General features: G+C 29.7%; 2 long non-coding RNA genes across 2 annotated transcripts; both read right to left on the bottom strand.

Moving 5' to 3' along the window:
- Positions 1–14,916: 14,916 nt before the first annotated feature.
- Positions 14,917–20,401, bottom strand: LOC111622771. Its single transcript, XR_002756334.1, has 3 exons — positions 20,242–20,401; positions 19,051–19,291; positions 14,917–15,024 (listed from the first exon to the last, which is right to left on the bottom strand). It is a non-coding gene; the product is annotated as an uncharacterized LOC111622771 (long non-coding RNA).
- Positions 20,402–23,985: 3,584 nt separating this feature from the next.
- LOC111622770 lies at positions 23,986–30,721 on the bottom strand. Its single transcript, XR_002756333.1, has 3 exons — positions 30,505–30,721; positions 25,711–25,763; positions 23,986–24,762 (listed from the first exon to the last, which is right to left on the bottom strand). It is a non-coding gene; the product is annotated as an uncharacterized LOC111622770 (long non-coding RNA).
- Positions 30,722–53,758: the final 23,037 nt, after the last annotated feature.

The following is a 53,758-nucleotide window of genomic DNA, read 5'->3' as shown; positions in this document are numbered from 1 at the left end:
TCAACTGCTCATAACTTTTTTATGTATTATCAACATGAGAATTTTTTATGTAAAAAATCCTCTGTTATAATAAAAGTTTACTAATATAAAATAATTATAAGTGTACAAAATTTTTCTGTTTGATATTATTGAAGGATAAGTTAGAAATGGATTAAAATAACATGCTGTCTGAGATTATTTTTGTCGGGGTTGTACCTACAGATTTAAAATATTTTAAAACTTAGGTACTTGATGATTACATTGCCAAAATGCCGAAGATCTCAGATTTCTAAACTTGAAGTTAAGTAACAAAGGACTTAGACATAACTCCAGCTTGAAAGAAAATAAGTTATATCAGGTGCCATTGTTTGCTCTACCAGGGACAATAAATGTCATAAATCTTGAACAGGCTGATGTAATGTGTAGTAGCAAGTAAACTCATCCTTTATGTATTTCAAAGCAGAACATGGGAGAATGTGCACTTTGTCTGAATTCCACTTGACAAATGCTTCTAAACCTTACCTATGGTGCTGCCACTTCCACAAACCAGTATGGGTCTTCTGTCACAGGTATTGTCTTGGTCCCTTCCCATTATTCAAACACAGCTATCTCTTTCTACACACACCATTCCAATGTATTATGCAGTTTTCTGTCATACAGAATCTAGTGACATTATGAATTCCCAGTGTCTGTATTAGGAATTTTCAATATACAGTTAAATTGACTCTAACTGTAATACATGTTCTATCCCTATTTCGGTGTATTGCAAGCATGTCACCCCATATTTAAAACAAAAAAGTTTCAACAGATTTCTCACTTTCCGTGCTCCCAGGATCATCTCTAGTTGATCAAGTTACTTTATGACCATCCTATATACCAGCTTTTTCAACTAGTAGTAATTTTTAAAATTTTTTGAAAATTATAATCCAAGAAAACTGTTTGTACCTAATAAAACCCTGTCGAAAGCAAATGTCTCAGGTAAACTTATACTTTTACAGTTAATGTTAGGCTTCCAGTTATAAGTGAATGAACAAGTGTTTGTATATGTACATAAATTACAACGACAAACTGTCAGTCTTGCTTGATTTATCTGGCTCTTGAACAGGAGATAAGAAGACCATTAAGAAGTCCAATAATACAGTTATATGATTTTAAGTCAAATAATTTTAAATTATACTGGAATAAATAATTTAAATAATAATAACAAAGCTTAAAAGTAGTAATTTTGTCAAAAATTATAATAAAAACCTTCATTAAAAAAACAATACCGAAGATGAAAGAACACTATGATACTAGCTCAAAATTAAAATTGTGTATGGTGCCATCTGTCATAAAGTTTTATTAAAAATAACTTTTATATTATTCATTATTATAAAATGGCAAAAGGCATAATTTTGAGGATAGATATGACTTTTAAAAATATGCTAAATGTCATTGAGTAAAATTTTCATTAAGTCCAACTCAAGATTAAATACATGATCCCCTCTATCTCCCCTCTGTAACCTTTAACCACCAAACTTTAATAGCATCAATGCACCTTATATACAAATTACAAAGTCGAATTTCATTTCTTAACCTTTACTATATCCTTAAATGAAATAGATGCTGACATACACTCCAGAAATCCTCCTTTTTGGGTTCAGATCTCAAAACAGAGATCTGCAAAACGCCTGGAGAATCAAATATGGCATGTTTGATATACTTTCCTGTGTTATAACATAACAGCCAGGAAAGTAAAAATAAATTGTGTACAGTACATCTATTACATTATATAAACCACTCTTTTCTTACCAGTCCTACTAGAAAAGCTGAAATGTCTACAAGTCCACAATTCATTTCAGATTAAAAAATAAAAAAAACTGGGAGTGTATACATAAGAGCAGTGCTCATTTTTAAGTATTCACTCAAGTCACTCTCAGAAAAAATTTTTAGTCTTTATAGTTTTCCCTTAAAAGTTTATTGTAATTGCAGTGAATCTGCCATAAAAAATATTAACATAACATATTTAACTTTCGTGTAATCTTATCAACATAAATTATTACATATTTGGAGTATTGGATTAAAAATATTAGGCATTTACATTGTTATATATGAAATTTTGCCTATATAAATAAATAATAACAATATTAGGTGTATTTTAAATTTACATAAGTTTATGTATTATATAGGGTGATTCAAAAATCTTAGACAAATTTTAATGTAAGGTCAGGAATACAAAAACAAACCATTTTTAAGAAGATACAGCCACAAACAGCACCTTGAGTTGCTAGAAGTACAGGAAGAATCACACAGAAAGGAATACACATAAGGTACACAACATGTTTATTATTACACTTGGGTGGCATTTGCAGCTATATGTTCCAGGTAAAAATGGTTTGTTTTTGTATTCCTGACTTACCCTTTAAAGTTTTTCTAACACCTTTTGAATCACCTTGTATACTGTATATGCTCTGTTCTAGATGCTATATATATATATCACTATAACTAATAAGTGTACATAACAAGTAAATTCTTGTTTTTGTTATAGTGATCAGTCTGCATGTCACATGAAGAGACTTTTGAAATGAATTACACTCTCTGTTACACTCTGTACTTCTATTCAATGTTTATGCACTATAGAATGTTCAATATGAATGTATAACTTTTGTTCTATGTTTACATCCTATATCAAGTTCTGTCTTGCTAAGTACAGTAGAACCCCTCTAGTCCGCCCTCGGCTAGTCCGTCACTCCGGTTAATCCGACCGTAGTCGGAGTCGAGAAACTTGTCCCAACTCGTCGGTGACTCACCGTCCGTAGTGTTATTCTGTATTCGTTACAGTATTGTTTTATATTGTGTGTATGTGTACAGTTTTGTGTGTGTTGACAACATGTCAGGAGTGAAACGTAAACACGTTACTCTTTCACTAAATGAAAAATTAGCAGTACTACAAAGAATGGACAAAGGGAAGATTGTTTATTTTACTTTTTTCTGATAATCCGACCTTTTCTGCGTTCCGACCATACCCCCAGTCCCAAAGGTGACGGATTAGAGGGGTTCTACTGTATATAAAAAAATCGATTAATTAAAAAAATTTTAAAAACATTTGGAGGTCGTTTTTGACATCAGAAAGCAGCTTTAAATAACTTTACCGAAGTCAAATCCGTGCGCTACAACTTAGGAACCATGAAATAAATTTGATAAAAAAACTCCCATTAAAAAACAATTAAGCCTTAATCGAGCCTTATCAAAGGCTCATTAAAATCGCGATAAAATTTTCTCGCGCGGACAAAAAATTTCGAAAAAATTTGGGGACCTAAAAAACATTCCAAAAATTGAAAAAAAAAATTTTTTGTGAAAAGTGGCCTTAACTACCGAATTTTACGTAACGCTATGTAACCTTGACGAGTTATCTCGTCATTGCTTTCTTTATCAAAAAGCTGATGATTTAATAGATCACGAAACAGTCCATTAAAGTTATTTTCTATCATTATAGCATCAGATTTAGAAAGCATTTCTCTGAGCCTTTGAATAATGTTTTTTAAAATTGACAATCTTATTTGAATTACTTTTATTAGACTGTCTGCTATATTTAAGCTTCTTTTGTAGCCGTCCACATTTCTGTCTTGTTAAAATTAACATTTCATGCACCTTCTTTGGAGATGGCAAACAATGTGTGATCACAGACTAATACTTCATATTCTATCTTTGCAATTTTTTATTTACAGGCTTCTGAAATAGGGTCTTTAGATGTTCGTTTTCTTTCTGAATGTTTTATTGCGGGGATTTTTTTGAAGATGTGGTGGAAATTAAAAAATTATAGGAACAGAATTTGGTTATAAATATCTTCAAACTTTATTATAACTGAAGCATGCTTCTTCAAAATGAGATGAACAAATTCTATTATTACTGTTTGGTTTCTAACGATCGTGTCGCATTAGTATAAGCTATTTCTTAAGAAGGGATTCGTCAGTGAGTGGAAACCTGACAGAAAATTTTTTATTTTAAACTAGTTGTTACCCGCGGCTTCGCCTGCGCGGAATTTGCAATTTGATAAAATAACCCTCTTTCGAGAAATTATCCCAGTGACTCATCACGTAAGCCACTGTTTCTGCACGTACTTTTTTGGCCATCACTTGAATGTCATATAAAACAAAGGATATTGCTCTGAAGAGGTAAGCTCCGGCGCGTATAATTGGAACGATGGTGTGGGGCGTCATTAGCACCATTTATATTCAGTATTTCAACAACCATAGTAATTATTTAATTCATAACAACGTTATATAAACATACCCCTTATTTCTGAGAATCATTTTACTGCTTCAAAGGAACGTTTTCAATCTGATCAATTTTCTGGAACGTTTACAATCGTTCCATAATCGAACCAATATGCAATAACAAATTCGAATTTAAAATGGTTCGAACATTTGGTTAAAAAATCGTAAAACGTAAATATTGTACGTTTGGAAATTAAGTTATTACCAACAGAAACAAAAATCGCATCTAAAATAGTACAGTAGAAACCGTTCTTTAGATTAAATTAAGCCTTAATTTTCTCCCTCTCCCCCTCTGGGGAATTTCGATATAAAAACACGCGCGTATTCGAATGCAACGTTGTGTCAAAATTTCAAAGCAATCGGTGAAGAACTTTCGGAGATTTAAGATTTTGAACAAACGAACATTTACATTTTCATTTACAGTGATGCCTTGTATAACATACTTAATCCGTTCCAGGTACACGTCCGTTAAGTGAAAAGTCCGTTATACGAAACGCATTTTTCCATAGAAATACATGTTAAAACATATAATTCGTTCCGCAGTATAAAATAACCATACTGTACCATTAAAAAAATGAAAATGGAGCAGTCACCAATTATACCGGGTAGTCAGATGTTCTGAAGAGAAGATGGAGGAACACTTTCTTCACACATTCATACAGATACAGATACATTGCAGCAGGTCTCTTTTTATTGTTTTTTAATCGGAGTCAGATTCAGGAGAGGCTACCGGAGCTTATAGGGTCAACTCCTCTTGTTCCATCCTTTGATTTTTGCCTGCTGGCTTCTTGAAAAACATGTCCAAGTTGGTCTGTTTCTCTCTCTTCTTCAACATCTGTCGGAAATGACGGGCAAGGGTGTCATTGTAGAGATCATTGATCCTGGTGGCCTCAGCTCTGTTTGGATAATGAGTGTTGGTAAACTCCTGAACCTCTCCCCATTCGACAAGGAAGTTGTTGTCAACTTTCACTTCTTCTGATGATTTCTGGCTTTGTTTCAATTGAAATCACCTTTCTGTTTTTTTAGAAGCCATGATTTGCACAACACTTGAATAAATGTAAATACCCTGCACTGAGGTGATGTACGTAATAAACAAGGTAGCAAGCCGAATCCCAACAGAAGCTCTGTACTTCAGATATAGGTCTACTAATAATATATTCTAATAATACTAATATATTATAAAAATAGCAGGTTGTCATTGGCAACGGAAAAAAAGTGGAAACATCATTCACACTTGTTCGCAGAAAGACCGTTGTTCGCCTCACGTAACTGCCGAACAGAAAGTCTGTTGTTCGTATATAGTTAACCTGGGTCTCCTCTTGTCCAAAAGATTCCATATCTGATCTCGATTTTCATCTATCTAACTCCTTTTTCGAGATTAAGAAAGGACAAACAGCCAGGCGAACGATAGTCGGAATTTATAGACTACAATTTTTTCAAATTGCATCCCAATAATTTTTCCATAAATGTGATATTTGCGAGAACATACTTCCCACGTAGTTCATACAATTCTGTTGCATAAATATAAACACTTTATTATAGCATAAAAGGAAATATTCTAGTATGTTTACAATATTTTTTTTATTTAAACAAGTTATATGAAGTCTTTCGGATTTAAGGTTAGCAATTTCGATTACGTGCGAGGCCATCACAACATATCACTTTTCAAATATTAATAGTAGACTGGTGTTAATTAGTAGTCGTTGGCCGTCCTCCTTCCGAAAGGAGGTCAACGACTACTTTTGGTCAAATTACTTCAACCCTCTTCCGCAACAGTTCCTTCTTTCTATCGGAGAAGTGACATTCGAATAGGAAAATTACATAATATAAGGTTATCGGCGAGCACAAAATATGATTTAAATGGTTTTCGAGGGTGCCTAGTTTAAATGTTTGGTCTGTTTTTCGCGAAATTTGATTGCTTGGCAGATTACCGTTTGATTTTCGGCTGTGAATGGAACAGTTTCATAGAGTTAACATTAGGAAAAATTATAATATCTGAAAAAAATTTAAGATATACTGTACTGTATTTTCAATCGGTGTCTACTTGACTATGAAATTATGCCATTTCGTACCATCCGAGGATTGCGATAAACGTGACAACGGTAGGCTAAAATAACCAATTTCTTTATATGATTTTCGTTTTAATGTTTGTTATATCATAGTATTTGATTTATATAACTACAAAGGGTGTGATAAAATTTTACCTAAGATAACAAGTACCCAAGCTAACACATTTAAAAAATTCTTTATTCCTCTACTGTACACAATTTAAATAAATTTTAAAATGTGTTAAAGTGGGCACCCAATGTGATAAACTTTTACCTAAGATAACCTTTGTAGTTATATAAACCAAATACTATAATGTAATATTAGAAGGGTTAGAAGTACGAAATAACGTTAACGTTTGTTTTTATTTTTTGTTCGGCAACGTCTGACCCATCTGCTAGTGATATATAAGTATCTTATGTATTGCTTATTAATTTAAATTACAGTAGAGCCTCGATTATCCGACCCCCTATCAACCGACCCCTCGGTTAACCGACCGTCCTAGTCAGCAAATTTCAAATGTCCGCTATTGATGTGGCGCTACAATATTTGGCTATGTCTTGGCTACTTTAATATTATTTTTACGTGTTTTAGCTGGCAACACTGGATCGACCATGAAAGGGAGCCAGTATTTAAACGAGGCTTAACTTTCTAATTTTTAACGATACAATAGCGATGATTATTATTTTAAAAAATTTTTGTTAGGCTTAACATCGATGAAAATTCAACGCACAGTAGGTTAATAGCGATATACTAATATTACAATTACATGGGATATAATAATATAATACACTAATAATAGATTTTTTCATACTTTTCGGTTATCCGCCCTTTCAATTATCCGACCAACCCCAGTCCCCAATTAGGTCGGATAATCGAGGCTCTACTGTATGTTAATAAAAACACACGATGTTGAACATGAATCTGTAAGCATCATAACAGTGATCGCTGATTTTTGTCATTTTGTAACAAACTATCAAGCAATAGTTAGTAGACCAGACCAGTGGCGTGCCGTCCATGGAAGCTCTGGAAGTACCGCTTCCCTTGTATTTTCCAAAATATAAATACAGTAAGACCCCGCTTAACGCGGGGATACGTTCCTAGACGACAAAGCGCTAAACGAAACAGCGTTAAACGAGGTCATTTTAACATAGAGTAATAGGGAAAGGGGAACACGCGACCATATTTTACTTTAATTTTAAGTTATTTTTATATTAATTTGTATAATAATATATGTTAAATAACTCATAAACATAAGCACACAGAAATGTAAAGTTCATTTTTTGTGATAAAGATCCTGGCTTTTCTGAAATTCTTGTTTTTTTGCGATAAAGTCGTGTATTTTTATTTGTCACTTTCTTCCTTCCTTAAGCAAATGTTGGTAGCAAGAGATCGCCTCGTCCAAAACGCCTCGTCTTGCTTTTGCACTCCTTTCAAAATCTGGATCATTCGCTACAATTTGATCAACAATTTCGGTTATCGTTACCAAACTATCCACAAGGGAATCTGTAGAGAAATTCTTTGGATCCTTCGTTTTCAGAATCACTATTTTCCAGTTGTACATGAATTCCTTGTTCTACCAGTTCTTGAAGGTCGTCGTTGATAAGGCTCTCACCAGAAATCTGCAGTAACCCCTCAATATCCTGTTCGTCTATATCTCCTAGTCCTGCTGTATTGTAAGATGGCCGATCCGGGGGAGATAGGGGGCTTGAAACCCACTTCACGGCACCTGGTAAGGTTGCCGTCTCCTAGGTGGGATCTATTAATCCCGCGTCAGGATGGACCTAAGGGAAGGTTGTATGTGGGCGGTGACGGAGGAGGCAAATGACGACAAGTGTTTTACACAAGAAAGCCGTTTATTTGTTAACATATATGCTTACATCGGCAATCGACAGTCCTTCACTAGATTCTTCCCTCGAAGATGCGGAGTGTGAGATCTTCGGCGTCGGTCGTAGCCCCGGGGCGGACGAGATGCTGTTGCTGATCACGGCGGACGATCGGAAGATATAAGCGGCGGAGTCCACAGTTCCTTTGCGACGACACACCACAATAGAAGTCACTACCTTTCGTGGAGTCGGAGGAGAGCCCCCTTGACCTCGGATTTCGGATTTTTATAGTTTTTCTCTTCCACTATTCGGACTTCCGATTGGCCCTTCATCCCCTTTCTCGCTTCTCGATTGGTCTCTCTTTTGTTTTGGGATAAACTGAGACCGCCTCAGGTCACGAGAAAGGTCCGATTCCAGGTGTCGGCTCGACGCCGTTCTGTCGATTGTTGACAAAATTGCAAGACTCGCGCTCATAATTTAGCTCCGTTACTCGCGATTTCTGTCATCTGGGTACTCGAACGATCATATGCAATGATTTATCTCTCTTAAATCTTTCCGTCCTTTCAGAAATTGTTTCCCTAGATTGACTGTTTATGAGAGCGGGGGTCAAAGTTCTACCTGCATATGACCACTTGTCTCTGAATTATAACTTTTCATTCTGACATTGACAGTTAGTTTAACACGTGTTCGGGTCATCCGAGACTCGTTGTCTACATTTTGTGCCGCGTTGTTTAAGTTATGGGATTTTCCTCTCCCTCTCATAATTAATCTATCGTTATTATTTAATCATAGGAATATCGCGATTTACATGATTCGGACCTCGGTTGGGTCTTCACAGTATCGATTAGGTTGACAATTTGGTCAACCTATCGGTACAGTGATAGGATCTTCTTGAGAATTCTTGGATACCTCCAGAAATAACTTCTGCCATACTTCGTTATGCATTTATCAGTTAATTCTTGCCAAGCGAAGTCGATATTGTCTACGGCATCCATTATGTTATATTTTTTCCAAAATTGCACCAAACAAAACAGATTTAAGGTAAGTACGGCACTACGACGAATTGCCACCTTTTACTGATTAGTTCGTGTTTGGGAATAATCATATTATACATGAATGAATGAGATGCCGCGATAATTTGAATCAGCGTAAATTTTGAGCTTTTTTTTTAGGCTTCGAGCAGACCGCGTTATATCGAATCAGCGTTAATCGAGGCAGCGTTAAGCGGGGTCTTACTGTATTTATAATATATAATTTCATAAAACGTGATAGCTCGTTCTTATCATTATAACGATTACATACTTTTCATATTAATTTCAAAGATTTTCTAACAACAGTTGGATAACTTGAATTAAAATATTTAAACATTGAGTATGTTCAATTTAATATTTATATTTACTTGACACTGAATCAGCTTTATCGTCATTACTTGAACCTCTAAACGTTCAAAATATAGCAGCAAGAATATAGACAATAAACCTAACTTATAAATCGTACAAAAAGTAAATGTAAAGTGATGTTTATCAAGATTGGACTGGCTCACTGGCGTACCGGACTTTACCCGATCGGCCATCGTAAAATAATTTAATACAAGATGATAATATGATAAGAATAAAACACAGTGTCAATTTTTTTGGCAGCAATTTTGAAATTGTAGACCTATATTTGCAGACCCAATTTAAAATTGCAGACCTATAGATTTTCATTGTCGTCCATCTGTTACTCGTTAGTCTCGAGAACGGAGTTAGATAGATGAAAATCGAGACCAGATATAGAAAGCTTAGGGACAGGAGGTCCCGATTAACTATATATGAATTTCAGCATTGACAGATTCAATTCAAAAAATTTCCCCCAGAACGGAGTTAGATAAATGATCGGCATGACTCTTTTGTTAACAGGAAAGTATAATGTAAAGGAAAAAGACACTAAAATCCAGAGCATATATTTTAAATTAAATAAATTTAAAATATGATTAAAATTTGCAGCTCGGCATTGTGACATCATAATAAACAATTGCTCATTGGAATTCTACATAACTTTTATAACAAGAATCCTGTATTCATCTCTTATTACATTGCTGCATCGTTGCAATGTCGCTTGGCCATCTCTCATGAAAAACAACTATTTAAAAAAAATCCAGCAACGAGTTGTGGAACTATCCCGGCAAAAACATTTAAAATTGCGTGTGACGACATCTGTTACGAGATTTTTATTTTAAAAAAACGTTTTATATTATTAATAATTATAAAATGGCAAAAAGCTTAATTTTGAAGCTAGAAATGAGTTTTATAAAAAATTTGAAATGCTAATAACGAGTAAAATCTTCATTCAGTCTTGACGTCACTCGAGATATGAAAAGGGACCCCCTCTATCGTCCAACTCTCTCAAGCTTTAACCATCAAAATTTAATAGCTTCATTCCCCTAATATACTGTACAAATTTTTCTGCAAAATTTCAAAAATTTTCGACAAAAAGCATGGGAGCTATTAAGCTTCAAAGTGGACGAATAAAATCGTACTTCCCACACACATATCAAATACTAACATCAATACATATAGAAAAAACCACCCGAATTTTTTTTATTTTTGCATTTCTCGACATTTCAAGTTCAAAAATGAAAAAATTTTAGAGGTTAATTTTAATTTTTTGCGATCGTCATACTTTCCATCTGTTATATATATATAGCAGCCAGGAGAATAAAACTTCGTTCCTGGAAATACATTTACAATGTATATGTTATGCTTAAAGACCGAAATCGCTCATTGAGAGAAAAAAAAACGACCACAACGCGTTGTGGCTAACTCAAAACGATCACAAAGCGAGATTCGTGTCGTGGCTTTCGTGATATTTGACCACTAAGCGTTGTGGTGATTAAGAAAAGCCATAACGCATTCTGAACGTTAGCCGATGCAACCACGATACAGGATCATACGACGCGCAGTGGTTTGTAACTTTAAAATATGGATTATAGGCTCGAAACACTTTTATTTACGATTTTTAATGCCGAACAACATTATTTCTACAAGTTTTCCTAGAAATTTAATTTTCATACCTAAAAAATTTCAAAGAAATAAAATATATGAAGAAAAATACACTCTTGTTTCTTTTGTTTTGCTAAAAAGTGCTAAAGGTCTCATTACAAATACTTGTAGGTGCTTGATATACCTATACACGATAAAATAAAAATCAGCTGCTAAAGTTAAAAATCACTGTGCAACGGATTTATTATGGTTAAAAGCCACTACACGTTCTGGATGTTAACTATAACGAGGTGATGATAAGAAAATAAAACTTTCTTTTTAATCATGATTTATTTATCTCCAATCATCTTATATACGCAGGTAACAAAATTATTCACCATATACAGAAATTTAACTTGGTTACTTTACAACAACATTTAATTATTCATGCATTTTATGCTCTTTGAACCACATTTGCATTTTTATCAATACAGTATCTTTTACAGTGACATATTATAAATCCTTGCATACTTCCAGATGTTAACATGGATGCTGAGCGAAGTGTTAATAAAGTTGAGGGTGCGTTCTGAATGTTAATAAAGCTGAGGGTGCGTTCTGAATGTTAATAAAGTTGAGGGTGTGTTCTGAATGTTAGTTAATAAAGTTACTGCAGAAATTGTAAATTCATTATGAGCATAAAGTCGACCAAGAAGACTTTTCTTGTTTCCTAACTGATAGAGACCTGATGGATTAATGCTCATAACAACAGCTAAAACATTTCTGGGAGCTGCACGTCCCCTATCAACATTAGGCACCCTAACTAAAACAATCGAACCAATTTCAACTGCAGAAAATTACCCTAAATTGAGAAAAATCTGAGCTCGAGCTCAAACTCGAATAAAAAAAATAAATAAATAAGACGAATGATTCTATGATGCAGATCCCTGTACTATCATTGTGAAATAATAATCGGAACAATTCCTAATTCATTGTTTTTGAAAATTTTAATAACTAAAATGTCTTAGGATTTTTAGGCTTTATTAGAGGTATTAATTTACATCTGATATGGAGAACGTCAATGGCTCAATGGCATGAAGGTTGAGAATAGCGAAATCCTACTCAGGTGTAATATACCGTAATACCTCGGTTTTCGTTGACTTCGGTTATCGTCGGTTTCGGATTTCGCAGATTGTTTTCGGACGGATTATCGACGAAAACCGAAGTATCACTGTACAGTGTACACCCATGTACAGTACCTACCATCAATCTGCATTATTTCTTTAGCTTCCAATCCTAAAACCCTCCAGAATGGGGAAAAACAGAATGGTTTTAGGCTAAAACTTTTTCCAGCGAAACTTGTGGAGTGATGAGTAATAGCATCAGAACACAGGGTAGTTTTACCCTAGATTTACCCTAAAATATAAGACTACCAGAAACATTACTCTGATAGGTTGAAATTACTCTAGAAAAGGGTAATTACCCTAGACACTGGTCAAGAATGAACACAATACAAACTCCGCAAGTGTTTGCAATGCGCCCATTGACAAGTTACAACCTATCCTTTGCAGCCGGATGGCCGAGAGGTCAAGGTGGCAGTCTATTGCTCTGGGGAACCCGGGAACTAATCCGGATGGGTCAACGTAACCCAGGAATTTTTCGGGGATGGTCCGTTCGGATATGTCGGGCCCCGTCCCTCATCACCCGGACGCCTCACTGTGGGCCTGGCCGAACCCGTAATGGGCCTGCTATAAGAGGCCCTCTAAGTGCCCACAGGGCGGAAAGAGTATAAAAAAATCCTATCCTTTGTATCGTGGTTGCATCAGCTAATGTTCAGAACGCGTTATGTCTTTTCTTAATCACCACAACGCGTAGTGGTCAAATATCATGAAAGCCACGACACGAATTTCGCTTTGTGGTCGTTTTGAGTTAGCCACAACGCATTGTGGTCGTTTTATTCGCTCAATGAGCGATTTCGGTCTTTGAGCCTAACATGTACACATTCGTGATAATCAAAGAATATTGGTTGGTCGAATGGCTGAAGGAAAGATTTAATTTAAGAAATCGAGAAAAGAAAAATTGACATTTTTGTTAACAGAGATTTTGCAGAAAACAAAAGAAGCAAAACATTCGGAACAATTTTCGAATTTTCTTTTCCTTCCAAATTCCTGTACATTTTTTTATTTCGGTTTTTGCAGGCCTATACTTTTGATGACTAACATTTCTGTCTCAAAACTACCAAAAATCGATTATAAACATACCAATGCACACAAGAAACAGATCACCAAACATAAACCTGTATACATTTATTTATTTTTAATCTATAAATGTGAACCACGGTAGAGAGTAGACAGGAAAAATACAACCTCTTATTACCACTTCTCCAACGGGAAAGGTAGTTAAGTAACGTGAAGTACTCATATGTCTGTATAGTTGCGAATTTTGTGGTAATTTTTGTCATTTGGAGGAGCCGGACACAAAAATTAACCTCATTTTGGTTTTTCTCAGAAACTAATACATCCAATAGCTCTTGAAACACTTTTCAATCCATACATGAAATGAACGATTTCTTTTCAACTCATACATGATAAATTTCAACATTTGTGATAAAAATTCAACATTTAAAAATTCCAGAATCGGTCCGAGTTATTATCTTTTAGCTACGCAAATGCTTATACATTTCAAACTCGAAAATCTGCGAAAACTTGATTCGAATCGTTTGTTTATAAGAACGTCGTCAACATAGATAATCTAATATAATATCCTTATAATCTAATAGATTTTTCTGTTATGTAATACTCAGTGATACATTTCGATTTATAAACTCTCCATTAGAGCTATTAGGCTACACAGTATTACAGAGTATGTTTTTCCAAATAAACTAACTAAATCAACCGTGTATTTCTGTTACCAGCATTGTATATCGATGTCCTCAAAGAGGATTTTCAAGGTCTTTTAGCAGCCAAAATATTGATCACCGATGACAAAATATCGATCGCTTCACAGCGATCGATACTCTGCCATTTATTCTAACGAAATAAATACTTAAAATCTAATTAGAAGAAAAAAGACACAAATTTTAGACCCTTATAAAAAATATTCAAGAGTTGGGTAATATAATTTGCAAAAATATAAAAAAGTGTGTGGAATAGTTTCGCGGAGTTGTGTTATGTATGGTGACGGTTTGAGGTAAGTTTATAAATTTACAATAAAAGATCAAAAGGTATTCAGAAAAATATTAAATTATATGCTTCATTTTTGTTACATTACGTTACATTTCTCAAATATTAAAGGCCTATATACGCACTTACAAAAGTACGAAGAAATAGATATTAAAACGCATTGAAATCTCCTTATTAATAATGTGTATAATTTATGATTTTATTAACACTAACTCCTCCTTTATCTCGAAAACTAAGCGTTTTGGAAAACCAGCTTTCTTCCTAATTACACTTATTTTTTGATGTTAATTAAATTATTGATGTTAAATTAATTTGATGTTTGATGTAAGTAAATTACCTTAAGTTAAATAAATATGTGAGGTGTTCCCTGTGTATTTATTTAACTTAATTTATTTACATTTGTTTATTTTCGACAAACTAATAAAAATTGCATCTTCTAATTTTTAGGATAATCTTAAAGCTTTTTGGAAAACTAGATCAAACAGACCTGTAAATCATAATTCAAGATTTAATGTTTCTGTGAAGAAATAAAACACAGGCACAGAATTTTGATCACTTTGATGTAATACAGTCGTTTTATAAAATAGATTACTTTCTGCAATTTTAAAAATTGTATTTGAAGTTTTATTTATATATTTTTTACACACACAATAGAGAATAATGCATGCAACTTAAATAGGTTTTTGTCAAATTGAAGTTTTAAAAAAGGTTGGCAAGGGCTCTAGTTCGACTTTTCCGGCACTCAAACCATTACAATGTCAGATAATTTTCAATTATACTAGAATATAAAATTTAAATAACAACAAAGCTTAAAAGGAGTAATTTTGATGAATTATGATAAAAATTTCTATTTAACTTTTAAATAAACTTTAAAAATATTTAAGTTTAAAAAACATTAAACTCTTTCAAAGCTAACACTGTGTGTTGCGTCATCTGTTACGAGATGTTATTTAAAAACTTTTATATTATTAATTATTATAAAAAGGCAAAAAGGCTTAACTGTGAAAATAGAGATGAGTTTTTAAAATACGAACGGGTAATTATTTATTGTGGGATCGTCACATAGCCGAGCTGAAATCTTTAATCATATTTTTTAACTTATTTAATTTAAAATATATGCTCTCCACCACAAATTAGTAGCGGCTTTCCCCTGTACATCATACTTTTCCTTTAACATTAGAGTCGTGCCGGTCATTTATTAACTGCTTTCAGAGGAAAATATTTGAATTGAAATAACCTGACTTCCGGTTTGCATTAGAAGTTCATATGTAGTTAAATCAGTTAATCGGGGCCTCCTGCACCTAAGGTTTCTATATCTGATCTCGGATTTCATCTATGTAACTGTTCTCGAGATTAAGGAAATACAGACGGGCGGGCGGACAGACGACAGCGGAAATTTATAGGTCTACAGTTTTTTCAAATTTCAGCCCAATAATGAGTAAAATCTTTATTAAGATATGACCCATGACTTTCTTCTATCTTTCCACCCAGTCGACTTTTAACTACCAAAATTTAATACCATCAATGCCCCTTAAATACAAGTTGTCATGCCGAATTTCGATTCTTAATTTTTACCTTATCCTCAGTTATTAAACGAAATACACGCCAACATACTGTACATATTCCGGATTTATTATTATTATTTTTTAACTTTTTGGGTTCAGAATCTCAAAACGTCGAGATTTTCAAAAAACTCGGAGGTCAAATTTGACACGATTACAATACTTTTCCGCGAAGTTATAAAAGCCTGTAAATTAAAAGTCAATGAAGCTAGAAATATTAATTTTACAACATAAACAAGGTAGAAGTATTTAGAATTATTATAAAATTACTTTTACAACGATATACATTTGAATGTAAATTGTTTAAGAATAAAATGCTTAAATGTACAATATTTGTGTAACAATCAGCATATTTTGAGATCGAATCTAATCATTCATTCCAGAGATGGCAGTGACCTACTTTTTAAAGCTGTGATCTTTTTCCCATTTGCGACGCTAAACCTTTAAGCCATAATCAATACAAACTTGATCAATAACTACAATTTATTTTATTAATCAAAAAGTTGCTATGCAGGAATAGATTTAAAAACAAAGTACAGCTCTCCCTTAATAGTCCGACAGGTATGCGACCAAAGGGATGTTGGATTACCAAAAGTGTCCGGATTACCGAAAATAATTACATATTTTGCATTGTTTTGCTAGCAGTAGCTTACAATATTCCCTACTCCAACTGTTCGAACAGAACTACTCACAGAAAACACATGAAATGTGTGTGTGTCATCGTGTACGAATTGGATGGAGAGATTCACGTCGCGACATGCTTCTGTGCAAGCAGACACGTAACGGGGACGGGTACCTTGACGGGAGGTGCGTCGGACTACTGAGCATGTCGGATTAAAAAACGTCGGACTATAAAGGGAGAGCTGTATAAAAGAAAAAATATTAAATAATACTAGAATACTAAAAAATAGGATGAACACACACACTTTTATGGTATGTGCAGAAAAAAACAATAAGGGCAATCGTGGATGTATAATTATAAGCGGATAACTCTAAATTTCATAGGTTTTTATTAATGGAGTATTCATATTATATTCTACACGCTATATTCGGGACCATAGGCAGATATGTAAAATTCCAAACCGCGTTTTCTGAAAATTACGGATTCACAGTTAGCAGCTTATATAGTATATACCCACGATATGTACATAGAAAAATAAAAAATGATATTCTGATAAATCAGATGAAAATTATAAATAACTTCATGAAGTGACTCGAAAAAAATGTCCGTTCTAGCAAAAATGTCCTTGGAATATATTACAGTATATAATTATTGTAACTGTAAATGCGAAAAAATTATAATGGTTATAGTGAAATTTTCTTTAACCGTATGTGAGTGAAAGTTACAAATAACTATTACAAATCTTTTTCGCATCTGTTCTGATAAAATCACAGAAAAACTCTTATTGAAAATAAACGTGTTATCAGGCGATACAATATATTGAGAGCTAACGAAATCAAGCAAAATCGGATTTTCTTTAGAAATTAATTTTAAAAATTATAAGAGTTGGATTAAAAATGTATATTAAAATTTTAAAGATCAGTCTATTGTATTTTTATAATTAATATTTATTAGACTCAATCAAGGATAGAAATTATAAAATTTTGGATAATACTTAGAAAATATCGATCTACAATTTATCGTGTTGGCGGGCATTTTTTTTTTCTTTTTGGGAATTGGGATCATATCGGATGTGTAACATAATATCATCTTACTTTTGCCCTTTAAGGAAATTTCTTATATTTAATGGAAGCTATTAATATAATCACACAAAAAACTGCCAGACGAAGGAACGATTCCAATTCGCTTACATTACAGAAAGACATCTTAACTCATGATTTCCCCATTGATAAGTCAAAGATTATACTTTTTAAATAAAATAATAAACAAAGCACAAAAACTATTTTGGATCACATTTAGCCGGTGAAAGTTTTTGATCGCCATTTGATCAATGTTGATGCTCACTTAACTAAATTATTTTTAAATGTTGGAAATAGGAAAAATTTATCAGAATTATTTTCCTTATTGGGCTGTAATTTTCAAAAATTGTAGACCTGTAAATTCCCACTGGCGCCCGTCTATGTATCTCTCCTACCTTAATCTCGAGAATGGAGTTAGATGAAAGTCCAGACAAGATATAGAAAGCTTAGGAACAAGAGACCTTGATTAATTACATACGTTATTTCAATTCAAAAATTTTCTCCTGAACGAAGTTAGGTAGATCAGCGGCATGACTCCACTGCTAACAGGAAAAGTATGATGTACAGTACTGTACTGTACTGTACATAATAAGACACTATTAACATCGAGACCATTGTGACGAAAAATTGATACCCAGCATTGTGATGACATCGCAACAAATAATTGCTCATAATCAATATGAATAATATTAGTTTTTGTATAAAATATAATTTTTTAAATAAATTTATCATATCCAAACATCTAATTTAATAATGTCTCCATATATTGAATCAAATTAATAAACGAGTTATCTATATGGGTACTAGCTTAGTAATGTAACATCTTTGATTTTTTTCTTAAATGAATTTCACTTTGTTTTTCGATTAACTTGAATCTTTGTTAAAGTTCGGCAAATAGTTGTGCTTAACTATTTGGAAATACAGTACAGGGTCGAGATGTGAATTTGGTCTGAATCTAGAAGCTGAACTGTGAGCTACAATTCTGGACTCCATCTCAGAGCTGAGCAAAATCCTGAGCTTATTTGCTCAGCTTATTTGGCAGAACTCTAATCTCTGTCTAATAGTCATCATATGCCACGACTCTTATTATCTTATTATTTTGCTTTTTCTTTTATTATCGTCTCTATCGTAATAATGGATGAAAATAATCTCCACAAAGGTTGTTGACTCATTTGCATCCAGATCGATCTCGAAAGAATCTCTTCATAAATATTGAAAATTCTATTATGCCATATTAATTCGATTGTGTTTTTATTCAACAGATGATTGGAAGAATGATTAAATTTAATAAAAGATTAGATTTCATTACTCTTTATTGAAAATTTCACTAAATATAAGTCATTTTATTTAAAACTAAAATGAAATTTATAAATCATTAAAATTTAATTTAAACAATTTAAAAATTAAATATAATTAAAAGTTTATTTAATAATAATAATAATAATATATATATTTATTTCAAAATTTTAAATTATTTTATTAAACTTAAGCAGATTTTAGCTAGTTTTTAAAAAATCGGATTAAATATTTATTTTATTTACATGTTTTAAACTTCACTTGGTTTAAATCTTTACTTTTTCTATTGTCTTGAACGAAAAAAGAAATGCAGTTGGCCTATTCTAAAACATTCTACACTTAGTCATTTATTGTGTCATCTGATGCGTGCTAAAATAACTCTGTTCCGCCTTGAAGGAATTCTAGAAGTTTCTCTACTTAACTTTATCAAAAAGCTTCAGTTGTACATGATAAAATTAACGAAACTTGAACATACTTCACCTCCATCTGTGTAATAATATAGTAAATGATTTTGTGAAAATAATCAAATTCTCTAATAGCCTAACACAGATATGATCAGCTTAATCTAATTAAACGAATATTTCTAATTTATCAGTAACACGATTATAATTATATATGGGCGGATAAATAATCGATAATAAAATATTTAGAAATTAATAATATAAATTTGATACATATATTAAAAGTTTTGCAAAGTTACATAATATATTAAAAATAATCATGTATATTAAATAGTAACACAGAAATATTTTGTTTTTCTAACAAAATTTTCTTATTCTACTTTTAATTTAACCGATTAATCGGAGATTTTAGTCATTTGTCCGATTATAGACCTACGTACAATTGTACGCGTACGTATACACCAGCTTACTTTTTTCCCATTATTTATAAACTCATATTAAAATGGAAATTTTATTTTTAAATATTCGGATAAAATCAGTGACTGGGGAAAGAAGAAGAGAAAAAACATCTAAGAATGGAGAAGTATTCTCATCCGCATATGATGGTGTCGATCACGTGCAACGTCAAACAGTCCCGGGCACAACGCCAACAAGAACACGCTAATGCAGCGTCTGCGCAAGCGAAAGTTCCACAACCAAAATAGTGTCCGTAGACTTTTGCTATCACGTACTCGTGTAACCAATCGAGCTACGATTCAAGACGGAATTCGTCTCGACGACCGTCTTCATGTTCGGTATTTGAACATCGGACGGTAAAAAAAGACGGAAACGACGACTACGACGACGACAGCGGATCTAAGCCTAACCCGTAACTGCACCGTTTGATATAAGGAAGATTCCCAGTTGAATCCAGCTTCGGCTGGATTTCACTAAAGATTGAAAATGGGGGATCCGGCAGAAGGAGGATCCGAACAGGACGATGTTTCGTTCTTGAGAACGGTAAGATCGTCAGTAATTATTATTATAATACAATACCTTGGCCATACCGATCGAAACCGTCCCGACTACTGTTACGGTTTCTTAATCACTGTAGCAGACGACACACTTGGCCTTCTCTTGCATCGTGTGTTGCGTAACAAACGGTCTACGATTTAACTTATCGATTTCTAAATGCAATACTTTCCAATAAACATTTACTCAATTCTTTTTAAATCATTTAACTCTTAATAAACTATAAACTATTTTAATCTTTCGTGTGGAACGTGTTTAAAAATTCTTTCGTGAATTAAACCGTAATTCAATTAACGTCGTCTCGAATAATGCAAATTCTCTATGAGAAAAATAGATTTAATTAACAAATTGTTTCGTTATTTCGTACTCAAAATATTAAAATAAAATTTGATCGTTTTAATATGTCATTTTATATTTTTATTTAATAAGTTAAATTTTTAATTTGATTAGATTTTTAAATTTAATTGATCAAGTGAAAAAAATAAAATTATTTCAAAAATTAAAATAAATGAGAATGAATATTACAGACACGAGTTTTGTCTGTCTACTAAAATTTATTTCAATTTAATTCTATTATTATTATTATTTATTATTCTTTGATTTAGTAAATGGATAATATATAAATTAATAAAATTGTTTACTTATCTCATAAATTATTTCGTTTCGTATTAATAAAGGGAGTGAAAAATTGCAATTAAGTGTAATCCAATTTTTTGGAGTTGAGTTTTTCTAAGTAATACTTTAATGTGGTAATACCATCGATTTATGCAGATATACTAGTATTTTCATTAACAAATGTAAATTAAATACTGTGTTTTAATTTTTTCTTTTAAGTTTAAATAGATTTCGAAAAAAGCTACTAATTGAAAGAGATGGGGCGTAAAAATTATTTTAAAATTTAGCATAATTTTGAAAATGTTCAATAAACAGTTAATAATTTATAAAATTAAATATGAAGATTTAAGCTGTTTTGTTTTAATTATTATGCGAAAGATAATTTTTAATTAAGTGGAAATTTGGTTATGATGTTGATACTCAAATTTTTAATAAATCATATTATTAATTAAATTTATGTGACTGAAAAAAATTTCTGAGGAAAATTTTCAGTAACATGTGGTTAGTGTTTAATGAAAAGTCAATAAGGTAAAAATGACTTTTCCTATTAAACCACTAATATAGTAACGTTTAGTCTACTATTGTTTTAAATGGAGTTATTTTTATTATTCATATCAAAAGTAGTAAATTTCTACTTATATAATTGTATAAATAAAATAATAATTTTTAAAATTTTTTAATGAGAAAATTTATAATTATATATATTAATGAAACCTAAATAATTAGATTTATGCAAAATTTGTTAGCCATTAATTAATTTCTATGCATTATTTTAATATGCTAATTAGTACCAGAATTATTTTAAATTTTCTCTAGAAAGGATTTTCCTAGAATATTTATATACTTTTAGAATAACAATAGACATAATATCACTATTGCAGTTTGTTTTATGTATTTTTTTAAATATGAATTTACTAGCATATAAATTTAAATAGAAAAAAAAAAAACAGTTAAAGAAGAATAAAATTTTTGCATTTTTTTTTATTTACAAACTTCTGACGTAAGATATTCTTTTTATTCCATTTATTATTACTTTGACAGAAATAAATATGCTGTTTTTATTTGTATTTATGTTGTTGTCAATAATCTAATTTCTCATTATAATTATATCAATTTGGGGCGAAGAAAGAAAATGAAATGTATATATAAATATATTTATTTAATTAGCATGTTATTATTAATAATATATTTATATATTCAAGAAACAGTGCATATTATTTAGTATTTAAATTGTGGAAATCTTACTGCTATGTTATTGATATTTCTTTATTTTTAAATTATTTATTTAAACATGCTTATTGATAAGGTAATAAAATACAACTATATTTTATCCGAATTTTTTACAAAAGTTTATTTTAATCGAAATTTTCTTTGGAATTTTCCTTCTATTTTACTGTTTTTTCGTGATTCATCGGTAAAATAAAAGACAAATTTATACCAACTATTCTTTCTACAACAGATAATTTAATAATATAGAAACTATTTATAAAGAAATTTGTTTTCGAGTATTTTAATTATAACAAAAATGTATATTGTATATAAGTATATAAGTGTAAATTATCTTTCCAGATATATACAGTAAATTATATGGACTGTATTATAACTGTATATAAATGAAAAAAAATCAAATCTCTGTAATTGATTTATACTGAAAACAAATATTTTAAATTTTATTTGACAAATTATACGAGCTTATTCAGAATTTATATCGTATAAATGTTAAATAAATTGATTATTTTATTAATATTTTATATTTTTTATGTTATAATATTATATTTTGAATTCGATTTATTCAAACGACAGCTTTTCATTTTTGCCTTATTAATTTTTAACATAAATTATAACAAAGCTCATAAAACATTTAAAAATCATGATACCTGTATATATATTTGAACTTGTGCGTTAGCATGATAAGAAGAAAAAGTAATAGATTTTTCTGAATTTAGTTAGATTTAAGTTAATAGATTCAGTAATGTTTTTATAAGCAATATTGAATCTATTTATCCAATAACGTCTGTAAAATATAAATAAAGTGCAATTTCAATTTTAATTATTTCAAAAAACTTCATAAAATACTATAATCAGTCGATCGTTTAATAGCTAAAAATATAGAATTGTTGTCTGCAGAAACGTTTTGCATGTAATTATGATAAAAGCGATATTCATTATACATAAAATTAAATAGTTTATAGAAACACTTTTAAAGAAATAGTATTTTTTTTAAAGAAAGTTCCTAGCTTTAATTCAGATTAACAGTTTTGACAGTTGATGAAATGAAAGAAATTATTACTTTATAACAAAAAATACTATTTTTGATATTAATGATAATTTTTTTATTGTGAAATGTTTTAACATTGGTAAAACAATTGAATTAACAAAAAAATTTTTAAGAGAATTTCTTCAAAATTTAAATTAGAAACATATTTTTAGACTTTCGTTTGTTTATTTTATAAATAATTTTCCATATTTAAATTATATTCATTTTCTAAAAATTGCTTATTTTATTTCGTTTATTTTATATTGCAATAAAATATTTATTTTCAAATTTTCTTTAATAAATTTATTTAATATATTTAACGACATTAAAAATTGTTTTAATAAATTTACTGTATATAATTTTCAACAATATTTTAATATTCTCTAAATTAATTTTATTAATTGAAATTGTATAAATATATACAACTTTTAAAAATAAATATGTATATATTTATGTTATATTTAGAAGTTATTTTAACTGTCGTTATTCCTGCTATTATACGGATTTTTTTTAAAGTCTTAACTAAGTTTACTTGTCAAAATAAGTCTATACTTTCATTTGAGTTTGATAAATTTAATACTCTAAAGTTTTAGGCTTATATAATTAAGAAGAAAAATTAGAAAATTCAATTTATTTATTCATTTTTTGATTTTAAAGATGTTAGATTTTATCAAAAATTTAGTTTTTTTTTTAAATTTTAATTCTAGAATTATTATTATATTGATTTATAATTTTGAAATTTTAAGTAAAATGCTATTTTCGGAAAATTTTCGAAAAGATTAAAAATATTGAACTTTATAATGGAAAATTGGTTTCCAAATATTTAATGTCAATTTTTTTTTCTGTTTTAATTCAACAAACTATTGATTTTAATTTAAGTCAAAAATTTAAAATTATTGATAAATTCTTAAATGAACTTCTGTTGGAAGGGAATAATTGACAATCGAAATCTTTAGAAATATAATTCCTAATCAAATGTATAAAATTGAGATATTTTATAAAGTAAATAATTGAAATGTATTGAAAACAATTTCTTACAATGTTACATTTAATTTTAAAAATAACCTTTAATATATTTGATCTCATTCTTTTTAAAGAGAAACTAACTTTAAAATCCATAACAGAAGATTCACATTTCAAATTTCAAACAAAATGTGGATCTTTTGTTCTGGTGCCATATTTAATTTCTTATATATGATATTTAAATTTAAAATATAATAATAATATTACAGCAATTCAGATAATGTCACAATATTTTCACTATGGAAGAAATATTTTACACAAGTTTCGTTTAAAAAATTTATTATTTTATTTTTATGTTAAATTCCATTTATAGATTCGGCATTTTTATTATTTTTTAAATGGATTTTTCGTACAAATAATACCTTTTTGTACAACCCCCTGCAACAGGGACACTTTCCTTTATGCTAATAAAGTTTATTATTATTATTATTATTATTTTATTTATCCCTGGAAAAAAGTTTGATTTAAGTCATTTCTAAGGGTTTAAATTTTGACGTGTATAAATATAAAAAATTTCACTGAGTAGTTCCAATCATCAATGCGTTGTAATCTCTCGGCTCTTGACGATTTTGTGCGTCATTATCCAAATAAGTTCCAATTATAGCGTCTTTAGAAATTTGCTGATAAATTCCTCAGCGAATCATTTGAATCTATTAGAGTTATAACAGTTTTACTATAATTTTGTAATGAATAAATAATCAGAAAATTTTCTATCTTATTTTTTATTTATCTATAATAAACATAATTATAGAATGACCAGGGATAATGGGAACTTTGACTTATTCGCTAGGGTGCTGACTTCGGAATTTCTAATTGAAAGTATTTTCATCTGCGAATATGTATGTAGTTTTTTCTATGTGACGAATTCTATGCAGGAGAGTCGCTGATTTCAAATTCTCTACGTGATTTTATACGAATGCCTTTTTGAATTTTTCAACAATCGGCAATCATCTACTAACAAACATATACGATATTCGTTTTCGGGTCATTATATTTGTTTAAATGTTATCATCCTATTAGTTTTTATGACTCTAATATAGTTTCCAGTCAAATGTATTTGTAATAATTTTTTATGATAATACTAACAATACTGATTTGTCTAGTTTTGGCAGTTTCGCCTGTCTCTTGCGAAAGTGTAATTATCATTTATTTTTACGTTGTAAGATAAATTGATATGGAAAACGTCAATGGCTATTCGTAAAGTATAATCGTTAATTTAACTATTCGTGTTTATCAATGTTCTCTCTTTTCATCGAGAAATAATAGCTCTTCCGTGTGCAATTGCTATTGCATATAACTGTCATATCGTTTCGAGTGAGCAATATAATACACTAAACATGCATGTTTCTCGTGTCTAGTTTTATGCGGATTTCAGCTTTCAAATTTCATATTTTTTAATACAGGGAGACTTGAAGTAAAAGTAACTATTTTACAATAAAACTAAATATATTTGCGCTCTGTCGCCATTGATATGCAAATATTTTGCATCTTGTCTGTGTTTGCTGTAAACTGTTCTACTTTAACTTATTTCTTCGTCACCTGTCTTTGTTCATTTGCAATGTGTTTTCCTTTCTTGATAATTTTTTGTTTTGTCTTACCTTTTTCCCCACTTTATCTTTGTTGTTTATTCGTTCACAATAACCTCCGAATGCTAAACGGTTAAAAGTTTTTATATTATAGTGCTAAGTCTTTCTCTCATTTAAAAAACTTAATTTGTTTATACTGTGTAATCATTTTATAATAAAAAAAAACTTGTTAGTGTACATTTTTATGTATAGGTATTAATTTAATAACAATTAAATGCAATATTTTATTTTAAATAACGTTTATCATAAACTCTNGTAATCATGACAATCATTTTTAATATAAAGAAAATAATATAATTCTAAAAATATACATTATATATAATTACCCAGAGGATGTGTATGAGAGTTTTGACTTTATATAAAGTTTCAAGTTAATCTATGAATAAGCATAGTAATTGTTTCCTTTCATAATACAGCGTAAAGTGTAATATTACACATACAATTTTACTTGTTAATCCATGATAACATCAAATTACAAAATTATTTAAATAAATTATATGCTTTCTGCATGCATAACAGAATGCATAGCGAGGAGGGCTTCTGAACATGTTATACTAAATCTAAATCCAGTAGTATGAGATAAGAACTAACAGAAATAAGAACACTGTATTGATATTCAGGAGATGCCAGACAAAAAAAAAATTAACGTCAACCAAAAGTGAATCCTTAAAGATCTCCTTAAAGCCTTTCTCCTCTCCTTCGTGTTCTCCTACGAACTTCGTAACACGGACTTTCATTCATTCCCCAAAAGTAATAGCACTCATGAAATAATTTGATTGAAACAGATTAATTTAATTCACTTAATAAATTATACAAACGAATTAATTATTTTGTATTCACTATTTTTATATATAAAGTAAGTTAAATAATATAGAAGAATTGCATAAAACCTTATGTCAATAACAGTTCGTATCGATCTCGTGAGACATCAATGCACTATGAGGAGTTTATCATAGTTTTATTTATTATAAATGGGTTTGATCCTGAATGAGATCGCTTAGCGTAGACGACGAGTAGGAAAATGAAATTTTGATCTAATCTAAACAACGGATCAAGAAAGTTAAAATTAAATTCAAACTTTGAATCTTTATAACAGTAGAAAAACTCACCCCACCATTTTGACTCATCTGATCGATAAATAAAAAAAGACAAGTTAATTCTCTGTAGCATTACTTTCGATACTATTTCTAAATTTCTTTCATCATCCACGGTCAGAGAACAAGACCATTATTTCAAAACGTGAAAACTATTTCTTTCCATTATGTTTTTCGACTCTATCAAGGTCTTTGGTTGGGTGATTTTAGCTCAAATCTTTTATATTCTTTTATATTATTTTTGAAGAATTGTAGAATTAAGAATTCCTCCTCAAATATATGATTAAATTCATAAAACAGATCGTGAGGAGTTTTAAATATATTTATTAGGAATATTGGTGGAATTTAAAATGTACTCCTTATATAAAAATATTTTTCAAATTTGTAAATAAAAACTTCTTAGAACCAAAACTAACTGAAAAATAATCTAATAGTCAGAAATACTTATTGAAAAAGTAAAATAAAGTTTTCATGTCTTAAAATAATCATCTCATATTTGACTGTAGATAATAGAGAGATAGAAATACAGTAGTATCGAAAATACGAATTTGAGACTTAAATATTTCTATTGGATTTAATTTATTTACAACTTAATATTTTCGATATTTCAACATTTAAAATATGTTAAAATAAAAGCAATAAAAATGAAAATAAATATTAAAAGAGCTGACCCAACTGTAACAATGATTTAACCCGTTGGAATGGATACATCTTCGTTTTCTTCCTCTTCCCGTTTATATGGATGTTTTGGCACTTTTACATTACCTTCTAAAAAATTTAGCTAAATACAAGCATTTGCTTTCGCTTACTCGATATACAATGAGAAATTTTAAGTTATTAAAGAATTATTGAAATTATTGTAGGTAAATTTGAAAAGAAAAAAACATCTTATTCTTATTGTGACTTCATAGTAGCATGTAAGAAAATTTTAGATATACAGTATATTAATTATTTCACGGAAATTACAATATAAAGGAAAGTAAAAAATTTCGTAGATTATACTTTTCTTTTGGATTTTAAATTTTTTCTGTTTCCTGAATACATGTACTGTAGGGTCTATATGGTGATAATTTTTATGAGTACATTTTACAAACTGTCGCGTCTATTAATTTCAAAACTTTCAAAATCTTTAAGTTACATGGGGCACTTTCAAATCATGATAGCACACTATCAGGATTTGAAAGTGTGCCAAATTTCGACTTGCACGGTTAATTTAGACTGTCGTGTATGTACCGTCTGCAGTGCGACAGAAAAAAATCTTTAACTTTTATTTTGTGTTTTGAATCGAAATAGCCAACGAAGTGCCGGAGATCAAAATTTTAAGACTATGTAGATCAAACTCTAAATCATATTTTTTTTTCTTTTTTTTCAAACAATAAGAATAAAAGCATTGAAAACTTTTTGGGCGCGCGCACACATCAATTGATAAACTGATTGATTCATTGAATAAATCAATTGATTGATTAAATCAATATATTAAAATTTTTATTTCTACAATTTCTATTTTCATTCTTAAAATTTTTTATTATTACATTATTTAAAATTAATAATAAACAAAGATATAGATTTATTATAAACAATTATAAATAGAAATTATTCTTTGTTTTTATTATAACAACCCATCATTTATATATTTTTATTTTTTCGGCTGTTATATATAACAGAAGGAAAGTATGGCAATCGGTCATATGACCCGCAGAATTTTACATTTTTGGACTAATGGGACCTTGAAACGACGAGAAATACAAAAAATCTGAATTTCTTTTTTCTGTGTGTGTGGACGTTAATGTGGCACGATTTTGTTCACCCACTTTAAAGCTTAATAATGCCTGTGCCTTTTTGTCGAAAATTTTTGAAATTTCGCGGGATGGCTTGTTTATTAGGAGGATTGGTTAAAGGTCAAGTGTCATATCTCGAATGGGGTCGGACTTACTGAAGGTTTTACTCGTTGTTAGCATTTAAATTTTTAAAAATAAAACTCATCTCTACTATCAAAATTAAGCTGTTTGCCATTTTATAATAATTAATAATATAAAAAATATTTTAATAAAATATCATAACGGATGGCGGAGTTTTAAATGTTTTTGCCGGAAAAGTTACGCAACTCGTTGCTGGATTTTAAAAAATATTTTGCAATAGTATTTATCTTTTAAAAGTTATTAATAATAAATTTTGAAATTTATATACACGCAAATGATAGCTTATATTTCTGTCAACTTTGGGAAGTAGTGAATAATCTTCTAGCCAACTTATAAATGAATATATACACCCATGTCCAAAAATATAAGCATAACGATTAATTTGGCCTATATCTCAGGAACTATTTATCAGGAATTATTTATCATAACAGCGTAAAACCTAACATACGAGCAGAACATTCTATTCTTAATGTATTAAAACAATTGAAAAGAAATAATTTGCTTTAAATTGCGTCAAACCAGAAAATAAGAAGAAAAGGTACGAAGTATTGTCGTAAATTTTTTTGCACAGAAAATGATCGGTATGGTATATAGTTGTTCCTGCACGCATACGCTGCACAGCGGTTGCACATGCTGGTTATAACATTGTTTATTTGGACTTAGTAAATGCCCTCTTAGTTCCCAGAAGACGGAAAGAATTAATAAGGAAAATTATCAGCATTGTCGGGAGCAAAGTCTATTCTTGAACAAGAGTATCTTGAAGCTCCTAGAGTGTTTTTAGTGAAGCTGACGAGATGCAGCTTGTGTTATATTGGATTAAGGTCAGAATATCTTGCTAGTCATTCCATGCAACAAATATCTTCACTGTCAAGAAAGTCATTTATGAGTGCAGCTCTGTGTACGTGAGAATTATCGTGCAAGAAAACGATATCTGTATCCACAGAACATTGGAAAATTTTTACGTAATGCTCCAGAACTTTGTCTCTGTATTTTCTTTTTGCAATAATGGTACCCCTTGCAAAAATATGCTTAATGGCCGTAGCTCCATATCTCTTCATATCATGATACTATCACCTGCAAAGCGGTTTCTTTTCATGATGTTCATGGATCTGTATTGTTTTTTTTTTTTTTTCATTTTCTCAAGATTCTAATCCAACGAGAATCATTCTGTAGACTGTATCTGGACTCGTATCTACAGATTGGACAATTATGTCTGTTTTTTGATACTTGAGTGTCCAAAAACAGGCATAATATGAATATGTAAATATTTATATTNAACTTACTATATAGCAAAAATGAAAATTTCATGGATAAATACTTCCCTGAGAAGTTTCAAAATCATGAGAAGCTTAAATACCGATTAGGACCCAGAAATAAAAACTCTACTAACTGGGTTATTGAATTGGATCCAAAGATACAGAAGCTTATTGCATTAAGGAAAGTGAATTTAAAATAGTTGAGATGCAGCTGAGATGATTTTATATCTATCCTACAATGTTATAATTATTGCAAGCTTGGATATATGGAAAAAGACTGCCCAGATAAAATCCCTGACTGCAGCTGGTGCATGCAACAGCATAAGTTTAAAGATTGTCAAATGTAAAGACCACTGTCTGGTGGTCTTTACATTAGGCAACCTTTAAACTTCCATCTTTAATGTTCATCCATTGTTCGCTCCAGTTGACAGTGTTTGTAAAATTCTGGACTGTCAACTGGAGCGAACGACGGATGAACAATTTATATTTTCAAATGTTTAAAAATTGCAATTTTATATTTATATTAAAATTACATACCATTTATTAAGGTGTTAGCATAATATAGATAGAAGTTTATTTAAGAGTTAATTAAAACGTATACTCTGTAATACAGCTCGAAATTGTTCCAAATTTGACAGATATATTTTTTGTTTCCATAAAATTCAGTCATATGTTATTGTATTAGACTCATTATTTCTTTAAAAAAGTAAATACAATAACAACATTGAAACACTTATTTTAAATGTATTTTTACTTTATTAATTGTTTGTTTTGTTTTGTTTTTATAAGATTAATTCAGATTGTTTACGCATTTATTGTTTATTGAATAACTTGTGATTATTCATTCGATTTTATTTTGTCAATATGCTATTTATACCGATTTTATTCGCTGTAGAGTGTTGATAATTGCTCTGGATCTAACAATTTATAAATTACATAATTAACTATATTAATGATTAAAACAATGAAATCCAAAAACTATAATTTAATTCAAATTAAAATAGAATAAGATTCATTTGAGTAATTAATTTTGTTTGTAATTTTTATATTCCCTTTATAAAAGGTTAATCTTTGTTATGTCCTAAGTCCTATATAATAAGGAAATCCAATTACGGTAATAATCTTAATATAAAAATCAATATTTTAACTTTTCTCCTTTTTGTCTATTATGAAATTGTCATAATATATATTATTTCAAATAAAATAACTTAAGATTGCTTATCATAAAAAATATTGTTCTGTAGTAAAAAGTAAGCGGAAAGTTTATTCTGTAAAGTATTATTTAAGATTAATTTAAATACTCGAGAATTTAATAAAAGATTGAATGGAAAAGTATTATTAAAAAAAAAAGTATATTTTATTCTAATTTTAGTATACAGTTTAAAAAGAGTCAGATAAAATTTCAGTTAGTTTATTTAAAGTTTTCATTCAATAAAAAAATTATTTACTTTAAATTATAAATGGTAAATATTGTTTATAAATGTAGATTCTTTCATCTTCCTTCTTTTCCTGGTCTCTTTGCTTCTGTTAAATAACATTGACCTTATCATCCTCTAAATGTTTGTCTGAAGTAGTTAAATGCTGGCATCTTTCCAAGTGTGGGTCCTTGCCTGTCTCGATTAATACCAACTCAAATAATAAATTGTATAACTTATAAATTACCACAATAAATGAAGTACGGTACAAAATAATGCATTTAAATTTAAGATATAAAATTTGAAAAAAAAAATTATTTTTTATTTTTGTTTTGTATTCTAATTTATTAATTGATAGGATTGATTTTATTTAATTGCAACTTTTGATCCTTTTTGTTTAATACTGTAAATTTGAATTCTATTGTGCTGATCCATTTCAGACAGTAGATCTTGGTATCCATACTTAAAATAACCAAGCTGCTGAGTCGTTAGTATATTGGATCGAATAACTACAACCAAGTAAGGAAGTGATGGCCCGGGCCAAGGCGACCTGTTCTGAGGCTCTCGATGATAAGCTTCGTTCATCTAACATTACAAATTCTCGTAGATAAAACTTATTAAATTCTCAGGAATAAAATATTCTACAAATTCAATTCCTGGAGAGTTCAATATCCACGTGGTCTATTTCTCACGATCGCTTCTGCACTGCGTCAAGGTCATTCAACAACTACTCTACCATTCTGTGTGCATTATTTGCTTTGTATGCTCGATGTCGACTGAGATTATTCGTTGAGATGTGAAATGAATGAAAACGATTCTGTAATTATACTATTATCTGCGATGTACAGTACTTAGAGAATGAAGATTATTGATTTTATATAAATTCTTAAGTTTTTGTTTATATATCTTTTGAAGAAATCTGAATAAATATAAGAAATATAATAGAATAATATAATGTTGTTATGTTAATTTTACCTTAATAATAATAACAGTTTTCAGTTTAGAAAAGTAAATAATTACACCAAAATTACAAAATACAAAACGCTACTGAAATTATGGAAGCAAAAGAAACAAATTTGTCAGTCAAAATTTACGAAGAAATAAATTCAAAATTTTGTTATATAAAATTCATATTTATTTAACTACAAAATAAATCTTTTGCTATTTAAACTTTTAAAAATAGACTTAAATATTTAGCATTTTATCCTTGGATATTTCTAAATGTAGTATTATTTATTTTTGATTTTATTGACGTAACATATCCATATGTTGTTATGTAAACATAACACGAAATTTACCTTTTAATTAACGTACGGTAAAGTATTTTTTATGTAACTGAATTACTAAATATTAATTAAATATTTTTGTATAAAAATAAATATTAATATATTAATTTAAGCAAAATCTAATATTAATATATTAAGTAAATCTGTTATAACTTTCATTCATGCATTTTTCAGATTTTGAATAATTAATTTCAAATTTAACTAATCCAATTGAAATTTCATTTCATAAATCAGATTTTTTCACTAAGAATCGACGTTATATTCTTAACATTTTGAAACGGTTTATTAACCTTACGCATATTTATGTTATTAATATACATTTTTCAATCACACTAATATCAAGAATGACTATGAAATAACTTTTACAATCTATCTTGTTAGAAGAGCTAATTAAGTAATAATTTATAGATATACAGTGGTAGATCAGAAATACAGTTTAAAACAACTCTGCTAGTTAATGTAAAAATCTTATCACTTAAATATTCTCAAGACGATTTAAGCCTATAAATTTTTAAAATATTTTGTTAATTAGACAATTTCAGATAGTCATTTTTTATATAAGATATACTTTTGATCTACAATCATTTTTAATATATTTCAATTCAATTCAAGTTTATTAGCGTAATTTGGAAAAAATTCCAGTTACAAGGGGTACATTGGGTTACAAATATTAGTGAATATATAATATATCTTCCGACAAATAAATAATTATTAGGTAAATTATCTTCTGTCCATACATTTAATACGTTTAATCAAGTGACATAATATTGGATAGAAGTACGAACAACAATAAAAGTAAATTTATAAATCATTCATTAAGGCTCTCAACCATTTTAATATATTTAATAAAGAACTGATATATTCTGGTAATCATGACAATCATTTTTAATATAAAGAAAATAATATAATTCTAAAAATATACATTATATATAATTACTCAGAGGATGTGTATGAGAGTTTTGACTTTATATAAAGTTTCAAGTTAATCTATGAATAAGCATAGTAATTGTTTCCTTTCATAATACAGCGTAAAGTGTAATATTACACATACAATTTTACTTGTTAATCCATGATAACATCAAATTACAAAATTATTTAAATAAATTATATGCTTTCTGCATGCATAACAGAATGCATAGCGAGGAGGGCTTCTGAACATGTTATACTAAATCTAAATCCAGTAGTATGAGATAAGAACTAACAGAAATAAGAACACTGTATTGATATTCAGGAGATGCCAGACAAAAAAAAAATTAACGTCAACCAAAAGTGAATCCTTAAAGATCTCCTTAAAGCCTTTCTCCTCTCCTTCGTGTTCTCCTACGAACTTCGTAACACGGACTTTCATTCATTCCCCAAAAGTAATAGCACTCATGAAATAATTTGATTGAAACAGATTAATTTAATTCACTTAATAAATTATACAAACGAATTAATTATTTTGTATTCACTATTTTTATATATAAAGTAAGTTAAATAATATAGAAGAATTGCATAAAACCTTATGTCAATAACAGTTCGTATCGATCTCGTGAGACATCAATGCACTATGAGGAGTTTATCATAGTTTTATTTATTATAAATGGGTTTGATCCTGAATGAGATCGCTTAGCGTAGACGACGAGTAGGAAAATGAAATTTTGATCTAATCTAAACAACGGATCAAGAAAGTTAAAATTAAATTCAAACTTTGAATCTTTATAACAGTAGAAAAACTCACCCCACCATTTTGACTCATCTGATCGATAAATAAAAAAAGACAAGTTAATTCTCTGTAGCATTACTTTCGATACTATTTCTAAATTTCTTTCATCATCCACGGTCAGAGAACAAGACCATTATTTCAAAACGTGAAAACTATTTCTTTCCATTATGTTTTTCGACTCTATCAAGGTCTTTGGTTGGGTGATTTTAGCTCAAATCTTTTATATTCTTTTATATTATTTTTGAAGAATTGTAGAATTAAGAATTCCTCCTCAAATATATGATTAAATTCATAAAACAGATCGTGAGGAGTTTTAAATATATTTATTAGGAATATTGGTGGAATTTAAAATGTACTCCTTATATAAAAATATTTTTCAAATTTGTAAATAAAAACTTCTTAGAACCAAAACTAACTGAAAAATAATCTAATAGTCAGAAATACTTATTGAAAAAGTAAAATAAAGTTTTCATGTCTTAAAATAATCATCTCATATTTGACTGTAGATAATAGAGAGATAGAAATACAGTAGTATCGAAAATACGAATTTGAGACTTAAATATTTCTATTGGATTTAATTTATTTACAACTTAATATTTTCGATATTTCAACATTTAAAATATGTTAAAATAAAAGCAATAAAAATGAAAATAAATATTAAAAGAGCTGACCCAATGATTTAACCCGTTGGAATGGATACATCTTCGTTTTCTTCCTCTTCCCGTTTATATGGATGTTTTGGCACTTTTACATTACCTTCTAAAAAATTTAGCTAAATACAAGCATTTGCTTTCGCTTACTCGATATACAATGAGAAATTTTAAGTTATTAAAGAATTATTGAAATTATTGTAGGTAAATTTGAAAAGAAAAAAACATCTTATTCTTATTGTGACTTCATAGTAGCCTGTAAGAAAATTTTAGATATACAGTATATTAATTATTTCACGGAAATTACAATATAAAGGAAAGTAAAAAATTTCGTAGATTATACTTTTCTTTTGGATTTTAAATTTTTTCTGTTTCCTGAATACATGTACTGTAGGGTCTATATGGTGATAATTTTTATGAGTACATTTTACAAACTGTCGCGTCTATTAATTTCAAAACTTTCAAAATCTTTAAGTTACATGGGGCACTTTCAAATCCTGATAGCACACTATCAGGATTTGAAAGTGTGCCAAATTTCGACTTGCACGGTTAATTTAGACTGTCGTGTATGTACCGTCTGCAGTGCGACAGAAAAAAATCTTTAACTTTTATTTTGTGTTTTGAATCGAAATAGCCAACGAAGTGCCGGAGATCAAAATTTTAAGACTATGTAGATCAAACTCTAAATCATATTTTTTTTTCTTTTTTTTCAAACAATAAGAATAAAAGCATTGAAAACTTTTTGGGCGCGCGCACACATCAATTGATAAACTGATTGATTCATTGAATAAATCAATTGATTGATTAAATCAATATATTAAAATTTTTATTTCTACAATTTCTATTTTCATTCTTAAAATTTTTTATTATTACATTATTTAAAATTAATGTTCACAACCCAACCCAGCCACGCGGTACGATAATAGACTATTGTAATAGAGGGTTTGGGTCGAATCTGATCCATATTCCCATAATTTATTAAGAATATAAGTCGGGGCGCTGTCCCCTTTATTTATTCATCCTTAATGGACGATCCTATTGTGAGTCAAGTTGTCCATACTGAACAAAATTGTTTTTGTAGAGTTACCAAATATAGTCTTAGGCCTATGTAGGATTACCAAATGATATCCAAAAGAGCATTCCCTCCATTTTAACTTTAAAAATGTTCTCCCTTTTTTTTTATAAAACGTTCAATAATTATTATTAAAATTAACTCTGAGAAATAACTCGTACAGTACATTTAACGTTTTTGGAATAAAAGGTTAAATTCTTTAACTAATTAAATTTTATTTATTTTAAGCTTATTCAAACACACATATTCTTCATTTCAAACAATTTGTCTTTTATTCATAATTTTTTTTTTAATCTGATAGACCTAATTAAATGTACTGTACAATGTGGCGACCCTGCTGCTCTGTATCGGACCAATTATCCTTTAAGCTTGCGACCGGAAATAGTCCAAATGTCTGGATTTTAAAGTTTTCTGGACAAGAGCTAACTATATATCAATACTTAAAATATAAAATAAACAAAGAAAAGTAAAGAATGAAATTGTATTAAAAAAATACAAATTAATACATTTCTAAAGCAAGATCTGTTTGATCACTGTTAATTCTCTTAAAATATAGAATACTATGTATAGGTCAATATTAAGATAATTAAACGAGGTAATTTTTATCTTAAATAGAACTGACTTTGTGCGATGCGTACACTACGGAAGCCAAAACAAAGCGGCCGCACGGTGAACTACACTCGCCAAATTCAAAATTAGCCAGTTTCAAAAATAGCCGATTTTCTGATAATTTCAAATTTCTGAAAGCGGATATAGTCCGTTACTGTATTATACCATTTAGTGACCTTAGCTCTGGTAAGCCTAGGATCTAAACCAGATTCGATCGTCGTACGATTTCATGGACGACAGCGACCGTCTTAATTGAGTTATTCAATTACTCCAAGATTCTATGGCATGTACAGTACAGGCCGTTACGGTTCTATGTGCATTTTGTGATGCGTGGCAGCTTCTGTGACATAAGATTCTCCGTAGACTTCGGAACAACGGATGTTAGATTTCTTAATTCTCTCTCGCTGGTTGATAGGAGCTATCGATATTTTATTACGTTTTGGTATATAATTTCAACCATTTTAGCACAGTTTAATTTAAATAAAATCAGTTGCGTTGAAAATTATTCGTTTATTTTAAATAGTAACACATTATTCATTAGTGATTTAGCTTTAATACGATATTGAATAACTATTTGCACGAATCGTATTAAAAAATGTTATAATATGATTCCATACACAAAATTTTTCTATTCTTATTAGAAATGTTTAACATAAATTAATGTCTCTGTTTAGTTTAGTCTTCTTATGCTGAAGCAGAATATCGTTTCATTAATGCAATTAAACTATAGAAAAATTTTATATTTTGAAATCTTCATTTCATTGTCCACCATTTAAAGCAAATGTTTCCAACCGTTTTCATGTATTGACTCCTTTAAAAAAATTTTTCCCATCGATTTACTCGAGTAGTTTATACTGTATATATATGTATGTATATATATATATTATATATACAGTATATATATATGTGTGTATATGTGTGTGTGTAATGTTATTTATAATGACGTTTTTATATTTGAAAAATTCTGTAAATCGCAGAGAAAATGTTTTTAAGAATTTTTAAATTATTATAATTTAAGTATTAAATATGCAGATACTGTACAATGCATATCTGATTTGCTTATTGGCCTTCCTTTTAAATTTACACCGACTCCGGTGAGATCCTGATTTAAAGCATTTATTCGGTATAAATTAAAAAAGATAAAACATAAAATAAATCGATATAAATCAGAAAAATAAAAAAAAATAAACAAACCCCGAAATTTTTTATAAATCTCTTATTGTATCAGATTTCGATTGAACAGTAATATCATTTATTAAAAAAAAATGCAAATCATAATGACAAATTCAAATTTAAACAAAACAAAACATTTTCAAAAGCATTTTTAGAAAGATAAAATAATGTTAAACATCAAATAATAAAAAAGTCGACACAATATTTTCTGCTAAGGTATTTACAACTTCTCTAATAAGACATGATGTCTCTGTGGGGCAATTAGAGAATTCTCTGAGCAAGAAGTTTTTTTGGATAATGTGTTTTTAACTAGATCTAACATATAAGTAAGACGATAAATAGTGCAGTCTATGGTTGCTGTCTTTGAAAAAGTCGTTCAGACTTCGTCAAATTTGCGCATTATCTACTATTAACATCAACAGCTTTGCATCATTTGTTTTTCGTAATAGATCACTGGTGAATGTTAAGTGAAACCTGAATTGTTCTAGTAGTACTACCATCCGTGTCAGAGAGCAATAAGTTCTACCAACTTGGCATGTGACTTAACTTCGTGTAATATATTAAAACAACTAATGACTACATTTAAATCTTACTGAGATAACAATATATAATTTCAAAATGATCATAAGAAAATATAATTCAGATTATTTTTTGCTGTACTATTTTTTTAGTTTTAATTTATAAATTGTTTAACTATTTCCGGAAAAAACTTGATATACAAATTGATTAATATAATGTGTAATTTATCAATTCCTAAATGGATTTGCCTTCTCCAATGTCTCATTTTGACTGCATGGTCATTTTGACGAGCCCTTACGTCCAACTGAAAATGTAAATGCTACATATTGTTATCGATTGAGTTCTGTAACCTTTATTAGATAAAATAGTCAAATGTTACCATTTGGAAACTTTCCTCTCAATTTAATTCATGCATATTTAAAATTTTTAAAAATATTTAAATAAAACAATTGTCTTCTATAAATTTTAATTACGTAAATGTATCAATGTGGAAATGTGAGAAAACATTTGATGATGATCGCTGTATAGAGCTTTATTGGAATTAATGAAACCAATCAGCGAAATTTATTACCTCTTTTATGTTTACGACTGTAGAAATCATTCAGCTTTTTTAAAAATAGTTTTTAAATCGATACTGATAAAATTTAAAGCTGATTATCTAATTTAGCTAGTTATTAAATTACAGCACATCAAATTTTTCATCTAACAGTTTGATGTTTGACAATTGTCAAACATGTCAGATATTTTACTGTCTGAAGTAATAGTACATTGAGCAAATTTACATTTTTGAATTAATAAATTCCATTTTTTAATTGCGAAACTATAACAATTCAGGAAGAACAAATTAGTAAGAAATGTGTTATGATCTCTTCTGATTTTATTTAACTGTTGAATCAATAAACATTATTTCAAATTATTAAGTTCTTCTATTCGATTAATTTCGATTAATCAATGTATCAAAAAGTTTATAAAAAATGTACTGATCAAGTAAATCGTACGAAGTAAAGTTACATAATTTATTTGTAAGATCTTCATATTATAATTCTAAATATTAATTCTATATATGTATATTCTTTTAAAAAGTGTTTTTGGTTTTTTATAAGATTGTCTAGGCACAAATATAATTTAAAATAATTAAAATTTGATTGATTCTTTAATTTTTTATATATTAATCTAAGTTTTTACAATATCCTTTGGTGGTCGTTATATACCGTATTCATTATCGTTAATATTGGAAAGGAAATGATACAATGCATTTTATAAAAGTAAAAGAAGTTATATGTTAAACAGTAAAAAATAAATGTAAAAAATTTATAATTTACTGTGAGTTGTTATTTTTTTGAATGATATAAAAAATACGATACATTTTATCTTATTCCACATATATCTATATAGATATATTCTATAAAATTAAAATAATATATATTAATACTTACAACTATGTTATTATCTATATAGAAAACGAAATTATTAAATACAGAAATAAAGTTATGTAATATNATTCAATTCAAGTTTATTAGCGTAATTTGGAAAAAATTCCAGTTACAAGGGGTACATTGGGTTACAAATATTAGTGAATATATAATATATCTTCCGACAAATAAATAATTATTAGGTAAATTATCTTCTGTCCATACATTTAATACGTTTAATCAAGTGACATAATATTGGATAGAAGTACGAACAACAATAAAAGTAAATTTATAAATCATTCATTAAGGCTCTCAACCATTTTAATATATTTAATAAAGAACTGATATATTCTGGTAATCATGACAATCATTTTTAATATAAAGAAAATAATATAATTCTAAAAATATACATTATATATAATTACTCAGAGGATGTGTATGAGAGTTTTGACTTTATATAAAGTTTCAAGTTAATCTATGAATAAGCATAGTAATTGTTTCCTTTCATAATACAGCGTAAAGTGTAATATTACACATACAATTTTACTTGTTAATCCATGATAACATCAAATTACAAAATTATTTAAATAAATTATATGCTTTCTGCATGCATAACAGAATGCATAGCGAGGAGGGCTTCTGAACATGTTATACTAAATCTAAATCCAGTAGTATGAGATAAGAACTAACAGAAATAAGAACACTGTATTGATATTCAGGAGATGCCAGACAAAAAAAAAATTAACGTCAACCAAAAGTGAATCCTTAAAGATCTCCTTAAAGCCTTTCTCCTCTCCTTCGTGTTCTCCTACGAACTTCGTAACACGGACTTTCATTCATTCCCCAAAAGTAATAGCACTCATGAAATAATTTGATTGAAACAGATTAATTTAATTCACTTAATAAATTATACAAACGAATTAATTATTTTGTATTCACTATTTTTATATATAAAGTAAGTTAAATAATATAGAAGAATTGCATAAAACCTTATGTCAATAACAGTTCGTATCGATCTCGTGAGACATCAATGCACTATGAGGAGTTTATCATAGTTTTATTTATTATAAATGGGTTTGATCCTGAATGAGATCGCTTAGCGTAGACGACGAGTAGGAAAATGAAATTTTGATCTAATCTAAACAACGGATCAAGAAAGTTAAAATTAAATTCAAACTTTGAATCTTTATAACAGTAGAAAAACTCACCCCACCATTTTGACTCATCTGATCGATAAATAAAAAAAGACAAGTTAATTCTCTGTAGCATTACTTTCGATACTATTTCTAAATTTCTTTCATCATCCACGGTCAGAGAACAAGACCATTATTTCAAAACGTGAAAACTATTTCTTTCCATTATGTTTTTCGACTCTATCAAGGTCTTTGGTTGGGTGATTTTAGCTCAAATCTTTTATATTCTTTTATATTATTTTTGAAGAATTGTAGAATTAAGAATTCCTCCTCAAATATATGATTAAATTCATAAAACAGATCGTGAGGAGTTTTAAATATATTTATTAGGAATATTGGTGGAATTTAAAATGTACTCCTTATATAAAAATATTTTTCAAATTTGTAAATAAAAACTTCTTAGAACCAAAACTAACTGAAAAATAATCTAATAGTCAGAAATACTTATTGAAAAAGTAAAATAAAGTTTTCATGTCTTAAAATAATCATCTCATATTTGACTGTAGATAATAGAGAGATAGAAATACAGTAGTATCGAAAATACGAATTTGAGACTTAAATATTTCTATTGGATTTAATTTATTTACAACTTAATATTTTCGATATTTCAACATTTAAAATATGTTAAAATAAAAGCAATAAAAATGAAAATAAATATTAAAAGAGCTGACCCAATGATTTAACCCGTTGGAATGGATACATCTTCGTTTTCTTCCTCTTCCCGTTTATATGGATGTTTTGGCACTTTTACATTACCTTCTAAAAAATTTAGCTAAATACAAGCATTTGCTTTCGCTTACTCGATATACAATGAGAAATTTTAAGTTATTAAAGAATTATTGAAATTATTGTAGGTAAATTTGAAAAGAAAAAAACATCTTATTCTTATTGTGACTTCATAGTAGCCTGTAAGAAAATTTTAGATATACAGTATATTAATTATTTCACGGAAATTACAATATAAAGGAAAGTAAAAAATTTCGTAGATTATACTTTTCTTTTGGATTTTAAATTTTTTCTGTTTCCTGAATACATGTACTGTAGGGTCTATATGGTGATAATTTTTATGAGTACATTTTACAAACTGTCGCGTCTATTAATTTCAAAACTTTCAAAATCTTTAAGTTACATGGGGCACTTTCAAATCCTGATAGCACACTATCAGGATTTGAAAGTGTGCCAAATTTCGACTTGCACGGTTAATTTAGACTGTCGTGTATGTACCGTCTGCAGTGCGACAGAAAAAAATCTTTAACTTTTATTTTGTGTTTTGAATCGAAATAGCCAACGAAGTGCCGGAGATCAAAATTTTAAGACTATGTAGATCAAACTCTAAATCATATTTTTTTTTCTTTTTTTTCAAACAATAAGAATAAAAGCATTGAAAACTTTTTGGGCGCGCGCACACATCAATTGATAAACTGATTGATTCATTGAATAAATCAATTGATTGATTAAATCAATATATTAAAATTTTTATTTCTACAATTTCTATTTTCATTCTTAAAATTTTTTATTATTACATTATTTAAAATTAATGTTCACAACCCAACCCAGCCACGCGGTACGATAATAGACTATTGTAATAGAGGGTTTGGGTCGAATCTGATCCATATTCCCATAATTTATTAAGAATATAAATCGGGGCGCTGTCCCCTTTATTTATTCATCCTTAATGGACGATCCTATTGTGAGTCAAGTTGTCCATACTGAACAAAATTGTTTTTGTAGAGTTACCAAATATAGTCTTAGGCCTATGTAGGATTACCAAATGATATCCAAAAGAGCATTCCCTCCATTTTAACTTTAAAAATGTTCTCCCTTTTTTTTTATAAAACGTTCAATAATTATTATTAAAATTAACTCTGAGAAATAACTCGTACAGTACATTTAACGTTTTTGGAATAAAAGGTTAAATTCTTTAACTAATTAAATTTTATTTATTTTAAGCTTATTCAAACACACATATTCTTCATTTCAAACAATTTGTCTTTTATTCATAATTTTTTTTTTAATCTGATAGACCTAATTAAATGTACTGTACAATGTGGCGACCCTGCTGCTCTGTATCGGACCAATTATCCTTTAAGCTTGCGACCGGAAATAGTCCAAATGTCTGGATTTTAAAGTTTTCTGGACAAGAGCTAACTATATATCAATACTTAAAATATAAAATAAACAAAGAAAAGTAAAGAATGAAATTGTATTAAAAAAATACAAATTAATACATTTCTAAAGCAAGATCTGTTTGATCACTGTTAATTCTCTTAAAATATAGAATACTATGTATAGGTCAATATTAAGATAATTAAACGAGGTAATTTTTATCTTAAATAGAACTGACTTTGTGCGATGCGTACACTACGGAAGCCAAAACAAAGCGGCCGCACGGTGAACTACACTCGCCAAATTCAAAATTAGCCAGTTTCAAAAATAGCCGATTTTCTGATAATTTCAAATTTCTGAAAGCGGATATAGTCCGTTACTGTATTATACCATTTAGTGACCTTAGCTCTGGTAAGCCTAGGATCTAAACCAGATTCGATCGTCGTACGATTTCATGGACGACAGCGACCGTCTTAATTGAGTTATTCAATTACTCCAAGATTCTATGGCATGTACAGTACAGGCCGTTACGGTTCTATGTGCATTTTGTGATGCGTGGCAGCTTCTGTGACATAAGATTCTCCGTAGACTTCGGAACAACGGATGTTAGATTTCTTAATTCTCTCTCGCTGGTTGATAGGAGCTATCGATATTTTATTACGTTTTGGTATATAATTTCAACCATTTTAGCACAGTTTAATTTAAATAAAATCAGTTGCGTTGAAAATTATTCGTTTATTTTAAATAGTAACACATTATTCATTAGTGATTTAGCTTTAATACGATATTGAATAACTATTTGCACGAATCGTATTAAAAAATGTTATAATATGATTCCATACACAAAATTTTTCTATTCTTATTAGAAATGTTTAACATAAATTAATGTCTCTGTTTAGTTTAGTCTTCTTATGCTGAAGCAGAATATCGTTTCATTAATGCAATTAAACTATAGAAAAATTTTATATTTTGAAATCTTCATTTCATTGTCCACCATTTAAAGCAAATGTTTCCAACCGTTTTCATGTATTGACTCCTTTAAAAAAATTTTTCCCATCGACTTCCTCGAGTAATTTCCAGAGGATGTGTATGAGAGTTTTGACTTTATATAAAGTTTCAAGTTAATCTATGAATAAGCATAGTAATTGTTTCCTTTCATAATACAGCGTAAAGTGTAATATTACACATACAATTTTACTTGTTAATCCATGATAACATCAAATTACAAAATTATTTAAATAAATTATATGCTTTCTGCATGCATAACAGAATGCATAGCGAGGAGGGCTTCTGAACATGTTATACTAAATCTAAATCCAGTAGTATGAGATAAGAACTAACAGAAATAAGAACACTGTATTGATATTCAGGAGATGCCAGACAAAAAAAAAATTAACGTCAACCAAAAGTGAATCCTTAAAGATCTCCTTAAAGCCTTTCTCCTCTCCTTCGTGTTCTCCTACGAACTTCGTAACACGGACTTTCATTCATTCCCCAAAAGTAATAGCACTCATGAAATAATTTGATTGAAACAGATTAATTTAATTCACTTAATAAATTATACAAACGAATTAATTATTTTGTATTCACTATTTTTATATATAAAGTAAGTTAAATAATATAGAAGAATTGCATAAAACCTTATGTCAATAACAGTTCGTATCGATCTCGTGAGACATCAATGCACTATGAGGAGTTTATCATAGTTTTATTTATTATAAATGGGTTTGATCCTGAATGAGATCGCTTAGCGTAGACGACGAGTAGGAAAATGAAATTTTGATCTAATCTAAACAACGGATCAAGAAAGTTAAAATTAAATTCAAACTTTGAATCTTTATAACAGTAGAAAAACTCACCCCACCATTTTGACTCATCTGATCGATAAATAAAAAAAGACAAGTTAATTCTCTGTAGCATTACTTTCGATACTATTTCTAAATTTCTTTCATCATCCACGGTCAGAGAACAAGACCATTATTTCAAAACGTGAAAACTATTTCTTTCCATTATGTTTTTCGACTCTATCAAGGTCTTTGGTTGGGTGATTTTAGCTCAAATCTTTTATATTCTTTTATATTATTTTTGAAGAATTGTAGAATTAAGAATTCCTCCTCAAATATATGATTAAATTCATAAAACAGATCGTGAGGAGTTTTAAATATATTTATTAGGAATATTGGTGGAATTTAAAATGTACTCCTTATATAAAAATATTTTTCAAATTTGTAAATAAAAACTTCTTAGAACCAAAACTAACTGAAAAATAATCTAATAGTCAGAAATACTTATTGAAAAAGTAAAATAAAGTTTTCATGTCTTAAAATAATCATCTCATATTTGACTGTAGATAATAGAGAGATAGAAATACAGTAGTATCGAAAATACGAATTTGAGACTTAAATATTTCTATTGGATTTAATTTATTTACAACTTAATATTTTCGATATTTCAACATTTAAAATATGTTAAAATAAAAGCAATAAAAATGAAAATAAATATTAAAAGAGCTGACCCAACTGTAACAATGATTTAACCCGTTGGAATGGATACATCTTCGTTTTCTTCCTCTTCCCGTTTATATGGATGTTTTGGCACTTTTACATTACCTTCTAAAAAATTTAGCTAAATACAAGCATTTGCTTTCGCTTACTCGATATACAATGAGAAATTTTAAGTTATTAAAGAATTATTGAAATTATTGTAGGTAAATTTGAAAAGAAAAAAACATCTTATTCTTATTGTGACTTCATAGTAGCATGTAAGAAAATTTTAGATATACAGTATATTAATTATTTCACGGAAATTACAATATAAAGGAAAGTAAAAAATTTCGTAGATTATACTTTTCTTTTGGATTTTAAATTTTTTCTGTTTCCTGAATACATGTACTGTAGGGTCTATATGGTGATAATTTTTATGAGTACATTTTACAAACTGTCGCGTCTATTAATTTCAAAACTTTCAAAATCTTTAAGTTACATGGGGCACTTTCAAATCATGATAGCACACTATCAGGATTTGAAAGTGTGCCAAATTTCGACTTGCACGGTTAATTTAGACTGTCGTGTATGTACCGTCTGCAGTGCGACAGAAAAAAATCTTTAACTTTTATTTTGTGTTTTGAATCGAAATAGCCAACGAAGTGCCGGAGATCAAAATTTTAAGACTATGTAGATCAAACTCTAAATCATATTTTTTTTTTCTTTTTTTTCAAACAATAAGAATAAAAGCATTGAAAACTTTTTGGGCGCGCGCACACATCAATTGATAAACTGATTGATTCATTGAATAAATCANACCCCGAAATTTTTTATAAATCTCTTATTGTATCAGATTTCGATTGAACAGTAATATCATTTATTAAAAAAAATGCAAATCATAATGACAAATTCAAATTTAAACAAAACAAAACATTTTCAAAAGCATTTTTAGAAAGATAAAATAATGTTAAACATCAAATAATAAAAAAGTCGACACAATATTTTCTGCTAAGGTATTTACAACTTCTCTAATAAGACATGATGTCTCTGTGGGGCAATTAGAGAATTCTCTGAGCAAGAAGTTTTTTTGGATAATGTGTTTTTAACTAGATCTAACATATAAGTAAGACGATAAATAGTGCAGTCTATGGTTGCTGTCTTTGAAAAAGTCGTTCAGACTTCGTCAAATTTGCGCATTATCTACTATTAACATCGACAGCTTTGCATCATTTGTTTTTCGTAATAGATCACTGGTGAATGTTAAGTGAAACCTGAATTGTTCTAGTAGTACTACCATCCGTGTCAGAGAGCAATAAGTTCTACCAACTTGGCATGTGACTTAACTTCGTGTAATATATTAAAACAACTAATGACTACATTTAAATCTTACTGAGATAACAATATATAATTTCAAAATGATCATAAGAAAATATAATTCAGATTATTTTTTGCTGTACTATTTTTTTAGTTTTAATTTATAAATTGTTTAACTATTTCCGGAAAAAACTTGATATACAAATTGATTAATATAATGTGTAATTTATCAATTCCTAAATGGATTTGCCTTCTCCAATGTCTCATTTTGACTCCATGGTCATTTTGACGTGCCCTTACGTCCAACTGAAAGTGTAAATGCTACATATTGTTATCGATTAAGTTCTGTAACCTTTATTAGATAAAATAGTCAAATGTTACCATTTGGAAACTTTCCTCTTAATTTAATTCATGCATATTTAAAATTTTTAAAAATATTTAAATAAAACAATTGTCTTCTATAAATTTTAATTACGTAAATGTATCAATGTGGAAATGTGAGAAAACATTTGATGATGATCGCTGTATAGAGCTTTATTGGAATTAATGAAACCAATCAGCGAAATTTATTACCTCTTTTATGTTTACGACTGTAGAAATCATTCAGCTTTTTTAAAAATAGTTTTTAAATCGATACTGATAAAATTTAAAGCTGATTATCTAATTTAGCTAGTTATTAAATTACAGCACATCAAATTTTTCATCTAACAGTTTGATGTTTGACAATTCTCAAACATGCCAGACATTTTACTGTCTGAAGTAATAGTACATTGAGCAAATTTACATTTTTGAATTAATAAATTCCATTTTTAATTGCGAAACTATAACAATTCAGGAAGAACAAATTAGTAAGAAATGTGTTATGATCTCTTCTGATTTTATTTAACTGTTGAATCAATAAACATTATTTCAAATTATTAAGTTCTTCTTTTGGATTAATTTCGATTAATCAATGTATCAAAAAGTTTATAAAAAATGTACTGATCAAGTAAATCGTACGAAGTAAAGTTACATAATTTATTTGTAAGATCTTCATATTATAATTCTAAATATTAATTCTATATATGTATATTCTTTTAAAAAGTGTTTTTGGTTTTTTTATAAGATTGTCTAGGCACAAATATAATTTAAAATAATTAAAATTTGATTGATTCTTTAATTTTTTATATATTAATCTAAGTTTTTACAATATCTTTTGGTGGTCGTTATATACCGTATTCATTATCGTTAATATTGGAAAGGAAATGGTACAATGCATTTTATAAAAGTAAAAGAAGTTATATGTTAAACAGTAAAAAATAAATGTAAGAAATTTATAATTTACTGTGAGTTGTTATTTTTTTGAATGATATAAAAAATACGATACATTTTATCTTATTCCACATATATCTATATAGATATATTCTATAAAATTAAAATAATATATATTAATACTTACAACTATGTTATTATCTATATAGAAAACGAAATTATTAAATACAGAAATAAAGTTATGTAGTATCAAACATTAATATATATATATATATAAATGAAAAGGTTAAAATTAGAATAGGTTAATTTTGCAAAATTAACCTATTCTAATCTATTCTAATTTTAATATTTTCAAAATTATAGTAAGAAAAAAGTTTGTTCTGAAATCACAGAACAGACGTTTTGGCTTGCTTAACAACATTGGGAAATACATTTTAAAAATAGCGTAATGAAATGTATCTACTTTAGCCAGAAGCCAGAAGTTTGTTATTTTATCGCAGACATTTTTTTTTATTTCAGATATACAGTAAATCGATGTATTAAATCTAATACTTCTATATTTAATTCAAAATAAGGGATGACAATTGTAACTTCACTAATAACTTTTCATATTGTTGAAGCTTTCAGATAGTGCAACTTTTTGATCGACTACGATAAAATTAATAATTGTACTATAAACAGAATTACAAATCCAATTATAAATGAAATTATAGATATATAAGAATCGAATTTCAAATAGTTGAACTATATATAAAGTACTATAGTTGAAGTAATTGAAGCTTTATCATTGCTTCATAGTTTAGTAACTGAATAAAAATAACGAATTATAAAACAATACGGCAGATAAATATTTTTATTTTGGTGTTAATAATGGAAATAAACATCAGATTTTCTAGAAATGTATCAAAATACTTTTTTAATAATGAAAAATTACCAAATTTACTATTAGAGTATCAACTTCAGAGTATACTATTTCCTCGATTAAACTCGGGGTTTTATTTTTAAAACGTACAGTACGTAACCCCCGGAGTTTTTTCGAGGCTGAGGTAATAAACTCATCTCTAGTAGGTAAAAATTGAAAGAAATATTAATTAATTGTGCATTTTCGGAATTATCAAAACAGTTTTTTGACTGAATTTACAGGTTACAGCTACATTTATAATAATTAGTTTTTATAGTTAATTCGATTCAACGTCTCCTGATTCGGTGTACTGTACGTTGTCGATCGTAACAGTTTAGATGTCATTGTAGGAATCAGAACTTGATTATCATCTTCTGGCTTAAACTCACTGTCTCGAATCGAGTTTTCCTAATTACCATTCGGTTAATAAGCTATCAACTTATGAACTTCATCCTGACTTTCCTACGCTCAATATTCGACAATATAATTTTATTTCCAAAAATGTTCCAGTGTATCTTGTAATAGAAAGCGTTGTCCGAGAGTAGATATTTGAAGAGTTAGAATTTTAGTTAAAATTCTTATCTGGGCCGTGTTCAGTAACGCAGAACACCTAAGTTAGAATTCTGAGTGGCTTAGTAGGCGGAGCTAAGAATACATAAAAGAAGCTAGTCGTGGGAGGAGTCAAGCAGTAGTTAGAAACGAGTTCAGCATTGCAGCATAACTAGACTTAGCTAGAATTCTGTGTTACTGAACATGGCCCTGTTATTTTAAACTACATTGCCCTATACTGTGCAACGCTTCAACATATTTCCTATGCTTTTCAACCCGGTGTTTATTTATTACATCATCTTTATTTCCCGGAGTTTTTTTAATCCTGGGGTTTAATAGAGCGATATACATTTCTGTATTTTTTACAGTTCTTTTTACATATTTAATAAAATTACAATTATTTATATTTATCGATTTGTTGTATAGCGACCAGATGGTCATGTCGTAAGGTCATGAGAATTCGGAGTGAATCCAATTCATACCTCAAAACTTATTATGGGTAATACGAATGGGGATGTCATTTACCATCTCTTGAGCATGCAGGCTGAGATGATAACTGTATCAGTATGCCACTCTGGATATCCGAATTCAAGTCCGAATTGGAGCCTCCAGAAAATTTTCAGGAATGATTAGATCCGGATATGTCTGGCTCTTTTCCTCACTGTCCGGTCGTCCACGTTACAAGCCGAATCGATGATGGACATGGAAAAAAGCACTCTTAGTGATTACGGGACAGATAGTATTAATACTATTTCAGTCTTATTACAAGCCGAATCATAATTTTTATTTTTGACTCTGCCCTGTGGGCATTAAGAGGGCCTTTTTCCAAGCCTATTAAGAGTTTTGTCAGTTTCTCAATGGGGACGACCAGGTAGGGAGGAACTGACATATATGAAACAGATCGCCCATGAAAAATTCTCGGGATTGCTTGATCAGGCGAACCTTCAATAATTCGATCCCACGTCTTCTAGAGCAGTAGGCTGACGCGGAAGCGGTTAAGAAATTTCCATCGTGGATTTAGACAGCCTCACAACAGCCCAGCGCAGAGAGCTGCTGCACATCGCTAAGGGCTAAAACACCTGTCCTACCAACGGTCTGCAAGTTATCGCAAAAAAACACCTATAAATCTTGTTATTAATATGTTATCCAACAAGATGAAGTTGATGCAGAGCAATAGTTTTTCAACATCGATTCTATCTGTATTACGGTCAATTCAATTGAGACTCCTACGCCCCTCTGTGAACCCTATCCTCATAAAACTCCACATGACAGCTCCAGCCTCCAACAACTGTTTTAACGTATTTACGGATGGCTCTAAATCCTCTAAATCCTAGGTACTGGCTGCAGCTTTGTTGTCTACCGAGACGACCTTGAAATTTTCTCCAAGCGGCTACGGTTACACTCTCACTGCACATATCTCAAGCTGAGCTAATTGGCTATACAATGGACAGATCTGAACTACAATAATCAGCATTTCTCTATGTTTACCGACAATCAGTATGCTACCAGAATTATTCACAGTCATTTCCTCCACCCTGCTACCAATGACATTCATAGCTTCATTGTAAACTCCAAAACAGCTCTCCATCACCCAGATTAAGGCTCATATCGGCACCATTGGCAATGAGCGTTTAGATTTCTTGCCAAAGTCTGCTGCTGACCCGGACCTAAGATAAATTACCTCCTTCTTTTCTTAAGCATATTAGAACCGGTAACAGGTATAATTGTGATTAAGGATCTGTTCAATACCACCTAGAACATACCGGACTTCACTACAACCCAGTTCTTCAATGGTCATGGCCACCTTCTTCAACCACCTTCATAGGTTCACTCTACATAATAATAATCTCTGCACCATCTGCGATGTTCCCGATACTCCGCTGCACTATATCTTCCATTGTATCATGCTCTCCATCCCTCGCCACTTCTTGAGACGCCATCTTGGGTAAGGGGGAGAGTTAGCCGTGCGAGTGCAAGCATCTTATAAACGACGAGAACATTTATCCTTATTTCAAGCAGTTAATTACCAAATACAACAAGATCACTACTGTACCGCAGCTTAGTTCTCACTAGCTGTTTCTGTCATCGCTGCCTTTGTTTTTTACTATTGTAAATACCTTATGTAACTATGCGTTGTGTGTTCTACATTATATATATTTCGCGCTCGCATCTGTATATAATGTATAAATTTTTGCCTGTCTCTATACTTTTCACATGTATTCGCTCTTTTTACGATCATTACTTATTGTACGCGGTTTTCTGCACTTGTATTTTATGTAATTCATCTATGTATCCTCTGCCAATCTATATTGTATATGCTGCCTGGTAATGCTATGCGAAACTAGGCGGCACATTTTGTGCTAAATAAAATTGATGAAGTGATGATGATGAAGTGATAGTCTCACGATGGGATCATGGAGTGATGAGAAACATAGAAACATACATTATATCGGACCAGGTGTTAAAAATAATTTAATATCGGGTTTATGCAGTAGAAATTGAGAAATGTTCACGAACAAACTGAAATTTGACTATACAGTACTTAGTAAACTATTTTTGTAATATTAAAAGATAAATATTGTATGTACTGTACACATCTAGAAAGAAGAAATAATATCTTACATTTAGAATAGAAAATAATACATTAATAATTTATCTGAGTGGCTTAGTAGGCGGAGCTAAGAATACATAAAAGAAGCTAGTCGTGGGAGGAGTCAAGCAGTAGTTAGAAACGAGTTCAGCATTGCAGCATAACTAGACTTAGCTAGAATTCTGCGTTACTGAACATGGCCCTGGTCTTGTTTGCCTCCAAGCTGCCGGCGTGTGAGAACGTTCGTTCCTGTGAACCCCATTTTTAGTTAATGTAGCATGGATCAATGGATCATTTTGTGGAGCAATATTACGCTATCAAATTTTGCATTAAACTTGGGAAGTCTGCCACTGAAACTTTTACATTAATTCAGCAGGCCTTTGGGAGTGATTGCTTCTCCAAATCACAAGTCTTTTGATGGCACAAGTCATTCAATGATAGCCGATAGGAGGTCACTGATAAACCTTGCAGTGGACGTCCATCAACATCCCGAACTGCCTTCTTTGATGTCAGAGGCATTAACCACCATGAATTCGTACCTGTCGGGACCACTGTAAATGCAGCTTTCTACTTGGAAGTGTTCAAAAGACTGAAATCCTAGTCATGCATTGCCAAAGTGACATCAAGGACACGTGGAAACTTCATCACAACAATGTGCCAAGCCACAGCACCTTCACTGTCAACAATTTCCTGGCCAGGACCCACACCCCATTGGTTCTACAGCCACCTTACAGTCCTGACCTGGCTCCCGCCAACTTTTTTTTTGTTTCCCCGCATGAAAGGGAAACATTGGGACACGATTGAAAACATCAAGGCTTATGTTACATCAGCTCTAAAGGACATTCCAGAGAAGGCTTTCCAGAATGCCTTCCAGGCCCGGAAACACCACCTTCACAAGTGTATCAATGCAGGAGGGTGTTATTTCAAAGATTTTTGACTAATTGTAAAAATATGTTCAATAAATGATTTTTTATGAATTTGGTTGCATTACTTATGGAACGCACCTTGTATAAGTGTTACGGTATTACCAGAAATGTAATGAATGCAATATTTATCAGAACATGCAGTCACTCAGAAGTTCGAAAATTTCTCAGCAAATAGGTCAGACGTCACATGACCAATACGAGCGACTTGCACTGGCCAAGTGGTATTTTGAGGCAGTCGCACGACTGAGTGACGTCAAAGCGGGATCACGCAACACAATTTGTACATGTCTGCAATTCCAATGTGACACTCCACGATGGAAATAAACGCAACCAACAATGAACCAAACAGGGCAATTGGCAAGTAGTCTTATGGCTGTTTTGTTTATAGCATTTTCTGTATGGTTTGGCAACAAAAAATTCTACGTATCTTCAAATTTTGGTCAAATATCTCTCTTTATAAAAAAATACCCCAAGAGAGAAAGAGGTGCTATACTACCTCTATAGACCCCGAGTGCAAGTTACTCGTGCGCCACCCTGGCAGCAAATATTTATATAACACATAGGAGAAAAATCCAAAGGGTTTCTTCTATATATGAACCCTTACCAAAGAAAAAAAAAAAGGGGATAGCATATAAAC

This window comes from Centruroides sculpturatus, unplaced genomic scaffold (assembly GCF_000671375.1).
Source record: "Centruroides sculpturatus isolate CEXI.00-Female unplaced genomic scaffold, Cexi_2.0 scaffold157, whole genome shotgun sequence".
NCBI classification, from domain to species: Eukaryota; Metazoa; Arthropoda; class Arachnida; order Scorpiones; family Buthidae; genus Centruroides; species Centruroides sculpturatus.
Note: the sequence above shows the minus strand (reverse complement) of the source record. Positions and strands in the feature narration are given on the sequence as shown.